General features: G+C 42.1%; 2 protein-coding genes and 1 pseudogene across 2 annotated transcripts in view; 1 reads left to right on the top strand and 2 right to left on the bottom strand.

The window, feature by feature from the left end:
* The window catches only part of TAF7L (TATA-box binding protein associated factor 7 like), a 26,302-nt gene extending 3,662 nt beyond the window's left edge, over positions 1-22,640 (top strand). The window contains exons 3-13 of the mRNA XM_054716812.1: positions 484-562; positions 2,666-2,799; positions 3,625-3,751; positions 4,001-4,056; positions 12,077-12,109; positions 13,162-13,234; positions 14,326-14,439; positions 15,083-15,367; positions 15,566-15,678; positions 16,825-16,884; positions 22,503-22,640. Of these exons, the coding sequence (XP_054572787.1) occupies positions 484-562; positions 2,666-2,799; positions 3,625-3,751; positions 4,001-4,056; positions 12,077-12,109; positions 13,162-13,234; positions 14,326-14,439; positions 15,083-15,367; positions 15,566-15,678; positions 16,825-16,884; positions 22,503-22,547 (1,119 nt within the window). The 3' untranslated portion in view covers positions 22,548-22,640. The remainder of the gene's footprint in view (positions 1-483; positions 563-2,665; positions 2,800-3,624; positions 3,752-4,000; positions 4,057-12,076; positions 12,110-13,161; positions 13,235-14,325; positions 14,440-15,082; positions 15,368-15,565; positions 15,679-16,824; positions 16,885-22,502) is intronic.
* Positions 22,641-23,114: 474 nt separating this feature from the next.
* Positions 23,115-23,905, bottom strand: LOC129149266 (60S ribosomal protein L17-like; annotated as a pseudogene).
* A 7,002-nt stretch (positions 23,906-30,907) lies between these two features.
* On the bottom strand, positions 30,908-58,647 carry DRP2 (dystrophin related protein 2). Its single transcript, XM_008156550.3, has 22 exons — positions 58,531-58,647; positions 54,489-54,652; positions 52,093-52,249; positions 50,567-50,687; positions 48,028-48,296; positions 47,490-47,636; positions 46,725-46,803; positions 44,990-45,050; positions 44,615-44,676; positions 43,518-43,592; positions 42,301-42,502; positions 41,993-42,078; positions 39,972-40,129; positions 39,474-39,640; positions 37,801-37,912; positions 36,382-36,518; positions 36,021-36,086; positions 35,704-35,769; positions 34,681-34,824; positions 32,641-32,878; positions 31,338-31,458; positions 30,908-31,032 (listed from the first exon to the last, which is right to left on the bottom strand). Exons 1-22 carry the CDS (start codon positions 58,645-58,647, stop codon positions 30,908-30,910), a joined length of 2,874 nt encoding a protein of 957 aa, XP_008154772.2.
* Positions 58,648-72,089: the final 13,442 nt, after the last annotated feature.

The raw sequence follows: 72,089 nt of genomic DNA, 5'->3' as shown, positions 1-72,089 counted from the left end.
TGTCCCCTCAAAAGGGCTAGTGAGAAGGACCAGCACTATGTTCTTCAAACTGGTCACCATGCAAGGCTGTTGAATCTCCTCTCAACATTGTGTTAGGTTCTTTTCCCCCATTGAGACCTATATACAAATATTATTTAGTCTACAAGACTATATTAAGATGGGCTTCAGAAAGTTATTTCCCCCATTAGGGTTAATTAATATACTCAGTAAACTGCAGCTAAACCTTTCTTTAGCAACTATAACTGAAGGGCAGCAGTGAGAAGCAGGAATATAGAACTAGGAGAAGGCATTGATATTAAAGTTCACCTCATCCTAAATTGACCTGCACAATGCATGGTATCTAATGGTACATGGCATTGTTCCTAATATTTGGGAAGCTTAACGTGTGTGTGTGTTTTTTAAGAAAGACTGTCTCTGACATATCTGTTCTATTAGCTGCCAAGTAGACAATCCTTCTAATTTGTCAATTTATCTCCTTTTTAGGAACATGCTGCTACTGTTAGGGAAATTATGCAATCCGGAAGTGTCTCCATAAAAGATAAACTAAAAATTGACTTGTCTTGTAAGTAGTTAATATCCATTCAACATACATTGAACAGTAACTTATTAAGAGATTGCTCTGTGCCAGGTGCTCTACTCCATACTAAGGATTTGAAAAGAATAGAAGCGTTCTGTCTTGATGGACTCTAAGAGAGGCTTAAATCACTCCCATCGCTTCTTTTAAGAGGAAAGGAAGTAGATATTATGCAACTTGAGGTAATTATCAAAATGTGTATAAGAAAGAACTTGGGGGTCAACTGTGGGATTTTCATACTGCTGATTGTCTCCTACATACAAGCTTTGGGATTTCTGACTATAACAAATGAATGTACTGTTCTTTGTTTACAAATGTGACACACCTTTCTCTCTTTTAAACAACATTTATTAGGTTTTATAAATATAGAGAAGCAGAACCTATGCCCTGAAAATCTGTGTGTATGTGCATTTAAACTGTGATTGTCACTTTGACTTTAATTCTAACTGGATCACCTACTGCAAATCAAAAGCTGCAGAGGGTTTGTTTTTTTAAATTATAGAATGTCCTTTTGTCCAGCTAATTTTACATGACAATACATGGTATTTATTCAATAAAACTTTTATGTTAAAAAGAAAATAAATACAGAGGAGTATATAAAGAAGAAAATATAAAATGGCCCATAAGCCCACACTCTAGTAACTCTATTGACATTTTTAGAAAGGGCAATACAAGTTTATGGCTAGAAAATTCAAATAAAACAAAAAAGTTCAAAAGGAGGAGCAAAACTTTTTCACAGTGCCCCAAAGTCAGTGCCAAAGATAAGTAATATTAACCATTTATCCCTGTATTTCCTTACAGACAAAACTTTTATGCATAATATCATCATTTAAATAATCTCTGTTTTTAAAGTTAATTTACACAGAAAGGATCATGTCAAATATAGTTCTGCATCTTTTTTTTTTCACTTACCATTAGAAGATTACACTTGAATCCTCAAAAGTATCCATATTTGAGACAGCTGGGCAGGATCAGAGTTGTCAGTATATGATGTATATGTATATCCTATATAATAAAAGGTTAATGTGCAAATAGACCGACTAGTGGAATGACCGGTCGCTATGATGTGCACTGACCACCAGGGACAGACAATGCAGGAGCCGTCCCCTGGTGGTCAGTGCACTCCCACAGAGGGAGCGCCACTCAGCCAGAAGCCGGGCTCATGGCTGGGGAGCACAGTGGTGGTGGCGGGAGCCTCTCCTGCCTCTGCAGCAGTGCTAAGGACCCCTCGGGGGGATGTCCACATGCCGGCTTAGGAGGGAGTGGGCCTAAGCCAGTAGGTGGACATCCCCCTGAGGGGTCCTGTACTGCAAGAGGGCACAGGCCGGGCTGAGGCCTGCCCCCCCTCAGTGCACAAATGTTGTGCACCGGACCTGTAGTATATTAATAATATGCATACTTTTTATTTTTAATCCTCACCTGAGGGTATGTTTATTGATTGTAGAGAGAGGAAGGGGGAAGGGAGAGAAACATTGATGTAAGAGAGAAACATGAATCAGTTGCCTTCCATACTTGCCCAGACCTGGAATCAAATCGGCAACCTTTTGGTATATGGGACAATGTTCCAATCAACTGGGCCACCTGGCCAGGGCTACATATTTTTTTCAGTGTTTGATGATTATATAGAATTTTATATTTGTGAAGCTAACTAGAGGTTATAAATTGAGACTTAACTAGCAAGATTCTAAGATCAACCCTTCCTTCACCCAACCCTTTGAAAACACCCATGCATAATGACATGATTGAATGCTTCTTCTGGTATCAAAATGAATGGGTTTGAATGAATGCCGTTTGCCTTTCAGGATGAGAATGAAACATTTACTACTTTAGCCACATTTGTTCACAACCATTACTAAGAAAATTCGATACTTTTGATCAAGTGACACAAACTGGGGGAAAATGTATTCCATTTACTCTGCCTTCTTTCCTCTGGGGAGTTACTAAGTGCATGTATAACTCTAGCACTATGAGAAATAGTAGATTTCACTGAAAGACTAGTTTATCCCACACATTGTCTCAGTATTCAAACCCTAGGAAGTTTAAGAGTACATTGGGAAGATGTCAACTTTAATCTTTCCTGCTTCTCTTTAGCTGATGGACGTCATGCAACTGTTGAGGTGAAAGATGTCTCACTAACTGCTAAGGTGGTTGACTTGCCTTGCGTTATTGGAAGTCTGAAGACTCTCGACAATAAAATGTTTTATAAAACGGCAGATATTTCCCAAGTATGGATGAGTTTTCTTAATCTCCTAGCTCTCACATCCTTCCAGGAATCCCTTTCTACCTCCTTTTCTCTGTTTTTATTTATTGATTTGAGAGAGAAACACTAATTTGTTGTTCCACATATTTATGCATGCATCCATTGATTGATTCTTGTATGTGCACTGAACAAGGATTGAACCTACAACCTTGGCATATCGGGATGACACTCTACCCAACTGAGCTGCCCAGCCAGGGCCCTTTTCTATTTCTTTCAGTGCTCCTTTACACTTGGTGAATGGCTGCTTGTCATTTCTAATTCCCAGCTCACGTGCACAGAAATACAGTGTCATGTTCTGGTTTAGTGTTTTATTCATAACTTTTCACTATTTTATTTTATCCAAGTAGCTTTTAGAGCCCCCTGTTTGCCATTTCTAGTGACTTTAATTATTTGAAATATATGAACATCTGGGATTTTCTTCTGAACTCTCTGATAAAACAGTATGCTTTTAACTGTTGAGATTTAAACAGGTTCTTATTATCTCTTGTCTTGATTTTTTGTTTTCTTTCTAAATCAAAATGCTAGAATATATCTGTTTTAAACATATTCCTTCTACAGTGTTAAACACTCAAGATAAAAAAAACCCACTCAAAGTCCACATACAGAGTCCACATGCCAAGACACAGAGAGAATGAATCTGAATGTATGTAATACTTGGTTTTCTCGAAATGCCAAGTAACGTTGTCCTTACTTCTATGCTCTAGGACTTCTGGTGGTAAGAATGATCATGACTCATTACTAACCCAAGATTTGTGTCCATAGTCAACGTCTTTATTTTTGTTAAATGCAGATGCTTGTGTGCACTGCTGATGGTGGTCTCCACTCTTCTCCGGAAGAACCTGTTACCTCTACTGATCTTAAAGTAATCAAGAAAAAGGAAAAGGGGAGACGGAAAAAATATGTCTGGAAGCATGGCAGTAAGTCACCAGCCCTTTTGCTCATTATGGCTGACTACATTTATCTGTTGAATCCTAATTACTTGTGAACCAGAGACCCATTTTACCACACTTGGGTGTTTGGTTTATTAGGCATCCAGACATTCTTTAAGGAATGAGTCATGTCATGAGCCAGTAGTTTATAACATGACATTTCTCCTTATAAAATTCAGATAGATGTGTGACTACCATCAATACTATATACGTTTCACTATGTTAAATTTATTTTAGTTACTCCACCACTTAAGAATGTCAGAAAGAAAAGGTTCCGCAAAACAACAAAAAAGGTTAGTTTCACGCTATTTCTGTGCCTACTGGGTGGATTAGAAGAGGATTATGAGGAGGGAGAAGGGTAAGAGAGACAGTTCATTGGGGATTAATTTGTTCATTCATTTATATGTTCAATAAACATTTATTGAGTGTGAGCTAAATGCCAGGCACTGTGTGCTAGCAGTTGGAAATATATAGTGAACAAAAAAACCAACCTGATCCTTGAGGTTATAGGCTAGTCCTCTAGGGATCTGGTTGTATCTTGAATTTGAAAATTCTGCTAATACTTTTAGTTTTCAATTACAAGATTTAGTTTTAAAGTGAACCCATGCAGAACCTGAGAATTGGGAATTGTGGTTATATTCCTAACCTTACCTCAGATTTATAGAACCACGGGCAAGCTACCGGAGTATTGTAGTTTGGCTTTATTTTTTTAATTAAACTTTTTTTTATTTTTAAATAATTGTAGAGTTGCCTGCAGTTGTTAGAAAAAAGGGAGTTACCATGTACCCTTTACCCAGTTTTCCCCATTGTAACTTTTTGCAAAATTATAGTACAATATCACAAAGAGGAAATTGACATTGTTACAATTCACCAATCTTATTTAGATTTCTCCAGTTTTACTTCTACTCCTCTGTGTGTTTAGTTGTCTGCAGTTTTATCCTATATGTATGTTCATGTCTCCACCTACACAGTCAAGATAATAAAGAGTTCTGACACCACAAGAATCCCTCATCTAGCCGTTTTATAGTCACACTCACCTCCCACCTACCCTACACCCCTAGTCTCTAACCCCTGGCAATCACTAACATGTTCTATAATTTTGTCATTTTTGGAATGTTATATAAATGGAAACTTACAATATATAACATTTAAGATTGGCATTTTTCCACTTAGCATAGTTTTTATTTTATTTTATAAATCTTTATTGTTCAGATTATTAGTTGTTTCTCCTTTTTTCCCCCCATAGCTCCCCTCCACCCGGTTCCCACCACTCCCTCTGCCCTTACCTCCCCGCCCCCACTGTCCTCATCCATAGGTGTACGATTTTTGTCCAGTCTCTTCCAGTATCCCCCACACAGACACCCCTTTCCCCCTGAGAATTATAAATCCACTCCCATTCTATGCCCCTGATTCTATTATATTCACCAGATTATTCTGTTCCTCAGATTTTTAATTCACTTGAGTTTTAGATTCACTTGTTGATAGATATGTATTTGTTGTTCATACTTTTTATCTTTTTAAAAATTTTCCCCCATTTATTTATTAAGGTATTATATGTGTACATATCTTACCATTGCCCCCCCCAACCCCACTCCCATACATGCCCTCACCCCCCAGAGTTTTGTGTCCTTTGGTTATGCTTATATGCATGCATACAAGTCCTTCGGTTGATCTCTTATCTCCCCCACCTCTCCCTAACCTTCCCACTGTAATTTGACAGTTTGTTTGATGCTTTACTGTCTCTGTAACTATCTTTTTGTTCAACAGTTTATAATTTTCTTTATTATCCATAAATGAGTGAGATCATGTGGTGTTTTTCTTTCATTGACTGATTTATTTCACTTAGCATAATGTTCTCCAATTTTATCCAGGTTGCTGCAAATGGTAAAAATTCCTTCTTTTTTATGGCAGCATAGTATTCCATTGTGTAGAAGTACCATAGTTTTCTGATCCAGTCATCTGCTGACGGGCACCTAGGCTGTTTCCAAATCTTAGCTATGGTAAATTGTGCTGCTATGAACATAGGGGTGCATATATCCTTTCTTATTGGTGTTTCCAGTTTCTTAGGATATATTCCTAGGAGTGGGATTACTGGGTCAAATGGGAGTTCCATTTTCAGTTTTTTGAGGAAACTCCATACTGTTCTCCACAGTGGCTTCACCAGTCTACATTCCCACCAGCAGTGCACGAGTGTTCCTTTTTCTCCGCATCCTCGCCAACACTTGTCATTTGTTGATTTGTTGATGATACATAATTTTTATCTTTACTTTTTTCTTCTTTTTCCTCTTTTTAGAGAATTCCTTTCAGCATTTCATATAATACTGGTTTGGTGGTGATGAACTCCTTTAGCTTTTTCTTATCTTTGAAGCTCTTTATCTGCCCTTCAATTCTGAATGATAACTTTGCTGGGTAGAGTAATCTTGGTTGTAGGTTTTTGCTATTCATCACTTTGAATATTTCTTGCCACTCCCATCTGGCCTGCATGGTTTCTGTTGAGAAATCAGCTGATAATCATATGGGTGCTCCCTTGTAGGTAACTAACTGTTTTTCTCTTGCTGCTTTTAAGATTCTCTCTTTGTCTTTTGCCCTTGGCATTTTAATTATGATGTGTCTTGGTGTGGTCCTCTTTCGATTCCTTTTGTTTGGGGTTCTGTGCGCTTCCTGGACTTGTAAGTCTATTTCTTTCACCAGGTGGGGGAGGTTTTCAGTCATTATTTCTTCAAATAGGTTTTCAGTGTCTTGCTCTCTCTCTTCTTCTGTCACCCCCATAATTCTGATGTTAGTACGCTTGAAGTTGTCCCAGAGGCTTCTTACACTATCTTCAACTTTCTGGATTCTCTTCTCTTCTTGCTTCTCTGGAGGAGTGTCCTTTGCCTCTTTGTATTCCAAATCTTTGACTTGATTCTTGCGTTCCTGTAGTCCGCTGTTGGGTCTCTGTATAATATTTTTTATTTCCGTCAGTGTATGTTTAATTTCTCGTTGGTCCTTTTTCATATCCTTGAGGGTCTCACTCATATCCTCGAGGGTCTCGTTAAATTTATCGGCCTTTTCTAGGAAATTCTTGAAAAACCTTATAACCGTGGTTTTGAACTCTATGTCCAGTCATTTGTTCTCTTCCATTTATTTCGTTTGTGATCTGTTTCCTTGTCTCCTCATTTTTGCTGCTTCCCTGAGTTGGTAGGGTAGCTTTGTGTGTTAGGTGTCCTATGTGGTTCAATGGGTCAGCCTCCCAGTTACCTGAGGTGGACACTCTTGGTGCACCCCTTTGTGGACTGTGTGTACAGCCTTGTTGTAGTTAAGTCTTGATTATTGTTGGTGTCACTGGGAGGACTTGACCTCCAGGCCAATTGGCTGTGAGGACCCACTGTGTCTATAATGGAAGAATTGCTGTGCTGGAGACACGTTTATGGGGCAGGACTTGTTCCAGTAGGGCTTTGGTGCTCACTGAGTCTGCTTCTTGAATGTGTCCCTTATGAGAGTAGTTGAAATCTGGTGTTGTCTCACACAGACCACTAGATACACTAGTTTCTAGATCTCCAATGGGGTGCAGGTCAGCTACTGTCTGAGGCCATCCAGCAGGAGCTACAGCAAGAACTACAGTTTTCTCCTCTTTGCTTGGGATTTGGTGGTTTTGGAGCAGTCTGACTGGAACTGCAGTTTATTTGGTTAAGCTGCCACAGGGCAGGCCATTTATATGCAAAAGCAGCTGTGTGGAGCCTGGGCGGGTTTGTAGAATGTGTGGGGCGGGGTCTCAGGGTGGGGCAGGGTCTCAGGGCATCACTAGGCTAGGGCGTGGCAAACAGCGATGGCTGCCAGCCAGCCTTCTCTGCCCTTCCGTGTTTCCAAGTCCCTGCGTCCCGCGCTTCAGTGCAGTAAACACTGATTGCTGGGCACACCTCTGCAAAAAAGTCACCCTCACTTTCCGACCTGATTGCCGACAGTCCAGCTTCTCCCTGTAGGCATCTGGGTCCCCCACGTGTCCCCAGAGACTGGATTTCAGAGTGATTGGGAGCTTATCTCCCTTCGGGTTGAAAAAACCCACGCGCCTAGTCACCCGCCACCAGCCCGATTCGCGTGCCTCCGTACCTCAGCTTTTCAGCGTTTGTGCTCCTTTCTCCCCTTAGTTGTAAATCTACCACTCAGCCAGCTTTCCCGTGGTTCTGGGTGATAGTCGTTTTGTCTTTTAGTTGTAGTTTTGAAATTGTTGTGCAAGGCGGCAGTTTAGTTGTTTACCTTTGCTGCCATCTTGGTTTCTCTACACTTAGCATAGTTTACTTAATATCTGTGCAAGTTGTTGCATGTATCAGTATTTCATTCCCTTTTATTGCTGAGTAATTTCATGGTATGAATGTACCACAGTTTGTTTAACTGTTCACCCATTGAAGAACATCTGGGTTGTTTTTAGTTTTTTATTATTATAAGTAAAGCTGTGAGCAGGTTTTTGTGTGAACATGAGTATCCGTTACTTTGGGATCAATGAGCAAGAGTGCAATTGTTGGGTCATATGGTAGTTTCATGTTTAATTGTATAAGAAACTGCCAGACTGTTTTCCAGAGTGGCTGTACCATTTTACATTCCCACCAGCAATGTATGTGTGAACTACTTCTCTATATCCTCACCAGATTTAGGGGGTGTCACTATTTTTTATTTTAGCAATTCTGACAGATGTGTAGTGATCTCCTTGTAGTATTAATTTGCATTTCCCTGATAACTAATGATGTTGAACATTTTCTTGTTTGCGTATTTGCCATCTGTTTAACCCACTTCAGTCAAATGTCTGTTCATGCCTTTCACCCATTTTCTAAATTGATTTTTTAAATTGTTGAGTTTTGAGTTATGATCTAAATATTAGAGTTTTTGGTCAGATATCTGGTTTGTAATATTTTTTCCCAGTTTTCTTTATGAGGTCCAATTTATTGATTTTTTTCTCGTTAAGGGTCTTGCTTTTTGTGTCAAGCCAAGAAACTCTTTGTCCAGTCCAGATTTTCAACATTTTTTCTATATCTTTTTTTTAAAAAATTTTATATTTTACATTTAATTCTACAATTTGTTTTGGGGTTAATTTTTGTAAAAGGTATAAGGTTTAGTTCAAGGTTATTATTATTATTATCATTATTTTTTTAAATCTTTATTGTTCAGATTATTACAGGAGTTCCTCTTCCCCCCCCCCCATACTTCCCCTCCACTTGATTCCCCACCCCACCCATGCCCTCACCCCACACCACTGTCTTTATCCATAGGTATAAGACCTTTGTCCAATCTCTTCTCACACCCTTCAGACCCCCTTCCCCCTGAGAGTTGTCAGTCCACTCCCTTTCTATGTCCCTAATTCCATTATATTCACCAGTCCATTCTGTTCTTCAGACTTTTTATTCACTTGTTTTTTAGATTTACTCTTTGGTAGGTATGTATTTGATGTCTTTTTGTTGTTCATAATTTTTATCTTTACCCCCTTCCTCTTCTTCCTCTTCTTAAAGAATACCTTTCAGTATTTCATGTAATCCTGGTTTGGTGGTGATGAACTCCTTTAGTTTTTTCTTATCTGTGAAGCTCTTTATCTGACCTTCAATTCTGAATGATAGCTTTGCTGGGTAGAGTAATCTTGGTTGTAGGTTCTTGCCATTCATCACTTTGAATATTTCTTGCCACTCCCTTCTGGCCTGCATAGTTTCTGTTGAGAAATCAGCTGACAGTCGTATGGGTACTCCCTTGTAGGTAACTAATTGTTTTTCTCTTGCTGCTTTCAAGATTCTCTCTTTGTCTTTTGCCCTTGGCATTTTGATTATGATGTGTCTTGGTATGGTCCTCTTTGGATTCCTCTTGTTTGGGGTTCTGTGCGCTTCCTGAACCTGTAAGTCTATTTCTTTCACCAGGTGGGGAAAGTTTTCTGTCATTATTTCTTCTAATAGGTTTTCAATATTCTCCTCTCCTTCTTCTTCTGGCATCCCAAAAATTCGGATGTTGGTACGCTTAAAGTTGTCCCAGAGGCTCCTTACATTATCTTCATATTTTTGGATCTTTTTTTCTTTTTGGTTGGGTGTTTTTGGTTTCCTCATATTTTTTGTTTTCTCTGGTTCGGTGTTTTTTGTTTCCTCATATTTCAGATCTTTGGTTTGTTTTTTGGGGTACGTTGATCTACAGTTGAGTTTCTGTATATTCTTTATTTCAGACAGTGTATGCTTAATTTCTGACTGGTCCTTTTCCATTATTTTGACATTCTCATTGAGGTCCTTGAAGTCCTCATCAAGTTTCTCCACAGTTTTTAGAAGATTCTTGAGTAACCTTATAAATGTGGATTTGAACTCTATATCGTCCCGTAGTTTACTTTCCTCCATTTCTTTCATTCATGACATGTTTCTGTGCCTCCGCATTTTGGCTGCTTCCCTGTGTTGATGGAGCGGCTTTGTGTTGTAGGTGACCTATAGGGCCAGTAGCTCAGCCTCCCCAATCACCTGAGGTGGATGGTCTTGGTGCACCCCTTTATGAGCTGAGTGCAAAGTCTTGGTGTAGTTAAGCCTTGGTTGCTGTTAGTACCCTGGGAGGAATTGTCCTCCAGGCCAATTGGCTGTGGGGACCCGCTATGTTTATAACTGCTGCACTGGAGACACACTTCTGGTGCAGTTTCAATGGAGCTTTGGTGCTCTCTGAGTCTGCCTCCTGGCTCTGTCACTTATGAATGTGAGGAGTTGAGGTCTGTGTCTCACACTGACCACTAGGTTCACTGGCTTCTGGATCTCCAATGGGATGCAGGTCAGCTACTGTCTGAGGCCACCCCGTAAGAGCTACAGGGGAATTCCAGTCTTCTCCTCCCTGCTTGGGATTTGGAGATTTTGAAGCTGCCTGAACTGGTTTCTAGGTTAGGCGGCACTCCATTCATATGCAAAAGCCACTGCTTGGAGCTTGGTTGAGTTTTTAGGTTGTGCGGGGCGGGGTCTCAGGGCGTCACTAGGCTATGGCATGGCAAACCGCAATGGCTGGGAGCCAGCCTTCCCGAGTCTCCAACTGCTACCCTGCATCTTGCGCCCCAGTGTTGCAAACAACCACTCCTCCGCACAGCTCTGCAAGCAAGCCACCCTCACTTTCCGACCCGATGGCAAACAGTCCAGAGACAGAGAGGCATCGAGGATGCTTCTCCCCATAGGAGTCTGGGTCCCGTGTGTTTCCCCTTCGGTTTGAAGAAAGCAATTCCTACTGCCATCTGGGATCCACCTCTAGCCCGTATCTCACGCGTGTGCGCCCCGGTACTTCAGTTTTTCAGTGTTTGTGTCCTGAACGCTCCTCTCTGTTTCCGTCTAGTTGTGGAGCCTCCTTTCAGCCAGCCCTCCCGTGGCTCTGGGTGATAGAGGCTCTGTCCTTTAGTTGTAGCTCTGAAATTGTTGTGCGTGGCCGCAGATTAGGTGCTCACCTACGCCGCCATTTTGGGTTCTTCCCAAGGTTATTATTATTATTATTTGCCTTTACATGTCCAATTGCTCCAGCACCATTTGTTAAAAAGCCTATCCTTCCTCTATTGTATTTCTTTTATACCATTGTCAAAAATTGGTTGGGTATATTTGTGTGAGTCTTTTTCTGGGCTCCTTGTTCTGGTCCATTAATCAATGTGTTAATCCTTCCATTGATATCATATGTAGCTATATAATGTCGTGAAATCAAGATGACTATTCTCACTTTATTTTTCTTTGTCAAGATTGTTTTAACCTTTTAGACAGCCTGTACCTTTCCATATAAATTTTAGAATAAGCCCAGCCAGTGTGGCTCAGTTGGTTGAGTGTCATCCCATGCACCAAAGGTTACTGGTTCAATTCCCAAGGTTTTGGGCTGGATCCCAGTGGGGGGTGTGCAGGAGGAAGCCAATTAATGTTTCTCTCTCATTAATGTCTCTCTCTCTCTCTCTCTCTCTCTCTCTCTTCTCTCTCTCTCTCTCTCTCTTTCTCTCTCTCTCTCTCTCTCTCTCTCTCTCTCTCTCTCTCTCTCTCCCCCTCCCCTTCCTTCTTGTCTCTCAATTTAAAAACATATTTTAAAAAGATTACATATTAAATTTTGGAATACGTTTATCTATGTCTATGGAAAATTCTTGTTAGAATTTTGATAAGGAATTGCATCAAACCTATAGATTAATCTGAGGAGACTTTACATCTTTATTAGTCTTTCAACCTATGAACATAGTTGCCTTTTATATTGTCAGTCTATAGCATTCATTGAATGCCTACTAAATGTAAACCTAAGTTGAGAATAGTTTTAGAACTCTTTAAGCCTTAGTGAAGTATGACAATCGTACTATAACTTCATTGTTTATTATGTTTTATTTTATAGCTGGTTGATTTCAAAGAAGTCAGCTTTACTGAGGTGGAGCAGTCATAACCTTATTGTTTGCCCTTAGTATGTTTTATTTCATAGCTTATTAATTTCAAACTGATAAAAGAAATCATAAAAGTCACTTTCAAGCCTTTCTTCTCACCACTAATCGTCACTCCCACACATACACTGAATTTATTCACTGAAAAATGAATTCATTGATTAATGTCTGATAACTCCTAGAGGAAAAGATATAGTTTGGCCAGTGACCCCTTGTATTCTAATCTGCCTTTTTACTCTGATATTTATTTAAAAAGCCATTTCTTAGAAGTCAAGGTTCACTTTTTACCAGCAGTTTTTTGCAATTGCTATCCCCCCTCAAAGTTCTAATTTCTATCTGTGGCATAATGAATCAGTTGCTGTGGAGATGATTATCTAAAACTGGTTTAAGGGAGAACATGTAGCTAAGACCCATCTTTTAATAGGAAAGTATCTAAATAATAAAGATTTGGGGAAGTGGAATCTGGGAATTTGGATCTTAAACTAAATTACTTCTAAATAACAAATAAGGAATTATAGTTCTTTGCCAGTGTGGGTCAGGGCAAGTAATTAAAAATTGAGGCCTAAGGGTTGCACCTCTGAGACAGGTCTTTAACATAGAGTTGCAGGTTAAAAAGATTAAATGTCTCAAGAAATTTGGGAAAAAGAATAAGCTTAACATGAACAAATCTAGAACCTGGTCAAAATTCCTTCATAGTCCTAGCTTGTTTGGCTCAGTGGGTAGAGTGTCAGCCTGTGTACTGAAGGGTCCCGGTTTTGATTCCAGTCAAGGGCACATGCAGGTGTACAGGAGGCAGCCGATCAATGATTCTCTGTCGTCATTGATATTTCTATCTCTCCCTCTACCTTCCTCTCTAGAATCAATAAAAATATATTTATAAGAAGATTCCTTCATGAATAGCATTACTTAAAGTATAAATTTGGATAGATATCTTAAAGAGGGTTAATTATTTGAATTTGTATATAGGAAAAGGGCTTTCCTGGAAAACACAGGGTGTTAAATGACATTACTAATATTCCTCCCACCCCCCACTTTGGTCCAGTGCACTGACTCTCCCGATTCAGAAAAGGAAGTGAAAAGATTGCTGTGCTCTGATGCTGAAGCTTTCAATGTCCGTATCCTTTTATATTAAATGAAGGGCCCAGTGCATGAATTTGTGCACCTTGAAAGGAACTGTGGGCCAGGAGGCTGTGGTGGGCACAGGTGTGGGTCTCGGCCCATCCTCTGAGCCCCCACCTGGCTCCTCCCACTGTGGCCCCCGGTCCCTTGTCTGCCAGCAGCCCCGCTCCTGCTGCTGCCACTCCCATGCGCTGAGGGCGCCAGCCCCACTCGCACATGCTGCTGGCGCAAAGCTATTGGATTTGGCACCAGCAGCAGTGCGAGCAGGGCTGACGCTGTCAGTAGGTACAAGCAGCAGCTACTGCCCCTATCTCCCCTCAAGGAGCAGTGGGAAGTGGAGAATCCCTCAGGGGTGATCAGGGCTAGTAGTTGCCACTTGCACCCACTGATGGCGCCGAGTGATAGGGACTGGTGCCGGCAGTGGACGGAGGCTCCGGTGCTGGCAGCAAGTTCGAGTGGGGCCAGAGTCGGCAGCAGGTGTAAACGCCCAGCAGGACCACAGTGTGCGGGAGCAAAGAATTTTCAGTAACCACCAGAGGCTTGCCCCGATGACAGAGACTGGTGCCCTACCTTGGTCTGGCACTCTTACTCACCTGCTCCACCATTCCACCATGGCTGATGCCTGCCATGTTCCACACTCTGCTGCCTGCTGCTGATGCCTGCTATTTTCTGCACGTGCCCCCTGGTGGTCAGCACACATCATAGTGACCGGTTGTTCGGTTGTTCTGTCGTTCGGTCTATTTGCATATTAGGGTTTTATATAGATAGATAGATATGTTCTGTGTAGTCTGTTCCATTCCATATGTACTTGCTGACAAGCCCTCACTTCTGGTACTTATGTGATGATTTTGATGTATGGAACTTAAGATTTTTGGAAATGTTACTTTCTAGCTAGGAACAGTGAATTCATAAAATAAAAATTTATTTACTTGTGTAATTCAATATAATGCACTTCTCCATACTAGGAATCTAGATAGAAAGGCCTAAAGTTGGATTAAAATAAATAGCACTTTCAGCAGAGAGCCTTTTCTCTTTAAATGGTGTCTTCTCCTTTCTTTCTGCTTTTTTCCTTGACTGTCCCTTTCAGGATGGGAAGTAATTGCTGAAGGTGAAACCAAAGAAATTGAAAGTCAAGGCTCCATTCCAAGCTTTGAGGTGTCCCCAGGAACAAGTGGTTATAAGCAGGGTGATAGATCACCAGGTATTTTAAAAAAGGCAAAAAAAAGGAGCTGCAGAGAGGGTAGGTATTGACACTATGCAAGAATATTTTCGATAGACTTACAGGCCAATTACAGGCCCTTCTTTCTGCTTATTGGTCACTCAGTACTTTGTGGGTTTTTGATTGCAGTTCTAATTTCTTATCAATCTATGGTATTATAAATTTCTATGGGACCTTAGATTCTCTAAATATCTTGATCATTTAATACATTAATGAATGCTACATTGTTTTATATTTCCTGTCCTTGTTTTTTGAAGGGATTAATCTTCCTACAAGAAAATTTACTTATAAAATTAATTGGTTAGCCCAGCTGGCGTGACTCTATCTTGAGTATTGACCTATGAACCAGGAGGTCACGGTTTGATTCCTGGTTAGGCTATATGCATGGGTTTCAGGCTTGATCCCCAGTAGGGAGTGTGCAAGAGGCAGCCAATCAATGAGCCTCTTTCATCATTGATGTTTCTATCTCTCTCCCTGTCTCCTTTCCTCTCTGAAATCAATAAAAATATTGTTAAAAATTTATTGGTTGCCCAGAAAATTTGAGGGGAAGGAGTACAATGGTAGCTGGAATGGGAGTCACTTGAAAAGTTTCAGTTAGTTTCACCTTCTTGCTTAAAACCAATAGAATATCATATGCTTCGGAAGATACTCAGTGATTCTAGCAATAGCAGTGATGATGAGGAGGAAAAGGATGAGGACCAGGATGAGGACGAGGAGGAGGAGGAGGAAGAGGAGGAGGAAGAGGAGGAGGACGACGATGATGATGATGATGATGATGATGAAGAATTTTACTATGATGATGAGAATGAAGAGGCGGAACAGTATTATGAAGAGAATCTGCAAAGGGAGCTACAGGCAAAGTTAATTGAATTTGGCCAGTGTAAGACAAAGGAAGGAATCAGTTCAATAGGTAAGTTAGAAGAAAAAACAAAAGGGTGAGACAGAATGGGTGGCAGTGCCTAAGATTGACTCTAAACATACATTAGTTGCAAGGCTAAGTTTGAAAAGTTATTGCTCAGATGCATAGTGGACTTTTAGTTTATTTGGATTTCAGTCCATTAGTTTAGGCTATGTTTAGATACATAAAGTTTCTGTCTATCTCTGTTAGTCATGGAAATACGGAAGCATATTCATTACATGGAGAAAAAGCTCCAAGAGATTCAGTGTAGAGCACAAAGACAAAAGGATCTCATCAAGAAAGTGGAAAACCTGACACTCAAGGTAAATTCTTGTTGGGTGGTATAAAGATATCTTGGTATCTTAATTTCAAAATCCCATCTTGTGTTTCCACTCATGTCCTCTCTGAGCAGCATTCTTGTTCACTCATGAAGCTAAACAACCTCTTAGAACCCCCTAATAATAGATAGCTCTACTTCCTTTTATCTGAGTAATTTTGATAATCTCATATAAGCATTTTTTGGAAGGGACCAGGAGACTTGAGATAATAATTTCCAATATTGAGCATTTCCTATGTGAAAGGCACAGAAAGAGCTTAGCATTTTACATGTATCATCTCATTTCATCCTTACATCCCTGAAATATAGGTACTGTTACTATTCCCATTTTATAGATAAGGAATTCAAATTCAAAGTGCTTAAATCACTTTCTAAGGACCACAGAAAGCAGTAGGACATAGGATGAACCCTGTTGTTTGTACTAAAATGTTTTCATTGCAGTGAAAGAGAATTAACTAAATTTGTTTTTAAATTTTATTATGCATCCTTGAATAAGTATCAATATCTTGATTTATTTTTATTAATACACATTTCAACTAAAAGAAAATGTATGTTTATGCCATGTTTGCTTTCCTTTTTATAGTGAGGGAAATTCTGAAGCATCTGGAGAACTATATTGAATGACCAAGTGAGATAATAGGTGTGAACACACTTTGAAAGATACAGATATGTGGTATTGTTGTTGCATGCAGTACTAGTTAAGAATAGTAATATTCTGCCCTAGTGCAGGGAAATGGAGGCATTCATTAACACCAAATTCCAAGCCAGCTTTTTAAAAATAGTTCACCACAATCAAAGGATTTGTGCTAACTAGAAAAATGTAACATGAGGCATGTCAAACCTTTATTTCAGGACAAGAAAAAAAAATGCTATGTAGGGTATATAAAATCAAATTGATGGTCTTGTAGTTAGGAGGTGCAGTTTTTATACTCTAAATCTTTTAAAAAGAGTGCTCTTTTGTTATGACTGACAGTTTTCTTACTTATAAAATTATTTGCCAAACTGTTTCCCTCTCTTGGTTCTTCTTCTTCTTTTTCTTCTTCTTCTTCTTTGTTTTTTTTTTGTTTTGTTGTGTGTGTGTTTTTGTTTTTTTGAGACTCAGCATGCATTATTTATACAATTTGTTTTTCAGAATCATTTACGTTCTGTGCTGGAGCAGCTTGAGTTACAGGAAAAACAAAAAAATGAGCAGGTAAGAAATGTGTTTTCAAATCAATCAGAAAATATTTGATACAAATAATACCCCACCCCACCCTCAATCTCATTTCTGTTATTTTTTGTTGTTGTTAATCCTCATGGAGGATAATTTTTCCATTGATTTTCTAGAGAGTGGGAGGGAGGGAGGGGGAGAGAGAGAGAGAGAAAGAGAGAGAGAGGAGAGAGAAAGAGAGAGGAGAGAGAAACATTGATGTGAGAGAGACACATCGATTGGTTGCCTCATGCATGCACCCTGGGGATGGAATCTGCAACTCGGATATGTGCCCTTGACTGGAAATCAAATCCAAAACCCTTCCTTGGGAGGGCCAACGCTCTAATCACTGAACCACACTGGCCAGGGCTCTTTTCTTATTTTTAATCCTCACCTGAGAGTATGCCTTCATTGATTTTAGAGAGATAAGAAGGGAGGGAGGGTGGAGGAGGAGGAGGCGGAGGAGGAGGAGGAGGAGGGGGAGAAGAAGAAGAAGAAGAAGAAGAAGAAGAAGAAGAAGAAGAAGAAGAAGAAAGAGAGAGAGAGAAACATCCATGTGAGAGAGAAACATTGGCTGCCTTCCTTACATGCCCCATCTGGGGATTGAACCCGAACTGGGTATGTGTCCTGACCAGAATGAACCCATGATCCTTTGGTGCATGGAACGACGCTCTAACCAACTGAGCCACACCAGTCAGGGCTTGGCTGTTCTTTATAGGAACAATAGTGGTCAAATCTTCTAAATGTAGGTAGCAGGTTGGAATAAGGTTTTTGTGAAAATTCACTCATTCAGCAGATATTAAGTGAAATGTTCTGGATGTACACACAGTGTTTTTAAAATTTTATTCTTCAATTACAGTTTACATTCAATATTATTTTGTATTAGTTTCAGGTGTACATCATAGTGGTTAGACAATTAAATAATTTACTAAGTGTTCCCCTTGATATTTCCAGTACCCATATGGCACCATACATAGTTATTAGAATATTACTGACTACATTCCCTATGCTTTACTTTACATCCCCACGGGTATTTTATAACTACCAATCTGTACTTCCTAATCCCTTCACCTTGAATAAGATATATACAATACTTGTCCTCATGGAGCTAACAGTGTAGCAGGGAAGGTTGACAGTAAACAAATTATACAAACTTAAAGGTGCAAATCATGCCCTGGCTAGTTTGGCTCAGTGGATATAGCACCAGGCTGAGGACTGAAGGGTCCCAGGTTCAATTCTGGTTAAGGGTATGTACCTCAGTTGTAGGCTCGATCCCTGGCCCTGGGTCAGGGCTCATGCTGGAAGCAACCAATCAATGTACCTCTCTCACATTGATGTCTCTCTCTCTGTGTCTCTCCCCATCCCTTCCCCATCACTCTCTCTTAAAAAAATCAATGGAAAAAATATCCTTGGGTGAGGATTAACAAAACAAAACAAACAACGAAAAAAGAAGAGGGTGCAAATCGTGAAGAAGTGCTGTGAAGGAAAAAAAGTCAATGGTGCTCTTTGAATAAAGAGAGTCCTGATTTAATTGGGGTGTGTGTGTAATGATCAGCCTTTCTGAGGAAGTTATATTTAGGTTGAGATCTGATGGGTAAGTCTAGGCTAAGAGGGGATGAAGAGCTTCTTGGGTGGAACATATGCCAGGTCCTATATTTGGAAAGAACTTAGCCTCTTTGAGGACCTCTGGAGTATTCAAAACAAGGAAGAGAATGACAACATAAGGTTGGAGAAATAGGCTGATGCCATATTGTCTGGTCCCTTGCAGGCCATGATAATGAGGATAGGTTTTAGTCCTAAGTGCAATTAGAAGCCCTTGAAGAGTTTTAAGCAGGAGACTAACATTTATTTTAAAAGATCACTCTGATTCTTATATGGAGAATGTATTATAGGAGGGCAGGACTAGAAGAAGGAGGCCAGTAAAAGGCTGTGTGGTAGTATAATAAGATGATGGTAACTGGACTAAGGTGTTGGCAATGGAGATGGAAAGAAAAAAAAATATATATATATATAAAATTTAACTGCCATATAAATGTTTTATAACAGCTTTATTGAGATATAATTCATATACCATACAATTCACCCATTTATTTTATTTATTTTTACCATCACTTTTTTTAATGGAACTCAAAACGAATACTTATAGGAGTCAGATAAAAAGTACTGCTGCTTAGAGGCTTCAAGAAATTGGCATCATGTATAAATACACACTACAGATACACAGATCCTCCTGTATATAACTCAGTGCTTGATAAGGCCCTTTAGCACATAATGTCCTTTGCCCTGCAAACTATATAGAGGAAAATTTTAACTGCATAAATAAATTTAAGTATCTGACTATGTTGTAGGACAAAAATGGAGTAAACTTAAACATTATCATTCTCTTGACTGTAAGAGTATACCATCACTTTCTTATTTGGCAGCAGTAGAAATACATCCATGTTATTTTTTTAATTCACCAATTTAAATTGTACAATTCGATGGCTTTTAGTACATTCACAGAATTGTGCAACCATCACCACAATCAATCTTAGAACATTTTCATTATCCTCAAAAGAAACCTGTATCCATTAGCATTCACGTCTCATTTCTTCTGAATCACGCCTACGCTCCACCTCTAAGCAACCACTAATCTACTTCCTACTAGTCTACTTTGCCTATTCTGGCTATTTCATATAAGAAGAAACATATATATTCTTTTATGTCTCATTTATTTCATTTAGCATAATGTTTTGAAGGTTAATCCACGCTGCAGCATGTATCAGTACTTTATTTCATTTTATGGCTGAATAATATTCTATTGTATGGATATACTGTACCACATTTTGTTTATCCATTTATCTATCAATGGACATTTGGGTTGTTTCCACATATTAGCTATCACTAATAATGGTGCTATGAACATTCATATATGGGTGAATACTTTTTAAAAGGTAGAATTGATGGGACTAGGCCAATTACTGGGTGTTGAAGGAGAAGAAGTATTAAGGATGCATGCCAGATATCTAACTTGAATGACTATTATTTAAAGCCATAAGAGAGTGAGCAGAGTAGAAATATCAGGGCAGTGTGTGATAAGTGAGGGTCAAGTAGCTATATAGAAAATATATGCTGACTCCAGCCCCATACTTTTGAGGGTCACAATTTTAAAGAGATTGGAGGTCATATTATGAAAATAGGCTTAACATGGGACTCTTAAGGTAGAGATGATGCTGTTCTCCATCCCCATCCAACAAGACCAGGGGAATTCTTATGTTCTGTATCTTCCCTTACCCTCAGCAAATCACGTATCAAAATACTGCTTATAACAATCATATGAACGGTTAATGCCAAGATTGCTTTAGCACCCCCTAAACATCTTTGTTTTCATCAATGTAAGTAGTTAGTATTGGGGAGTGCTATTTTCAACATAGAAAGATAGCTGTAAACTTTATTCACCCAGAGCCCTTTTTGTTAATTCATTTATTTAATGTATATTTATTGGGTGCATATTTAAGCTTGATTCTGCAGAGAACTACAAAATGATTACAACACAGTCTCTGCCTTCAGTGGGGGAGTAATCATGAGAAGGATAGGAATTTAAAGGACTGAGAGCTCACTTTTGTCCACTGAGATTAGGGAAGACTTTAAGGAGAGGTGGTGTTGGACTGGGGCCTTAAAATGTGGTTAGGATTTTAATAAGGAGATAGAGAAAGGAGGGCATTCTGTATAGAAAGTAGCATGCACAAAATGGCTCAGGGGTATTGATGCCAGGTTAAAGAGTTCAGATTTTTGATGTAGGTCATAATGAGCCACCAAAGCTTTATTTTTTAACCTGGGGAGTAGTAATTCAGGAGGATTTCTCTGCCAGTAATATAGGGGAGAAATTAGAGTGGGGAAAGACTAGAGGAAGATGTAAGAGATAGAAGGAATCAGAACTCAACAATTGATTAGATTTAAAGGACAAAAAGGGGAAGAAAGAGGAGTTCAAAGCCTGGGTAACCAGAAAATGGTGTGCCACTAACACAAATGAAGACAACTTAAAGATATTATTGGGGGTGGAGGATGGAGAAGATGATTAGTTGAGTTGGAAGCACTCTAAAATGGTAGAGTGGAGAGTGGCTCATGCATAGAAATGACCACTGAAGCTGTGGGGATAGATTGAGTTAGCCAGGTTGACTGCTCAACAAGATGTCTGAACCTATGGGGAAAGCTACATTTAGGAGGTGGTGGGGGAAGAAAGAGCCCACAAGAGAAAATTGGACCAGTCAGTGGTTGTAATCACGGTCAGCATCTGAGTGAAAAAAAGCCTCTAAGTTACTGCAGATGGCAATTATAGTAGCATCAGTAGATGGTATGCAGCATAGGATCATTTTGCAATGCTCCATTCTTTTCATTTCACAGAATGAAAAGCCACAATGGTATGTAGTGAACTAAATTCAATAATATTCAAAAACCATCTTTGTCCCACAGACAGTATATTTCTGAGTGTTATTAGTCACTTTGCCATTTCAAGTAAAAAAATAAATAAATCCTACATCACAAAAGGTTCAGGACTTCTGACTTAGAACGAATTAGGATAAGTAGAACATCACAAGCTCCTGATTGGTCAGGACTCTGAACCAGTTTTCAAGTGTCTCTTAATGTGGCAAGAAGCAGCAGCTAAGACCCAGTATAAGACCTACTGTGTTCAATGAGTCAAGAGGCTCTCCCAACTGCCTTACCTTCTGACTCTTTGAATATGGCTACATTAATCCCATCTCCATTACTCCTACACTGAGCTATGACCTCTGTATACTCTTCCCAGAAGTACAAATTCTTAACAGCAAGCATATTTAATTTTTCAGCACATTCCATTTTAAAGCTTCCTTTTATAAGTTTGTTAAAATAAAGGACAATATCATGGCTGCAGCATTGTGTACGTATTCTTTTTGTTTGTTTGTTAATCCTCATTGCAGGATTTTTTTTTAATTTTTAGAGTGGGTAAAAGGAGGATGGGAGGAAGGGAGGGAAGGAGAGAGGGAAGGAAGAAACATTGATGTGAGAGTGACACAATTGGTTGCCTCCTGCATGCACACCGGGATCCAACCTGCAACCTAGGTACATGCCCTTGAAACCCAGGTACGTGCTCTTGACTTGGAATCAAACCTGCAACCCTTCAGTGCCCAAGTCAACACCCTAACCACTGAACACCAACCAGAGTTCTGTATGCATTCTTTTTTGTTTGTTTGTTTATTAATCTTCACTTGAGTTACAGTAAATTTTTCCATGGATTTTTTGAAGAGTGGAAGAGATAGGGAAAGACAGAGAGAAATATCAATGTGAGAGAAACACATCGATTGGTTGCCTCCTGCATGCACCCCAACCAGGGCCCAGGCTGGGAGGAGCCTGCAACCAAGGTATGTACCCTTGACGGAATCAAACCTGGGACCTTTTGGTCTGCAGGCCAACGCTCTATCCACTGAGCGAACCCGGCTAGGGTTGTAGGCATTCTTGACTGTGGCATTGTTCTTTGAAATATCACAAGATTAACATACCATATAAATGTCAAATTACAGTTATTTTTTGGTTCATATAAGTAAAATCTAGATCAAGTAGTGGAACTTGATGAAATTTTCATGTTTTCCTGTCTCTCCCTATAGATAATTTCCCTACAGGAAAAACTGAAATTTTTTCTGGAGAAGTGAGGAGAGTCTTCAGCCTTACACATCCAGATTGAAGACTGCATGAAACTGTGCATGTTTCTGTTTGTTTCATTGCTTTATGTTGAATCATTTGTATTTGTTTCTCTGAGCTGTTTTTTTTGCTAACTATATTTGAAATTTCTAGTAGTGTAGAAATGGAGTGTAGAAAGGGACAGAACATAAAAAAGTAGTAGACCTAAGGTCCCAACTCAACTATGGGACTTTGCTTCTCTTTATGAATTTGAGAATTATTTATATTGCTCTGTTCTATGGTGCCATCAGATGATTCAGTCATGCTTGCCAAAGACAGACAGTCTAACCTTGAAGGCTATGAAGCTGGCTTGCATATGTTTTAGCCTTTTCTTCTGTTTGCTTTATATATTTTCTAAAACATGAATAAATTGAGTCATTTCTACCAGAAGGCTAGGACTGGTTACAGTGAATTTAAGTGCCTACTTCATGGCAGCTAATAGTAGGTTATGCCCTGTGTCTGTTCATATAATAGGGGCAGCTTTTCTGCTCAGGGATGATTTTTTTTTTTACTTTATTAGTATTTATTTCATGCTGAATTTACTCCTGGGACGTAAGTTTTTGTTTCTTCAGTTTCGTCTGGGATATCTTTTCCTTCTGTGCAACCTTCTTCGTCTGGTTTAGGAACAATCTGCTCTTCTTCAGTAAGGAGCATCTCCATGTGGCAGGGAGAGCTCATGTATGAATTAAGCCGCCCATGAGCTCTGTAAGTTCTGTGTAGCATCTTTGGAGCTTTGTTCACCTAGATGCACTTAATGACTAGAGAATCTACATCTAAACCTTTAAGTTCAGCATTACTCTCTGCATTTGTAAGCATGTGCAGCAAAAATTCAGCACTCCTTTTGGGCCACCGACCCTGTGTCCAACCCCACTGTTTGGCCTGGGCACACCTACCAACGCCACCATTATAACGATGGAATGGCACACATTGCTTATGTAAACTGGCACCCTTCACGTACTTGGTAGCTTTTCAAATATGCATACCCTTAATGGCCTGGGTAGTTTTATGAGTGCTCTTTTTTAAATTTTATTTTTTTCATATATTTTTGTTGATTTCAGAGAGGAAAGGAGAGGGAGAAAGAGACAGAAACATCAATGATGAGAGAGAATCATTGATCGGCTGCCTCCTGCACACTCCACACTGGGGATCGGGCCCACGACCAGGCCATATGCCCTTGACCGGAATCAAACCCGGGACCCTTCAGTCCGCAGGTCAACGCTCTACCCACTGAGTCAGACCAGCTAGGTCTCATGAGTGCTCTTAAAGTGAAACAAAGATTTGAACCTCTCGATTTGAATAATTTTGTGAAGTTTTCTGAGTAGCGAACCATTTTCAGAGGTCACCTCAGGCCACTTATGGGAAGAGTCAGGAATGATTTCTTGCCACTACAATCTTTGTTCTGATGTTGTATTTTTAAGACTGTGTCTGGTTGTTTTTTGTTAGCTAAGGGAATAGTTAGAGTAGAGATGAAATTCTAAGGGTTCCCCTTATTCTGAGCCTCTTCATCCTAACCCCCATCAGAAAAGGTTAGGAAAGACCAGATACTTGTAATGACTGTGAAGACTCCCTTAAAAACCGTGGATGCATATGTTTTTTTAGATGCATTGTTAAGTCTTTCCACTCTGTATTCTTTAAGCAATAAATAAATTCTTCATTTTAAATGGATTGCTGTCACTTTATTAAACCACTTCCAAAAGGAAACTAGAGAGATAAACAGTTAACTATGATTAGGAAATGTCACAAGATGCTGTCAGTACTGGAGCTCCTTCTAAAGAGCTCTTAGGATAACTCCTAAAGAACTAAGCAAATCATCTCATATTAACCATAGAGCTCCAACATTTTTATTGAATTATGTTTTAGTGGAATGAACACATGATTGAAATCCCAGGTCTACTACTCACCTTGGACATGTTTTATACCTCTTAGAGCCTCCATTTCCTCATCTGGAAATCAAGGGTGATAATGCTTATTACCAAGAAGCAGCTGAGGGTTTTCTGGAAGTAGTCCAGCTAGACCCAGGTCTGGTCCCAATTGAAGTTGGAAATGTACTCACAAATTTTCTATGCCACTTCAGGTGCTCCAATTCCAAATTGAAGTTAGTAAGCCAAGGGCAGAGAAGGGGAGGTCAATATGTATGGAAGGGCCTATGGAGGAGGGATAAAGACAGAAGGAATTCTGGAGGCTAACTAATGCAGGGAAGAAGTGGAATTAAGGGAGATAGACATGTTAAGGGCAAACTAAATGAAGCCAAGATTAGGTGAGAAGTTATAGGACAGCTTGAAAACCAAAATGATATAAAAACATTACCCGCCCCCGGCAGAAACCCAGATTTTAAAAGATAAGAAGAAAGAGAATGGGGAAAAGGAATTGTCAGAGGCAGAAGGTGGGAGAAGAGGCAGGGTTTGAAAAGAAGATAGGCCTTTACAGATGAAGGAAGGCAGGGGACTGGAACAGAAACAGATAAAAAGTACCCAGGGCATATGGCTGGAGAGACTGATGTCAGTGAGGGTGGCACACATGCCATCCAAGGGTGAGAGAGGTAAAAGAGCCCTATCCAGCCTCTGCCTGATACTGCAGCCCAAGAGCAGCCAGAGCTCTGCTGAGAGGCAAGGGGGAAGGGAAGATAATAGGAGTGGACAAGGTCAAATTCATGTGTCTGCAGTGCCCTTTCATTCCTTCTAATACCATATCTCATTGTAACCGTGGGTAACTGCTTTACCATTGCACTCCAGTCCCCCAAGGATTATTGCCACCCTGACTCTCCACCCCACCCAACATACACACATATGATACCTCACAAAGTTTTCTTTTTTAAAACAATAGCCCAGTGATTCTGACTTTTGTATAGTACAGTCCTGCAGTGGCCAATATGGTATCCACTAGCCTCCTGTGGCTTTTGGACACTTATCTAGCCTGAATTGAGGTGTGCAGTAAGCAGAAAATATACACAGGGTTTCTGTGGGGGGACTTCTCTGTGCCAATGGCCTAGCAACCTCACACTATCCTCATAGGTCACATAGGCAAGGCTCAACTGCAGTCTTCCCTGGGCCTTGGCGAATGCCCTGTAATTCTACAGGAACATGGGAAGATAAGCAGTCTCACAAGGAGCTCCTACAAGATCATTCTCACTCACCTCCTTATCTTGAAGGAGACTGCCATGAAGCAGTTTCTCATCTGTCTCCTTCATTCTGGTGAGGCATGGGACTTTATGCCTGCCCCCCAGCACCAAAGGGGACAACTGCAGTCATAAAACTGCTTAGCTACAGTTTGGAATTGGCTACTCTGCAGCAAGGTGCCTGCATATTACATGTTACATGTCATAAGGCTCCTTTTGTTTCATTGTTGTCCTGTGGGATAAGGGGTGCAGGGACCTAGTACTATTGCTGTTCTTGCTTTTGCTGTGTCTCTAAGTAATAAATAGTCTGGATCTATGTGGGTTTCTTATTTCCTTATAAGCCTGTTTCACAATTTCTAAGACTTCTTTTTAAAAAAAGGAATCTAAAATATCATTAAGAATCATCTTATACTGATTACGTGTTGAAATAATAATATTTTAGATATACTGTGTTAAATAAAATATATTAGCAAAATTTGCTTCACCTGTTTATTTTTACTTTTTAATATGGCTGCTATAAAATATTAAATTGCATATGTGGCTCACATTATATTTCTATTGGACAGTGCTGTTATAGATTAGTGAAAAAAGAAAAACTGTGGTAGCAAAGAGGGACTAGCAGAGCTTTATTTTGGCAGAAAGTGGCATTTATAAAAAACTATCACCACCGATTATTTACAAGCACATTATACATATAATCTAGAGAATAATTGAATAAATGTAACTTTATGGCCACTTACTGCATTGGGTTTTTTTTGTATATTGTTTCAGGCTGGTAAAAAAAATTCCTCATATTGATGAGAATGGTATTGAAGAACCATTGCCATAAGAGCTCATTTGGTGAGGGTGTAACTAGCTAGTGTGTGTAGGGCCTTAAGAAGCAACCATTTCAGGTAACTGTGGTGGATGTAATTAGTGGGGGTGTCTTTTTGGTACAGTAGGTATTGGACTCATCTGGTAACCTATTTTTTGCAGTGCTGCTGTAGCTTCTTGGCCCACCTTCTCTTCCCAAACAAATAAGAGAAGGGTGTGGAATATCAAAGAGTATATATATATATAACCAGAGGAACCAAGGTAAACAAATACAAATTTATTCTTGTCCAAGAAGACTTCAAGGGAAAGGAGAAAAGCACCACAGTGAGTGGCAATCAAAGTTAACCAATTTGTTCCCAGCCCTGCCTCTTTGTCTCAAATGTTTCTAGACTTATGTGTCACCCTTGTCATCTCCCCCGAATCTCTTCCCCAACTCCCATCCTCGTGACCATTTCTTGCAGCCAGCAAGCAGCATAGTGGGCTTTAGTCTGGCCTCAATACTGCCCTGAGGACAACAAGGACATTCAGCAGGCCCCTCAGCCAAATGCAGCAGCTGTGGGAGGAGATGGAGGCTGGGAGCTGAGCCCTGGCCTTGAGCCTTTCCCTCTCCCACAGCCATGGGTGTTAAAAGAATAAGGAACTGAAATATTCCTTTGTTCCGAGGGCCAGATTTTGGCAGGAAGTCCCAGAGATAGAGGTGCCCTGCTGAGCAACTAAATCTCCACAGCTCTAGGGCAGGGCCTCTAGTTTTCTCTTCCAGGACTGTTTATCTTAAGGCAGCTACATTCTTGGTTATCTGTCACCTATGTCAAAGAAACTTTGATGAAATTCTTGGCCTGAAATGGTTTCAGAGGCCACAAGTCTATCATTGAGAATGTGTATTGAAGGAACACCCTAGCCTGAAGCTGGAAATGGAGCCCAGGTCCCAAACACACCACCTCAGACAATAAGAGTATTCCTTAAAATGAATCTGGAGGCAAACTATCTCCCAGAATTGGCCTTTGCCTGTCCTCAGGGTTTCTTATTACTGTAACCTAGCAGCCCAGTTCCTGGAAAAGATAAACTCAGGTTTCTCTGCAAGAAAATATTTCCAAACTTTGGGCCTTGAAGGAAATGGGTACTTGAAAGCCTTGATTTCAGCCTTTCCATTCTGGAGGAAAGGGCACACGTCTTCCTGGGCAGGGCGCTCCCTAGGGTTCCATACAACAAACAACCACATGTCCTCCAGCCAGTCAGCCTTCCCTAACAATTTCCCAGTCAACATTACCCCACTATGCTCTCACTACAAGCAGAGGCACCCTCAAAATGGCTTTTTGGCCTATATCAGATTCTGTCAAGAATAAATCACCTATCAATCCCAACTGTTTATTGATACTATTTGACAACAACCTCAGCAAACACATTTCTTATCACAGATCCTAACTCTTCAAGTCAGACGTTTTCCTTAGGCTGCCTACCCAGCAACTCCCTTCACAACACTTTCAGTTCAGGGCCATAAACTATGCAACATCACACACGATACCTCTAGGAAACATACGTGAATGTTTAACATACGTGAATGCCTAATGACATACACCACATCTCAGTAAATGTCATCTTAATTTGAATTCACAGTGCCCAAGGATTCATTTACCTCACTACAGGAAAACTGCCCTCACATGAGGTAGTGACTGTCACTGAAGCTTTGAGAGATAAACAGGCATACCTTGGAGATATTTTGGGTTCAGTTCTAGACCACCACAATAAAGTGAGTCTCACAATAAAGTGAGTTGTAATCTTTTTGCTGATAGAGGGTCTTGTGTTCAATTTGTAAAAACAATGCAACATCTGTGAAGCTCAACAAAACAAAGTGCAATAAAAGGAGGTATGCCTGTGCTTACCTCGGGCATTAAGGTAAACACAGGACCACAAAGTGTCAGTAACCCTGTTAGTGAGAATTCAACACTTCACCTGTTGCTTCTGTCCACCTAACAGCACAAATCCTACATAACAAAATCTACATCTCTCTACTATGCCTGGCCCGCTGCAGTTGCCACAGGCCCTCAGCAGCCCTGGATCTCTTTAGTGGCATGAGGATTACAGAAAGGATTTTCCAGGATTTCCCTGGTAAAAGATTGTTTTATAACATCTACCCTCCTAAGGCTTAGGCAGCAATAAGCTTCAAAGACCCCGAGCTCTCTGTTTTATAGCAAATTTCTTCTATCCCATTCCTGCCCACAATCTAGGCCACTAAAAATATAGCTTCCCCCCACTCATGGACAGATGCCTAGGCTCTGTGTTTAATGCCCACCTACCACCTGCTCATCATATATTCGGATACCCAAGCGTTCTGCCCAGAGACCTCTTGAGCAATAAGGTAAACGTTATGATAAGGTCTGACACTGTGGGCCTCTGGCTTAATGCCCCATGGTGATTCTAGAAGGAGGCAATCCTAGGCTTTTGGATCTAAGCTGCTGCCTTTCCTCCTATACAGCAGATGAATCTAGCTTCCCAGAAGCTGTATCCACTGGCACACTGCTTGATTATCACACAGCACGCCAAGCATCTCATACCCTCCTGACCTCAGTGGCAACCACAGCTTTCTTCATGGACCTGAGCCAGACTCAAGAACTGGAAAGGGCTAGATAACGTATTCTGTGTCTTAGCCTTTTACAAAAAGGCTACTAAAAGCCCATTTGTTACTTCTTTTCTGCATGGGGTAGGTGAAGCTTAGATTTGCTCTATTTTTGTACCTGAAGCATCATTTAGAGGAGCCCTGGAAAATTCATCCAAGGCCCTGGTCTCAAGGGAACAAGATTTGCATTGAGTAAAGAGAAGAGATTGACTCTTCCTGTTAGATTCCTCTATGGCCACAGGCTTCTGTTGCTTTGGTATTAAAGAGAGCTCACCCCAAACATGAATAGAGAGACATCCTAGGGGAGCAGCCAGGATATATCTATCTGTTCAACCAGAGGCTTGGGCTAACAAAAAGCAAGGCAGAACATTAATACTTCAAGAAGTATTAGAATTTAATGTGTGAGTGAGGCCAGGGGAGTACTAATATACAGTAGATATGTAGGATAGATATGTATGTATATAAATTTAGGCAAATTAAGTCAATTTTAGGGCTCTAGGTCATAAAGCTCCCTTTGAAAGAAAGCTGCCTCAGTGGGCTCTGACTCTGTTCAAAGTTCCCAAGATCACTCCTCCCTCGCCCACTATCTACCCTGACTGGTTTCTAAATAAAGGGATCATGGTATACATTGCCTAGTAAGAGTTAGTTCAGTTTGAGATTTGGGTTCACCTTCCGGAGAGAATAGTTTTATGCAAAGGAAGGCCATGCTGTTGCCTGGATGGAAAATGGTCAGTGGCTCCGAGTAACAGGCCACTATTCAGGGTGGCCCATTGCATCTGCCTTAGGATTAACTGGGGACAATCAGTCACCTCATCCAATTCAGTGTAAAAGGAGAAATGTTGTTGGGCAGTCACTCTCTTCCAGGCTAGCTGGTGGCTTCCCCTTCTCACCCAAAGAGAGCAATACCCCTTTGCTGAGTAAGCTGCTTCCCCTGCCCCAGGGCTGTGAGGGTAGATTCAGAAGAGCCAAGGCTGGCTTCACTTGGATTTCCAAAGAAACTCAGCTGGTCTCTCATGATGCTGAGGCCTTCAGGAAAGAGGAGCATAGGGGGTGGGGGTGGAATCTGAGCCCATAAATATTTCTTTAATCTTTCCAAATGTAAGGTGGAAATAGGACCCAGAATGAACTGTTCCCTTCCCCATGAGAAAGGTCTGCCAGCAGAGGTCTGAGGCAGAGAAACTGAATATATTTGAGGAGGAAACAACATCTAGGTAGCATCAGGATGGCTAGAGGTGTGCCCTCGAGCTGAAGTAATATGACACAGGCTGCCCCCCAGATTTTTTTTAAGGGGCACTTTTGACGGAGAGGGGTTGTCTCAGAGATACCCTTTTACCTTTCTGAGTTGGTCCAAAAAGTAGGGCTAACTCCTGTGGATTCATAATGTTGGAACCCTGGGGTCATTAGGCTTCCCTATCTCCATAATTCCATGGAGAAGAAAAGGAAACAGCAAGTATTGCTTAGCGCTGCAAGGCAGTTTCTTTGCTCCCCATCTGAGTGGCCTACAAGTGCTATTTGCCTGGGCTGCAATATAAATCTACTTAAGGGACCAGTCTCAAACTTGAAGATTAAAGGGCACATTTCTAGAGTCATAGGAATCATTCCTTTCCCGCCCCCAGCCCCCATACACCCACCTCACATACCACCAGATCTCTGCTGCTGCCTAGAGCCCAAATAACTCTGGCTGAGAAATGTGGGGCCAATGGGGACTGGAAAGGTTGAGTGAAGACTGAGGAAAGGCTTTGACAGAACTAGGATAGGACTATGCATTATAGGATGGGGATATGGCTCCATCAAGAGGCCAGCAGTGTGTTGGCAGTCACATCAGAGCTTCGCACACTGGGGAAGGCATGGCGAAGCTTCTCCATAATGTCCTCCAAGCACAGGCTGACATTTTGGCTCTTTGAACCCACATCATCTGTGTTGGAAAAGAGAAATTTGGAAAGGAAACTAGAGATTCCCTAATGAAGCAAAGGGGCTGCAGTAGGACACCACCAGCTGAAGGGCAAATCCATAGCATTTGTGTCTTCCCAGGGGGTGCTACATGGGTGGTGATCAAATACATATGTAGAATTTAAAAAGTGAATGAATTAGTCAATAAGCCAATCATCCCTGATGCTAGGCTCAAAGCCACGAGGAGAAACCAGAACCAGCCCTAGCAGAACTTTAAGTAGGAGATCTAGGGCAGGACAAAGCATGGAGCAAGGGGTTGGGGGAACTCACCTGCAGCCTCTGTTTCTGGAGTAGTCTGTCCCTTCTCCTGGAGGTGACTGCCTTCTGATTGCTGTGGAGAGGAAGCTAGAGACGAGCGTGCAGAGCCATTGCCATTTGATTCATTCTGTGGCTAGGAGGAGGTAATGCATGACTTAAGTGGCTTTGCCTTCCTGACCTTTGACAGATTCCTGAACTTAGAAGGGGCCTTAGAGACACATGTCCATCCTTTTGCCCTTGGACTTCAAGAAACTTTGTTAGTGCCCCAAACAGTGGCCTACCATTTGCAGAAACTTCTTAGAATATTCAATTACCAATTACCTTCCTCCTTCAACAAGATGTATCAAAGACCCCCAGTTCTTGTAAGAATGGCATTGCACCTAAAGGTCTCTTGCTGTTATGTCAGCTATAATTAAGCTGTTCAGAACCCAATTCTCTCTAGAAATGTAGAGTTGCACACCTGATCCTCAATTCATAACATATCATATATTAGAGACCTCCAGGCATCTAGAGGCCATCCCTTGAAGGATCTGGGGAAGAGGCAGGGGGTGGTATAACCTTAGGCATGTATAATGACAATAAGTAACATTTATCAAGTGTTTACTATATTCCTGGCATTGTACTAAATTCTTTAAAAGCATTATCTCATTTTATGTTCACCACAGTTCCATGAAGTTGGTATATTATTATCCCTATCTGGCAGATGAGGGTACTAGGGCTTAGTGAAGCTAAGTAACTTTCCTAACACCCCACAGTCACTAATTGGCAGAGCCACATTCAAACAGCATTCTGACTCTAGAGCTACACTATATCATATACACTATCTCTCAAGAAAGGGATAAAAAGTAAAAAGAGCCCGCTTCACAGAAAAAAAATCTTTCTCTTGCCAAGTATGTTCAAACTTGATTATTTCCAGCAAACATATGAGAAAAATCAGTTTCGGATGATTCTTTGAACTTTGTTCTTTCAATACTGGGTTCAAATAGGTTATAGGGAAGTGAGCTCTCAGAAGCCCTCTCTCTGCCCCAGACCCCACAGTGGCTTGAGAGTAACACACAAGGATGGAGTGAAAGCTAGATGGAAGAGAATTGGCCAAGTAATGCAACATATCAGACCTCCCTTCCCCCCTCCCCTGCTCTTCTCTCCCTTCCTTTCCCTTCCCCAATTTCCAGTGCAGTTCTCTTCAGAAGGCCATCTAATAGCCATGGCCAAGGAGTTCTTTCTTTACTCCCTGTTGTCACATATCTACTCTACTGCTCCCCATCTCTACCTCCTGAGGGGGTCGCACTGGCCCTTCCCCTGGCTTCAGCCTCACCTGCAGTAGCAGTTCCCTTAAACGCTGCAGCTGGGACTCTAGCTGCTTGTTGTGGTCTTCAAGGATCTGCATGCGTGTCTCCAGGCGGCTCTTGTGCTGCCGAAGGATCCGGGCCTCAGCCAGAAGCTCCTCATTGCGGTGGTCCTGTGCCACCTCAGCAGAGCCCTCAGCCAGGGTGGGTGCCTCAGCAGCCTCCTCATGCTGCCACTTCAGGCGCCTCAGCTCTCCCTGGAGAATCCTGCCACGGACAAAGAAGCCAAGATCTATGGCCCTAATGAGTTGTTGATTATCCCGGTCCCAAATGATCCCCCATATCTGGATGTGAGCAATACTTTGGCTCTCCCATTCCCACCACCACCCCAGCCATATTCTTGCTTGAATGGTTATATCCACTTCCTTTCCAGCACATATGCCATTTATTCTGCCATCCTTGGGCCTCAAAGTAGAGAGAGCTATTATGTCATATAACAAATGTCTCAGGGCTTTAATGTGCTGCTTAAGTGATTAATTCTAACCTTAAAATCAGGCAGAAATACGGTCTGCAAAAAATGAGGCATTATAGCCACTGACTCACTTTCTGCATTTTTAGATATTTAGAAGACATAACATAAACAAAATATCACCCATCTTCCCTCTTTTGTCAACTACCCTCCTCTTTGGCCTACTTTGAACACCCATGTTGAGTCATCAAGAACACAGATTCCAAAGAGATCGTCTGCTTTGGGAGACATTACTTTTTTTTTGGCAACAGAATTATTCTCTCCCCATTGTTTCCCAGGGCCTACTAATTGCTGCTCTTATGCAGTGCTTCTCAAACTAACAATAGTGAAGACTTATGGGGAGATCACTTTGTAAGTTACATAAATTCCTAATCACTACGTCATACACCTGGAATTAATATAATATTTTGTCAACTGTAATTGAAAAAAAATTAAACAAAAAATAACTATCCATAGTGAAACACCAGGGGGATTTTTCAATCCACTGTGGACAAATATGTGGTCTGAATGTGCATGGCTAGTACACAGCTCATACCACACATGACTTGCCACACAAGTTCAACAACAAAGTGATCTATACCCTATTCAATGAAGATAAATCCACTAATTATGTGCTGAGATGTCATGGCAATATCAATAGGCATTTCTAAGAATTTACTCTCTATTTCTATATTTATCTTGTTTTGAACCAGTAACAAACACCTTGCAGACTGGCCCTGTTCTAAGGACTTGCTGCTCCAAGTACAGTCTTTGGACCAGTGACATGGGTACACCTGGGAGCTGGTTAGAAACAGAGGAACTCAGGCCCCTACCCAGACCTATAAATCAAAATCTGCACCTTACCGAGCTCCCTAAATAACTTGTATGCTCACTATTGTTTGAGAAGCACTGTTCTATGGATTCTACTGCATGCTCCCAAAGTGGCTTGGACCATCCTCTGGCCCCTGCTGCCATAAATACTTTATGGAGTTAATGCCATTCCTGTCATCTTCTTCACTTTCACTCTTCCATTCCTCAAATGTGCTATGCAGTGTCACTTTCCTCTTCTTTTATTACTTTCACTTAGTGCTAAGTATCTTTCCATTCCAACCCTGAAAATTCCCTGAGGGCAGAGACATGTATACTCTCTGGGTTTGTATTCTTTCTGCTTGCATCTAGTGGGTACTTGAAAATATTTGGGTTGAGTTAAAGGGGTTAACCAGTTAACTGCCACACATCCAAAGACACTTTTATCTTGTTTGCGTCTATAGATGTGTATGGTGTACAAAGGGTTAAAATAATTACTAGACTAGCTAGCACTTATTGAATACTTACTCTAAGCTAGGCACTGGCTAACACATTACATGCCTGATCATTTGATCTTCCCAAGTGCCCCTAGGAGGGAGGTACTATTAACAATAGCCCCATTTTACAAATGAGGAAATGGAAGGTCACAGAATATAACTTGTTTGAGGCCATATAGGTAGGATGTGGAAGTGCCAGGACTTGCAAGCTGCCTGACTCTAGAATTCACATAGATCTGTGTCATTGCCACACCCACCGGTTCTCATCCTCTAAGTGGGCCAGGACCTTCTCTAGCTCCCCCTTGCTTTCTGTGGCCATGCTGCATGGAACCTGCTGTCCGAAGCCTGGCTCCCGGTCTGTAATGGGGCTGGAGTGCCGCAGCAGGTACTGATCCTCGTCTCTGCATGGGTGTGGGGAGAGGAAAGGAGATGGCTGGGCACTGAACCAAGAAACAGCTCAGGGCATGAGTTCTCAGGTCCCAGTTCAGGCCTCAGGAAATGCATGCTGAAGGATTCAATTCTAAGTCACATAGAAAGGGAAAAGACTATGTATTTAGGCTTACGAGGAATGGAAGTATTCAAAGGTGGCAGAGGTCATGGTTGGGTATATGCTAGGACAGAGTGTTTTCAGTATGCTGAGGCTTGTGGATTCTTAAAACCCTGTAGGAAATGATTCCCTGTCTGTGCTATTCTTCCACCCCACCTTCCCTTCACTTCCCCATCCCCAGAAGGATCACTGCCTGCCTTAGTCCTGGTCGGGGCCAGATTGATCCATGTAGTTAGCAACTCCTAGGCCCTCTGAGCAGGCCAGGTACCTCCCTAAAGATACAGGGCCTGTTCTTGGGGCTATAGAGCCAGGGAGTATCTCTGGCCACACTTCAGTTATGTCCCTGGTGTCTCCCAGAGTTGCTGAGGCACTATCTGAGCCTTTGGCATCCTGAGCATAAGGTAATGGCTCATTTCTGCAAAGTTAGATGAGAACATAGTCTTCTTCCTCAAAGCTGGGCATAAAAGGATGGGATCGTGCAACAGAAAGGGATCTGGGCAGATGGCAGGGAGGTAGTGTATCATTCATTCCCCCCACTCAGTTAATAGAGGGCAGACTGCTTCTCTTACTAAACTCTGTGCCCAGAAAGCAGTCTTCCTTCCTTAGGGTATCAAATACCCTAACCACCATACTACCTCCCCTGGAGGATATAACCCTTCCCAAGTAAATGGTGGCAGAAGGATCTTAAAGAGAGCTAGCTATTCCTGGAAAAGGAGCAGCTGTGAAAACTCACATGCTGTCATCTGGGGACAGGCTGTCATTAAAGAAGGAGCAATTTTGATTTTCCATCTCAGCAAGCCTGGGAAAAAAGAGCAGGAACAGAAGGGAAAACAAGATGTGGGCCTGCTTTCATCTCAAGGATTCTAATCCCACAACAGAATATTAGTTTTGGGGGCTGTCCCAACCACACCTAAGTGTTGGGCCTTGCTGGCTGCCACATACCCCACTGTGCACACCCTCCCCGGCCCTGACTCCTTTCTCTTTGCCCCAACCGAAAACCCCTTCCCCATGAGATTCCTTATAATCCCTATCCCCCAAACCTGGTGGTACCTGCTGGCGAAATGCTCAATGCGGGAGTGTGTGTCAGCATGTGGCAACCTCGGGGAAGAAGCCGGCCTAGAAGAAAGCAGCAAAGACTCAGAGGACCAAAGACTGGGCAGCTGGGCAACCTGTTTCTTCACTCCCTACCCAATTAGTGAGATGGGAAAGAGATGATGAGAACAGGACACAGAGATTGGATTTACGGGGTCTAGTTCTTAGGCAGGATTCCTAATCAGGCACAAGTTGAACTGCTCCGTCACTAGTTGGGTTTTGCCCTGGAGCACTCCCCTAGCCTACATGGCACTCTGCCCCTTCTTATACCCAGGCTCAGTGAGGCTGTCCACAGTTCCCACCAGCCACTGGTACTCACGTCTCACTGTACTCGGCCTCCAGCACTGATTGCACAGGCAGATAACCTCGCTGAGGGTGTTTGCTGAAATAATGCTTTGAGCGGAATTTATTCTTTAAGGTTGTGGCAAAGTCTCTCATGTTCTCACTGGATGTGGTCTGAGGGGATAAAGGGGAGAGGGACTTACCTTAAAGGCTTTGGGATATGATGGGGTAGGTGTGGCTGCTCCCCTAGAGCAGGGAACATGACTGGTCCTCCACTCTTGTTCATGCCTACCACACCCCACTCCTAGAAAAAGGTCTAGAAAGACACATGCCAAACTGTGAATACTGGTAGTCTCTGAGAATTTGGACCATAGGGGTGGGGATCAGGCTGAGGAGAGAGAAAGACTTTCATTTTTTTATACTTTAAACACCTCTATATAATTTGAATCTTTTACAATTAGCATATATTCATGAATTTTTAAAATATCATTTGCATAAATTCTAGGGACATAGATGAACAGGAGGTAGAGGATTATCAGTATACCATCTTGAGCCAGTTTTCCATGTATAACTTTTATAATATTTACCTTAAAATGATAACAAAAGAAAAATAAAAGGCAATGTCCCTGCTCCTACTGAGTTGTACATGTTCTGTGCCAACAAAATTTGGAGAAGAGATGGTAGCTTGGAGAGATGGATTATGGAAAAACAGGTTGAAAAGTGGGAGGTATGGTGGGAGAGAGCAGTGGGGGAATATAAGCAGCCCAGACATATGCTTGGGGCTTTGGGAGTATCTATGAAATAAAATGAAATAAAGGAGTTGAGGGAACAGAGTCAGCTCAAGCAGCTAAGTCTGGAGCTGTGGATCCTGAGCACAGCAGAGGAGAAATTGTGTGGCTGGAGTCCAAGGATGTTGACAAATTTGGACTCAAGTGGCTATGAAGGGCACAGTTCCCAATGAAAACCAAGTGGAATTGGGGACCCAGGTAAAGAACATACCCCCTTCTCCCTCCCCCCCAAGAGACTGAGTAATTAATTTGAGGACAAACTTTGGTGTTAGAGAGATGAAAGCAATGACAAAGTACCAGGTGAAGACCAGGTGACAGGAGCAATACAGGAAACTAGGCAGGAAAAACTAAAGTGAGCAAAAGAAGCTTGTTGCCTGGAACTGTCTTATACTATTTTTCCTGAAACTTCTCTCTGCAGGAAAACAGTGTCTTTTAAATAGCTGAGAGTGTCCTGGGCTCTTATACCCAGCTGTGGCCCTGGTGACGGAGAAGCTCTACTGGAAGAACATAGAGGCCTGAATCCCCCAAACTGGTAAATCATCAGGACTGTTGGGAGAATGTTCCCCAGAGGAGAGCAGAATACAGTTAGTCAGTGCTTGGCCAAGTAGATCAAGGGCCCAGAATCTGAGAGCTGTCTCCCCCTCCCACTCAGCCCCGAGGCTCCATACCGGGGTGTAATACTCCATGATGGGGTAGTGCAGCTTGTTGCCTTTGCTGGCCTTGCCTGTCAAGAAGCAGGTCTGGCAGATGTCCACATTAAATTGTTTCAGACTCCGGTACCTTGGGGAGATGAGAGGTTGTAGGACAGAGTATCCAGTGGACTATAGTGACCTCCCCATTCCCCTAACATACAAATATACGCACACATCAGAAGGGCGTAGGACATGGAGCCATAATATGCTCAACCTCCTATACATAGCAGTGGCTGAGTCCTTACTAAATGGCTAGCCTTATTCTAGAGAACATAAGTCTCCGTAAAACTACATGCTCAGACTCCTAGGAAGTGTGACAAATAGCACTGTCTCACCATCCTTTTTAAAGGGAAGGGAGGTGCAGGTATAAATTGCTCACAATAGAAAATAGCTTTCTAAAGAAGGATCACCCCAAAAAGTCCAGTCTCACCACCTACATTAGAGAAGTCACTCTTCCCATATGAAGGCCACTTATTCTACCAGCCCTGGGTAAGTTAGCTAAAAGTTATTTCCAAAAGTTTTTTTTTAATAATAAACTCTATTATTACCCAATGTAGACTAGCCCTTCAGATCCAGTTCCAAAGCCTGGCTGAGCTGCCCAGACCTAGTAGCATATAGAATGGTGAAATGCCTAGACTTTGAGAAGTCAGAGGATCCAACATCTGGTCCTAGATCTATACTAACCAGCTGTGTGAATTTGGGCAAGTCACATTCTACCTCTTTGCCTCATTTGCTTATAAAAAGATTAGGTGGTTGTAAAGAGAGTGTGTGTTAGTGCTTTGAAAAGTCAAAAAACTGAGCATTGTATGATGAAAGTCAATTTCAGAATAGTGGCTATTTTTGTGGAAGGGGAATGGGAATGTAATCAGGAGAACTTAAAATGTACTGCAATATTTTTTTATTTCTTACACTTGGTGGTGGGTAAGCGCTGTGGGATGCTGGAGCTGGTTCACAACAGCTCACAAGAGCCAACTGTTAAAATTTCAGGGAGTTTAGAAACTGGTTGTTAAATACAGCCATTATTAAAAAATAAATTCTATAAACTCACAATTAAGTAAATGATATAAAAACTGAAGTAATACTCAAAACTCATGAGGTTGTTTATGTCTATTGGATCTGCATGGTGGAAATACTATAAATAGTGTGCAACTGTGCATCTCTCACCAATCTCCTGTGGGTAGCTAGACATCGGCCACAGTGGGAGTATTTACATCATGGAAATTAGCAAATGCTAAAAATTTGGTTCCTTTCTTGCTTTCTGGAGAGTCAGTTGTGAACCATTTGCCAGCATACCATTTGGTACATAGATGTTCTTATGTCAGGATGCTGGGGCTTCTGAGTTCTACTTAATGCTCCCTGGGAAACCACAAGCAAATTACTTCCCTTTCTATGCTGTTCCCTCACCCACCCCCTTTGGCTTCTCTATACATTTTTGTAGGTCTGGAATATTTCACAATACAACTAAGACTAAAGAAAATATTTCTGATTTTTAAAAATGTTAAACGTTGTGCAATATAATTACAATACATACCAATGTACACTAGATTAGCTGTAATTATATAATTATGCAATACATTTTAAAAATATATGATTTATTTGCAACATGGCCTATTTACAATTATCATTCCATCAGGTACTGTTTTCCCTACCTGAAGCCCTTGATGGGGCACTGTCTACAGATAGAGCACTTGGTCTGATGCTTCACTTGTTCAGCAATGGTGACCCGATGCAGAACAGCCAGCCACACCATGGATTGGGGCTCTAAATTGACCCATTCCAAGAACTGTGAAACTTCAATGACTGGCTTCCCAGTGCTCTAGAGAAACAAGAAGTCCAATGGCAATGACTAAAGCCCAAAGTGTCCCTAGAATGGTAGTCCTCAGAGGAGCAGGATAACTAGCAAGACCTGGGTTGGCCTATTCTCCAGAGGTGACTACTTCAGTCCTGTCCTAGTAGAGCTGACAACCTCTCTGGAAGTACTCTGACCCTAAAAGCCCAGAGAACCCTCTGCCCTGTTGTTCCATCCCAAAAAACTCCCTTACATCTGAGTAGTTCAGATCAAAAGCCTAGCTCTTAGTCCTCCCTCCCTTCTTCCCACCCTCCCTCCCATAAACCCTCCCTTCCATCCTCCCAAGTTCCATACTCACAAAACGGAAGCAGCTACGGACACTGGGCTCCACATTGCTGCCCCCAAAAGCTGCCACTTCCCCCAGCTGACGGGGCACCTGAATGGCCTCATGAAGCAGGACACCAAGGTGGCGTTGGTCACACTGGCTGCCTGAGTTGGCTACTTGGCTGAAGAGGTCTGCTGGCCCCACCGTAAGTCATATGGCCAACCCCAATCCAGAAATGGCCAGAGAATGAGCAAGGGGAGAGCAGAAAAAGAAGACAGGGAAAAAGCACATAGACTTAGCTAATGACTTTTGAAACTGGAATACCTAGAGGTCCATCCCTGACATTCTAGAAGCTCTAGAGTTCTAAAAATAGCATTCTCTGAGTTCAGAGAGTAATAGTGAGACAGGCAAAAGAGAGAGTACATCAGAAAGAGAGGGTAGAAAGATGAAGACAGAGAGTAAGCTGTGTGAGAGCAGTGCCAGACACAGATATAATACTGTTGGGAAAACAGATTCTTAAGAAGCAAGATGAGGGTGTCTGGGGCTCAAGTGTGCCTGAACATGAGTTACAGCTAGTCTGCCCTAGCTTACGTAGTCTGATACTCCAGTATTCTCTCAATTATCCACACAAATGGGAAGAAACACTGGCATGGATCATCTAAAAAGAGGAGCTAGCCCTAGCCGGCTTGGCTCAGTGGATAGAGTGTAGGCCTCCCGGACTGAAAGGTTGCAGGTTTGATTCTGGTCAAGGGCATATGCCTGGGTTGTGGGCTCGATCCCCAGTTGGGGGTGTGCAGGAGGCAGCCAATCAATGATTCTGTCTCATCATTGATGTTTCTATCTCTCTCTCCCTTCCTCTCTGAAATCAATAAAAATATTTTTTAAAATAAAAAGAGGAGCTAATTCAAAGCATTTGATCATCTAAAAATTATCTCGAAGTGGTTGTGGAATAGACGGTGGTACTTATATTTGAATATAAGCTATATCTGCCCTTGTGGGAACTCTCCCATCCCACTCCCTTAGAAAACCTCCCCCAAAGATTACTGTCTGTCTGCTTCATACCTCACCTAAGGCTTAGAAAACACACAAACATGGAAGACAGAGGGCCTGGATTTTCATAACGGATCCATTACTGACTAGCTTGCAGAACCTTAGGTAAGTCATGAGACTCTACACTGTAGTTTCCTTACTTGTAAAATGAAGATAAATAATCATTGTCCACCCAACTCAAAGGAATGTTGGGAGAACTAAGTGATATAGCTATGGACATGCTCTGAAAGATTTCCTTCCTTGTAAAGTTTTCCCAGACTGCTGTCATTTCTCCTCTGTGACCTGATATAGCACATATCCTTTACCATTCTGATTAGTCTAATTAACACTGTAAAATTGCTTTCTGTGTACTTCTGTCTCCTCCTCTGGACTGTAAACTACTTGAAGAAGGGACCATGTTTAATTGAACCTAGCACTCACCACACTTAGTACAGTGGTTAATGCACCATAAGCACTTGACAACTAAGGATGCTGCTGTAGAAAAGTATAAAAATGTTGTACAAAAGATGAAAGATGGAGGGGAAAACAAAGGTACTATATGTCAGAGAGGTTAAAAAATGCAGAATTACATACTGTGCACTGCCCAATAATGGGGATTATTGCACCCTGCCCATGTAATCCACATGGGAAGTCTCCAGTAGAATGTGTGACATGGCTTGAGCTCCAGACTGGAGAAGGCTAAGCCTTATAGGCTATAGGGAAATAGAACTTTAAAGTCTGGGCTCTGAGTACCCCAGGATACTAACTCAGATCCTGGTAAAGTAATTACATCAGATTAGAAGAGACCAAACCCACTGGAGTGATACTGGCAATAAAAATAGGCCTTAAGCCCATCTTGGCCTTTGGCTATTGTAGGTTCTTTGCAACAGCCTGGACTAGAAAGTATCACAAGGTAGTCCTTTGCTGAGTCAAGACCTACCTTCTGCTTGTCTTATACCATCTTTCCTCCCGCCACACCTCTCCCTCCACCCTACTCCACTTCCAGAATTTGGAGTTGTACTCACACTCCAGTTTTTCCTTCACTTCTGTGCCACACAGGCATGCAATGCCAGTCTTAAAGGACAATGCCCGCATCTTTCCACTGCGACCACTAGGTTTAAAAGAAGAGACTGAGAACATGAATATATATAAAGGGTTAACTTCTTGGCAGTCATTTCCCTCACAGAGTTGACTTCAGTAGGGCTCTGTGCTAAACATGTCCCAAGCTGAGTTGGGTCCAAGTCCACCATGGGAGCAACCCCTTCCCACCAGGTCCACTCCAGATGTCTCATTGAATTTCATCCTGGAGGCTGCCAGGGTTTCAAGCCCTTACCTATCAAAAACATTGAGGAGCCAATTGAGGCTCATGTCCACACAGAGTGGCACGTTGACCAGGATGCCTCTTTCCTCTTCCAGCCGTTCATATAAGGCAGTCAGGCAGTGAATGACCTCCACCACATCCATCACATGCTCACTGGCCTGAAGATCATGCTCATTAAAGATCTCCAAAGCTGTGGTTAAAGTGACCAGGTCCACTAAGAAAAAAGGAGAGGGGGAGAAAATATAGCCAAAAGAAGAACCCCAGGGGCTAGACAAGGAGGTAAGGATACCAGCTTCACCAAATTTAACTCAATTTCCAGACAAACCATTTGTGAGTATGACACAAGCTTGCTCATTAGAAGGAAGGGGAAAGCAGCAAAAGGCCCCCTAAATTAACCCAAAATTTTTCTATACACATATGTTCTTTGACATCAGTTTCAAGATGGTATATCATACCAGTTATGAAGGCTCAAGTGTGCCTGGGTAAGTGTAACATACCTGCGGAGAACTTTATAATTACCCCCAATGTTGGAAGCAGCCTAGCCAGACGGGCCAGGAAGATTGAATAAATAGTGTTTCTGAGAAAGGCCAGAAAGCACATTATATCTGCAACTATGTTGTCCCCTAACCACTGGCATATGCTTCAATAGATCTGCTACTACATCCAATCACCCCAAGATGACAAAAGAATACAAGCCCCACCCTGGCCAGTGTGGCTCAGTTGGTTGAGCATCATTCCATGCACTGAGAGTTCACAGGCTCGAATCCTGGTCAGGGCACATGCCAAGTTGCTGGCTCAATCCCCAGTAGGGGGTGTGAAGGAGGAAGCCCATCAATGATTCTCTCTAGTCTCTCTCTCTCTCTCTCTCTCTCTCTCTCTCTCTCTCTCTCTCTCTCCCCTCTCTCTCCCTCTCTCATTCTCTCTCTCTAAAACCAATAAAAGCATTTTTTTTAAAAAAAAGAACACAAGCCCTCAGTAGCTCCAAACCATCATCTGGGATACTTCCTGCCATAAGACAATTGCTTGATTATCCATGTTAGACGGGGAAGAAGGGATAAGGAAGAGGGTAGCTGTGGGTTAATTTGGAAACAAGTCTGGGGCTTTGGATATCCCACCAAGTCAATCAACAACCCTGCTCAAGGTAGGATGAAAGTGGGAAACAGCCCACAGATGAAGAATGGAAGAAATAGAGTGGGAAGGCCATAAAGGAAGTGTTATGGGAGACTTACAGCGTAGTGCCTTTTGAACTCTGCGTAGCTTCATGGCAGTACGGTAGGCTGAGAACTTAATGTTGTTCAGGTCAGCTGCAGAGAATGGAAAGAGACCCACTCAGATCAGGGAAATGCAAATTAAAACCACAACAAGATACCATTATACACCCACCAGATGGCAAAAGATAAAAGTCTGACAATAACAAGTGTTATCAAAGATATGGATGAATAACTGCTGGTAGAAGTGTAAACTGAATACAATGTGGTATTAGCCAGAAAAATTGAATGTTCAAGTCTCCTACAATCCAGCCAGTTATATATCCAGATCAGTGATTTTCAAATGTTTTTTGCCCAAGACACATGGTGAGAAATTCATTTTACATCATGATCCAATACATATACACTCATGTGAGCATGTATAAATAACTGAACCAAACATTTCAGGAAACAATACCTTACTAGATTTTACAAAGTAAAAACATAAAATTAATATCAGATATGACTCCTGTTAAAGATTTGTAGCACTTTCTTTCATATTTCCTAGTGTTTCAATTTTTAAAATGCTTGTCATAACAGTGAAACAATATTAAACCTGTAGTCTGAAAAACACACATATGTGTACCAGAAGACGTTCACAAGAGCTCTTCAGCAGCACTGTTCTTATTAACTCCAAACTGGAAACAAGCCAAATGTCTATCAACAATAGACTAGATGAAGAAACTGTGGTATATACAACGGGACGCTCTAGCAGTTAAATAATTGAACTAAATTCACATACATCAACATGAATAAAATTTGCAACCTCATGGTGAGTCTCTGTTAGTAGCCAAAGATAAGGCACATAAGAGTCACATTCATTACACCTGGGAAATGCCTTTCAAAACAGATCTGGTTTACGTCTATAAGCATAATTCTTTAATATGATAATTAAATGGTCCAGGGTGAATGTAGAGCCTCCAGTTGAGGGAGGTGCAGAGGGGAAATTAAAGGAGGCTGCTGGAGAAAGGACAAGGCACTCACTTCCATCCCCACCTGCTTGTTGAATGGGATTCCCTTCTGTTCTTATAGAGCAGACAGCTGAATATCCACCCTATACAGGATCCCTGAATTCTTACCCAGGGTTTGGTATAACTCGGTCATCTTGGGATGGTCCCAGCATGTGGTCTGAGCCTGGTGGCTACAAACAAAAGCATCAATAGCACCAGGGGCCACACCACCCCTCACCCCCCTCACACATGCGCACACCACTCAGCTATAGGTTGGATGCAAGGAGCTGCAGGATCCAGGGTTGAACCCTGAAGATCCCAAAGCACAAGGGATCACCTTTACCCAGGTAGAATCTTGAGCTCTTGAGATGAGCAGGAGGAAAAACTGGACTGGATAAAGGAATTCAAACAGATAAGGAGTGACAGGGACAGGTAGAGAAAAAGACAGGCAAGGGAGGGGGTGGGCAGGTAACGGAGCCACTTCTGATTCAGATGGTCACTCACTTGATGTAGTAGGGAACTTTATTGGGTGAGATTGCTCTTTCCCAGGGAACCTGGACAGAGGCTGGTAAGGAAGAAGAGAAAGAGAAAGAAGCTGGCCACCAATGGTCTTCAGGCCCCTAGAGACTCCCCTGCTCTGTCATCCCAAGGAGAGGCCAAACCCCAAAGGGAACGCTTGACTCTTATTGCCAGATCTTAACAGCCCCTAAAGGTGGGGCAACTAATAAACACACTTCTCTCCTTGATCTTAGGGCAACAAAAGGAGAAGAGGTTGTCACTGATAACCTCATATGCCAAAGACAAGGCAAGGGCATGAACAGGAATACTTGACTTTGGTTACCCTAAAAATCTTCTCCCCAACCAGACTGGCATTTCTATCCATTCAGCTATAGGCAGCTGGCATACTCCTATGGATATGAAGTAGAACCTACATTCCTCCTGGGGCTCAAAGCCCTTCCCCAAGAAGGTCAAGTTACTCAGTCCTGTGGAACAATGGGGAATGGTACTGTCCATTTCTTTATGGTGAGGAACTCTTTAAAGGATGTCCCTCTCTGCTCCATGTCTTTATCTTCTGGATGTTGCAGGAGAGGCTAAGTTACCTCACCGACCTCCTCATTGCTATTTCCCTGAGTACAAGAGCCCTCTGCAGGTATAACTACATACAAGTGATTGTAATAGCAATAGTTCTGCTATTAAAATTTATTGAGTTCCTACTATGTGCTAGATACTCTTCTAAATGCTTTGTGTACATATCTAATTTTTATATCTTTATATTGTCAACATCTCCACTGCTACCACCCTGATCTGAGTCACCATAATCCCTCACCTGGATTAAACAGAGTCAGATCATGTCATCCTTCTGCTCAAACTCCTCCAAAGTTCTACATTCCATTTAGAATAAAATCCCAAGTTCTTACAAGGCCCCCTGTACTCTGGCCTCTGGCCACCACTCTGACCTCCCACTCTCTCCCTTCCTTGCTCACTTCTATACCAGCCTCCTTGCTGGTACTTAGGCATGCTCCTGCCTTAAGGTCCTGGCAGTTGTTGTTCCCTTTCCCTGGTATGCTCTTCCTTTAGACATCCATATGGCTCATTTCCTCACCTCCCTGAGGTTTTCTCTTCATCGCCATACTCTCAGCGAGGCCTTTCCTGACCACTCTATTTAGAATTGCAATGCCTCCCCCCTTTAAGTTCATCACTTCCTATTCATCCCTTAGCTGCTTTACTTTTTTCCATTGCACTTGTCACCAATTTGCCTCATGTCTGTTTTTACTTATTTATTTATGGTCTGGCTTCCCTCACTAGAATTTAAGTTCTATAGGTCTAAAGACTTTCTTATGTTTTATTCACTGATGTAGTCCCAGTGCCTAGAAGAGTACCTGGTCCACAGTAGGCCCTCAATGAATATTGTTGAAAAATAAAGTCATTTAATTCCCATAACCCTGTGAGCTAGGTAATATATTTACTTCCTTCTATAAATGGGAAAACTGAGGTTCAGAAAGGTTAAACTATTTTTTCAAGCTTGCACAGCTATTAAGTCAAGGAGCTGTGACTCAGACCTAGATCTCTCTAATTTGAGAGCTTATCCTTTTAACCGCTAATCTACACTGCTTTATCCTTACTGTGCCTAGAATGTCAAGGTATACTGGGATCCAACTAGGTCCCTAAAGGACAACAGTAGAATCTCCTGGAAGGTGGCTGAGGCTCTACTAAGTAAAGTCCAGTTTGTCTCACGTACAGGAGAGGAAGTGCTGTGACCCAGGTCCAAAGTCCCTGTGGGCATCTTGGAGCTGCTTAAGCCTCTCACCAACTGACACCTAAGGAAACAACAGGTAGGAAGTCAGTGGATTTATTCCAGGTATTTAGTGTGGGATTTCCAGGTGCCTCTGAGAATCTTTGTGAACTCCCTCATAGGATGATTCTTCTCTGGTTCCAGCTCTTCCCACCATCACCCAACTGCTAGCTCTCCCACAGAATTCCCAAGGGTCAGAGATGAGCATCCCTAATTCCAGACCAGTCATTCTTTTTTCCCCATTGATTCTTAGAGAAAGTGGAAGCAGGGAGGGGAGAGACAGAGTGAGAGAGCAACATCAATGTGAGACACATTGATTGTTTGCCTCCTGCGCACTCCCAACTGGGGCCAGGGATTGAGCCTGCAACCGAGGTATGTGCCCTTGACCAGAAACAAACCTGCGACCCTTCAGTCCATGGGCTGAAGCTCTAACCACTGAGCAAAACAGCTAGGGTCACAGTAACTCTTTGTCTGTCCCTGTATACTCTAAGTATCCATATTTAGACAGGTGCTTCTTAGATCCTCATTTCAAGTACTCCCTGTAGCTTAGAGGTTGAGAAGCCTGTTACCTGGCCCCAAATTATCTACCATTTTTTTCTCCTGTGTAGGTCCCATTTCAATGCACCTTCACTTCCTTTGGGCCTAGAGAAGTTCCTCCCAAGCCTAGTTATATTGAGGCTCTTCCCCGTGGCTCACTCAAGAGTTCTCTACCTGCAGCTGTTTCCACCGGATGTTGATCTGCTCCAGGGCCCGGGAGTTCTCCATTGACAAGTGCACATCAGAAATGGCAAGTTGATGGGCCAGATCATTCACCAACTTCACTCCATCTTTCATGGGGGAGAATTCTTCTTTGAATAGCTGTGGAATCAGAGCCCAAGTCCCACAGTGGACAGATAGTGGGAAAGATAAACCATTAGTCATTCACCTCAACTCCTCCCTCTTCACTCCAAGATTTTGATCCAATGGCATAACCTAGGTGCTTCCCTATTAGGGTAACAGGACTAAGATGTAAGTGGCCACTGTCCTTATCCTCTTCCTTTCTTACTCACAGAAAACATCAGAGAAAGAGAAGACAGTAGATGACAGAGGAGACTCCAGCAAAACCAGCCCCCAAATCCAGCACATAAATTGGTAGGCTCGGTTGTAGTACTGGTCAACAATGGCCTCTCAGGAGCAGGAACATTGTCAGGGTCTGGGAGGAGTGTCAGGTATCAGGGTGGACTGTAGCCAGGCAAGAGGGCCTATATACCTTAAGAGCCTGGATGTGGTCAGGGAGTGAATCAATGAAGAGATCCCCAATGGGCTCCCAAGTGGCTCGGACTCCCTCAGCCTGAGTCAGAGTAGTGCTTAATTCCTCCATTGCCCCTTGGATCTCCAACAGCTGCTCCAGAGTGCGCTCAATGTGGCGGTGTTGGTCCACACAGCGGGCTGTCAGCTTCTCCCATAGTTCACTGGCCACTGTCGCCTGCTTCCATACAAAGCGGCTAAGGTTCTGGATCCGCTGTCTGGGAGAGGTATCTGCAAAGGCAGGCAGGAAGACAGGTGAGGCCAACCAGTCAGGGGAAGCCCATGGAAAGACAGAGACAAAGACAGCCCTTTGTAAGATGTGCATGCATGTATACCCATGGGCATGCATTTGTGCATGTATTTATACAAATGCATTTTGCATAAACAAATCTGTAATCATTCAAATACATATTTTCCAATGATTGTGCTCCTTTTGTACATTGAGGTTTTTAAAATATTAAACTTTTTGCCCAGCTGGTGTGGCTTAGTGGTTGAACATTGATCTATGAACCAGAAGGTCACAGTTCGATTCCCGGTCAGGGCACATGCCCGGGTTGTGGGCTCAATCCCCTGTGTGGGGCATGCAGGAGGCAACCAGTCAATGATTTTCTCTTATCATTGATGTTTCTACCTCTCTTTCCCTCTCCCTTCCTCTCTGAAATCAATAAAAATAATTTTTTTAAAAATAAAAATTGAACTTTTTATTTTGAAATCATTATAAATTCACATGCAGTTGTAAGAAATAATACAGAGATCTCATACACCCTTTACCCAGCTTACCCAAACAATAACATCTTGAAAAACTATAGTACATTATCACAACCAGGATATTAACATTGATGCAATCCACCAATTTTTTTTCCAGCATTCCCCAGCTTTACTACCGTGTGTGTGTGAGTGTATGTGTTTAGATCTATGCGATTTTATCACATGTGTAGGTTCATGGATCCACTACCATAGTCAAGAGATAATGTTGTTTTCCATCTATTATATCATGAGGATTTCCTCATATTCTTTAAAAATGGGCACGGTAAATAGTGAGTAAAGTATTTTAAGAGGCACAGTGAGGCAAACCATCCAGAGTCCTATTTACATAATTCTGGAATGTGATTTTGCTTTAGTGTCTGCTGCCCACTTCCATCCAAATAAGGGATCCATGAAAGACCAACCCCAGAGAAGTTAGTGTAACTTGCCCAACTTTTCTACCTAGGCTCCTAAACTGTAGGTTTCTTCTTCCTCCTTCAGACCTCCCCTCAGAAGTAAATTCATATTTCTAAACTCTAGGCTAACTGGAACTGTCCTGTTCTCTCTTGAGTTTGTCCTATATAAAGCCCATTGGACAATAAATTGAGTACTAACCTCCTACTGAGGGGCTCAAGGAAATTAGAAGGTCAATGGCATTGGCAAAGGACCCAACTAATGAAGGGTCCTTCCAGGCAACCACTCAGACCTAATCACCACAGATCCCAGTAGCCTTATATGAAGACTAGAGGCCCAGTGCACGAAAATTCATGCACTGGGGTCCCTCAGCCCAACCTGCACCCACTACAATCCAGAAGCTCTCAGGGGATGTCCTACTGATGGCTTAGGCCCACTCCCCGTGGTTCTCTGCTCTCTGCGGGCCTGGAGGTTTCGCTGCAGCCATGGAGATGAAGCCCCCATGCCCTGCTCTCTGCTTTTTGCCTGCTTCCCCATACGCCATGTGAAGGAAGCCCCAATGCCCTGCAGTGTGCTCTGTCTGCCAGGCCTGGGGGCTTTGAGGACACCGACACACTAAGAAAGCCCCCATGCCCTGCTGTCCAGGCTCTGACTGCTGTGTCTGGGGGTGGATCAAAAACCCCTCCGGAGGCGGATCCAACTTCGCTGCTCCTGCCAACAGGCTGGACACTCCAGCAGCGGAGCTGTGTAGACTGGGTTCTGCCATCTTGTGGCTATGGGGGCCACCATTTTTGTTGCGGAGTGATGGTTAATTTGCATATTACTCTATTATTAGATAGGATGTAGAGTGGCCCACTCTATTGAGGAAAGGGGCCGGAAGTCACTAGGGTCAGTATCAAAAAGTCATAATCAAATTTCTTGTCAAATGTCATCACCAAATGTTTTAGATTTTAAAAAGAACTTTTTACTTGCTGGTTGATTAGAGCATTGCCACATGTCTCTCTCTATGTTGGAATAAAGTAGTATATTTTAAAAGGACACTACTACTACTTGGATTAACTGAGTCAGTTCAATGCATTTGAGTCTTTTGTTTTTTCTTTTTCATGTCTCATTAGAAGGCCATATGTGATGCTCCAAAGCCACATACAGTTTTGGGGCAAATGTAGGTGTATCCTGCTTCAGGCCCTGTTCTCTTTGCTTTTTCTTACAGTGTGAATCTCTTCTCTCCAATTTTGGAAAGCTATCCTCCTAGGTAACAGCTGAGAAAATGAGTTTAGGGAAGGCAGGAAATTGTTTAGTGTTCATAGTTCAAGAAGAAGGGGGAAGAGAGGAAGACCACCCACCTTTGCTCTCCAAACGAGGCTCCTCTAATTCCTCAAATGGGTGCTGGGACAGGAAGGCCTGAGCTGACTCTAGCACAGAGTAGATATAGGGGCCCCGAGACTTCACATCTTCCATAAATGCCTGTAAAGTTTAGCAACACAGTCAACAGGGAAGGAAAGTCTTTCAATCAATCACTTTACATTCCATTCTACAATTGACAACCTTTCTTCTCAGTGTAACTTGATCTTGTGGCATTGTCATGAACCTTTGGCCTACCCAGCCAAAAAGTCCTCCGTACAGGCAGAACAAAGAATAACTGATACTGGAACATCTATGTAGTATGAAATGTGTCTCTATGCCACAGGGTAGAGAGAATCATGGGGACTTGGGGCTGGGAATTTTGGTACTTCAGAAGACTGAGAAAGTCCCCTGTAAGGGGCTTAGATAAATCAAAACCAGAATGAGCCGTATTACATTGGTTTTAATTAACTTTTTATTAAAATATACATAGAGAAAAGTAAAAAAATCCAAAGTGCACATCTCAATGAATTTCCATTAAGTGATTCCATCTCTATAACTAGTACTGAGATCAAGAAACAGAACTACACTAGCATCCCAGAAGAGCCCCTCATGGCCCCTTCTGGTCACTATCTTATACTCCCCCCCGCCCCGTTGGGTAACCACTATTTTGTCTTGTAATACCGCCAATTAGTTTTTCCATTTTTGAACTTATATAAATGGAATCATGTAGTATATTCTCTTTTGTATCTTTTGTTTCAATCAACATACTGTCTTTAACATTCATTCATGTTGTGACACAAAATTATAGTTTATTTTCTTGCTGTGTTATATTCCATTTTGTATGTATTTTAATTGCAGTATAATTGACATACGATATTGTATAAGTTTAAGTTATACAACATATTTATTTGATACATTTATATTGCAATATGTTGCCATTGTAGCATTAGCTAACATCTCTGTCATGTCACATAATTATAATTTCTTTCAGTGCATCTGTATATAGTTTTAGAAATCTGTTGCTATTTTCTGATTATAAAGGTAATATATGTCACAGAAATCTTAGAAGTTTCAGAAAAGTATAAAAAAACTAAAAAGAAGTCCAATTTCATAATCTAGAGTTGTTAACCATTATGGATATTTTTATACATTTCCTTCTTATATTTTTATATGTGTGCATACATGTACAAACATCTATATATATTTTTATACAATTGAGATCCACCTGTATATGTTTTTGTATACTATGTGTTTTTCATTATATGTTATATTAGGTTTATTTTCCATGGCTCCATTAAAAATCATGGCATGATTTTAAGGGAGGCCAATATTTGATTGGAGATAGAGAGAGGAAAGATTTGAGTTTCTCTGTGGAGTGCTATCCATAGGTCTTTAAGACCACATGCAGTTTCCTGTTACTTTAAGTATGTAAGCAGAGACCAAGTGTCCTTCTGTCAGGGTATTTTAGAAGCAATCCCTTCACGACTGAGAGGCACATACCACGGCCTCCATAATTTGAACCTACCGCATGTGTCTCCTTTTCCTGTTGCACCAGGGCCACATCCCCTTGTAGGGGCAGCTGAGCTGACAATTCCTCATCCTTTTGGCTGAGCCAGTCAATAATCTCTTGGAGAGGGAGCTGAAGCTTTCCACTGTGGTCTGAGAAGGCCTCTAGGCGAGCACTACACACAATGGGTAAGACCAATGATTTTCAGTCTTGTTTTTAAGTGGCAAAACATTTTTCCCCAAACACTTATGTGAAACATTAATATATATAAACAGATTAAAGGGGTGTTACTCAGTTGAAGTAGGAGGAGGTCCAGAGCCTTCCCTCTTACCCACCCACAGAGGCAGCTCCACATGGAGCTCACTGCTAAAACCAGTGGGTAGGAACATGTATGGCAGTGATGGCGAACCTATGACACGCATGTCAGCACTGACACGCTTAGCCATTTCTGATGACACACGGCCGCATGCCGAGGATGAAACATTTGCTGCTCCTGAGGATGAAACATTTGCGACTAGAGTCTTGGAGTTAAGCTCAAAAGGTTGCCCATCACTGATGTATGGGGAGGTATCCCAAACTTAAGTGTTTTAACTTGTCACTTTGTGGACATCAGTTAAATCAGTCGCATGCCTAGCATCAGGCTAGGAAAGGCAGAAAATTGAGCAAGGGCATTAGAGGTGACAGCTGTCTTCTTGCCCTCTTGCCCTAGAGCAGTGGTCGACAGACCGAGGCTCGCGAGCCACATGTGGCTCTTTGGCCCCTTGAGTGTTCTAATGCCACTTCTTCAAAATAGACTCGCCCAGGCCGAAAAACCGACTTCTGCGCATGGGCCACGAAGTTTCAATCACACTGTATGTGCGCGCCCACACATGGTATTTTGTGGAAGAGCCACACTCAAGGGGCCAAAGAGCCGCATGTGGCTCGCGAGCCGCTGTTTGCTGACCACTGCCCTAGAGGAACTCAACTCATGCCAACTGCTCATCCACAGAGGCTTCTCAGAGCCTGCCCTCTGAGCAGGGGAGGATGCAATAAGTGGGAAGGGCAAGTCAGGGGGTTGAGTGTAGACACTCACATGTGCAAGGATGCATACAAATAAAAGAGGTCCAAGAGTCCCAAAAAAATGATAGCAACATAGGCTAGAGGTTTAACATATGGCATATTAAAAATGTGTACTGTATAATCATCTCTGTCAGCCTTCCCCCACAAATGAACAATGAGCTGAGGTCCAGGTGGTAGGAAGCTGGAGGCCAGCCTAGGCTGTGTGCAGTCATTGAGTCCATTCCCCTTAGCTGGCAACAATAGTGATGCATTGCCTCCCTATTACCTGAGCCAAGTCCTTTCCCTACATTTTTGTTTCCACTAATTCTCAGAGCAACTTTATTAGTTAGGCAGTACTATTGCCCAGAGAGGTTAAGTAATTTACCCAAGATCACATAGTTAAGTCACTGATAGAGTTTTAATTTGAATTTAGTTTTATCTGACTTCAAAGCCTGCATTTTTTCAATTTCTCCACACTGCCTCATCCCCACTAAAGCTTACCAGAAACTACAGGTTTGGACTTTGATGATATAGTGTGGAGAAGAAAAGTATAGGGTGGGGGATACACTAGGGGTAGGGAAAAAGGAACAACTGATATAGAAATTGCCTTCCAGCTCTTACTGAATTGTCCTTAGTTTGCAGAGCACTAGGTGGGTTAATAACGAATGGATGGGAATAGAGCAGGGGTGGGGAACATCCGGCCCGAGGGCCATATAAGGCCCTCAAAATAATTTGGTCTGGTCCTGCCAAGGCATTAGGGGTGAATTAATTAAATGTTTGACCAAATATAGCAGGCTAATTTTTTAAGTTGATAATTTTGTATGGCACACAAATAAATATTCAAATAGCCCTTGGCAGAAAAAAGGTTCCCTACCCCTGGAAAAGAGGGATGAAAGAATGGGAGAGAGAGGAGATGAGATCTACCAAAATGGAGAACAGTTATGAGAAGAGGAGGAGGAGGGAATAATCATATCTTTCATTTATATATCAGTGCTTTTAAGTTTAGCAAGCATTTTCATATCTTATTTGAATTCTCATGACAACACTGTGAGGTAGGTAGGACAGGTATTATTCCTCCACCCATTTTTTTCCTTAAAAATAATCCAAATAAATGGAAGCTAAAATTCAGATAACTCAAACCACTTAGCCAAGTGACACAGCTACTTAAACCTGAGGCTCAAATCCAAATCTCCTGATTTCTGACCCAGGTTTTTCCTCTAGTGCCAGAGAAGGAAAGGGTAGAGAAGGGGACAGTTAGGCTAATGAAAGGGCAAGACACAGGCTGAGAGGAGAATGACAGGCTGCAGCAGTAAAAGGAGCCCAACACTGTCCAAGCCAGGTTCCTATGGCCCCTGTTTGTAGGGGACAGGCCTTACCGGAGGTTGTGAGACTTCTTCTTGATTTCATTCCAACACAGATTCATGGCTGATGGTTCCAGGGGTCCAGAGGTACCAACAGACCCATTGAACAGCTTTGTGCTTAGGCAGAAAACCCCAGCACCATCCTGAGGAGGTACAGGGGAGATGGCAGCAGCTCTAACCTGGGCAGAAACACAGACATCCTATGATCCCTGGAGTGTGCCTCACCCTGGTCTATAGGAAGACAAGGGTGGGACAGGTGTGAACAAGGAAAGATAATGGCTTGTTCCAGGGTATGTTTGGGGGTGAGATAAAGGAAGACTCGGTGGCTCTGTTCATTGCAAGGTCCACTTTTGTTATAGATCTGTCACATGTGACTGCTGACTATTACAGTATTACTCTTATTATTGTAAATTCTGCCAGGACTACTGCCCAAGTGTGATCCTGGAAGTCCTTGCATTAGGTAAGAGCTGCTCAGAATTTCCCTAAATGCTGGCAACCACAGAAATAAAGATTAACTGTAAGCTCCTATTTCAGGGTCCCATCGTTTACCCAACCTCTGGAAAAGAAAGCTCAGGGGCTGCCCCTCTCCGTCTTCCCCACTTGCATTTCCCACCATAGTCAGGAAATCTGGATGGAAATCATCCTAAACAGCATTGTTTACCTCCCATGGAATTATAAAGGGCTAAAGAAGCATTTTGGATCCTGACCTCCAAACGACTCTGACCAGAGTGGGCAGCTAAGAGGACCAGCCATGGAGCCTGCCAAAATCTTGGGCACCCAAGCCCACAGCCCATCACTTGCTTGCCCTTTGGGGTAATGTGGGGTTTGGATGAATGGGGTTATGCCAAATAGCCCTAAGAAGTTAGCTGCCTCCAGCACAATGTCAAGACTGCTCAACCAGGGGAGTAATGGGGATGGAGGAGTGTGGAGGAGGAAATCTCAGCTTAGCCTCTTCACCCAAGCCCCGGGAAACGCACAGTCTGCCTGTCCACCTGCTTGCCTTCTCTGGAAAGAACACAGTCCTGCTTGTGGCTGAGATTGTCTAGTTTCCTTCCCCCTAAGACTTCTTCCCCACACAAGACTCTTCAGGCAAATTAAAAAAACAATCATACCATTAAAACCACAGCTTGCAGCCACATACTAACAGGGAACTGAAGGAGCAGCCAGGTTCTGGGGCAAAACTCTTAACTCAGTCACCCTGCATCCCAAAGAGCTGACACTACCTGTGCTGCAGGGACTCCGTTGCAGGATGAAGCAGCTCCATGATTATCCCTCAGCACGAATCCAGACCCAATGCCTGGTGAGCCACAGGCAGTCTTGACAGACTCTGAGCAGGCTCCCGCAGAGAGGGCAGGCAGAGCTTCGCCAGGCCAGAGGTGGGAGCTGTCACCCTGTTTGTTTACTGACACCCCAGGAATCTTGAGGGGGTGGCTATGTAAGGGCTCAGCCGGTGAATCAGAGCTTTGTCTCTAGGGAATTCCGGCTCACTCCCAACTGGGCCCGCCACACCGGGGCCAGGAGGGCCCTCCCAAGCTGGCAAGGATGGCAGGAGTGGGACTGGGCATTCCATGGTGCTGAGGAGGGGCATGCAGAGAGTAGTGCCTGTTGACTTATTTTCCTTTGCTGTGGAAGGATTCACTCTGCTTCCAGGCCCATCTCTCTCCTGAGGTGGAGGAAAGGATCAGACCACTTTGGTGACAAACCTCTCTGATAAGCAATTTCCCAAAGGCCTGCCAGGAGGATAGGCTTGGAAATAAGCCTTCTCTTTGATAAAGTAAGTGTCCATAGAGGCAGTGAGGAATATGTGTGTCACAACTGGGGACAGAACCGTGGGGTAGCAGGATCAGGTTGTTGGGCAGCAGAAGATTCATCCGAGCCCACTGTGAAAACACGGTGGTGCTCTGCCCTGTTTTTGGAAGGCAGAGATAGGTGGGAGAAAAGTCATACCCCCCCAGACATCCCACCACACTCTAAGGCCAGAGGGAAATGGTCTATGGACAGCCTTGAACCTCTGCAGGGGAAGGAAAGGGCAAAATGACAGTGAGCAGCTCTATGTAAGGATCCAGTTCTAGAGAGTCTCTTGTGCCCTGCCAGTGCTGCCCTGGGCCACTGGCCTGACAAGCAGGGTCCCTTCTGTATGTGGACACCCTCCTTTTCCAGCAGACTTGCCTGGGGAAAGGTTAACATTCCCAAGCTGGACTCCCACCCCTCAGCACTAAGGGAAACACTTAATTTTTACCAAAAAGGGTTCTGTTCCCATCCTTATTTATCTCCCACAGAGTCTTCTGGGCGTTCCACAGTCCTACATTGTTTCCATGCTGAGGCCCACCTACAGGAATACTTGGAGCAGCTGCCTGGCCCTTTCTGAGAGTCTGGGATGGAGCCATTAGGGGTGGATGTGGGATTGCAATGGATGGTAGGCTAAGCATGGAGAGTGGCTCTCGCTCCAGGTCATAGCTTTGCTTATGCTGGGATAATTGGGCTCAATCCAGTTTTGCAGATTCTCCTGGACTGGGAATGCCCCAGAGTTAGAAATGGTCCCTTGTGACCCAGCCACAACCAACTTCTCCTGGTACTATAGGAAGTGCCTACAATGAGCTGGCTCCACCCATGTTAGCCTTTCATTCCCTCTAGCCTTCTTCTTAGTTTCCTAACCCCCTACTTGGCTCCCTTACTATGTTCCTTCACCCTGTCCTCCCCTCCTAGTTCCCCCTTATACTGACAAGTCTACCTAGCAGAGACAGGCAAACAATAGGTAAATAATGAACAATAATTGTTTTCTTTCCCTATCAATGGCCTTCTACAACTGGCCAAGGTATTTGCTTCTCACCCCCACTCTCCACAGGGCTCTTTCCTCATCTCTTGAAACTTTAAGACAAAGTCAGGGCCATCATGAAGGAAGAGAAGTGACTGGACAGTGGTAGAGGAGAAGAGGTGGTCTCACCATTCTGAATCATAAAATGAAGCCCTCAGGTCCCTGTGCCTAGGGTGTGAAGCTTGAAGGGGGCAGACAATGAACAGGGAAAATCTTTTGAAAGGGCCCAGGCTTCTCAATCCTTTGATACTATGAAAGTTCCACTCTGGGGAAGAGTAGGTGCACTGAGGGACTCTAAGTTGACACTGACTTCGAGAACATGTTAGATGTAGCACTTTCTCTCTAGCTAGATGTGGAGACAATAGCTCAGGAGAACTTTGAACTTATGCCTCTCTGGACTTTGACTCTCCCTCACTATTCCCCCCCAAAATGGGCTCCCCAACACTCACATTCTCCATTTCTACCACCTTCCTTCCTTCCTTCTCCCTGTATATTCATCTGCTGTCTGTACCCCCAGCAATGTTTTGGCATAACAGCCCACCTGTGAGAAACTAGGAGACATAGTATTTTCTTATACCCCCTTGGCCTCTGGACCCCAAAGCACTGTAGGGCAAGACAAAATATGCTTATGCTTCTCCCTTGTCAATTCAATTTTCCCATGGCCTCCCTGGCTGCCCTTTTCAGGATTACTGCCTCTCACACATTGTGTGCCTACGTACCAACATACACAAGCAGGCACACACAGTACCACAACTACACTCCTAGGGGAAGAGAGAGGAGAGGCATGTATCAGGCACAGGGGATATTTAGTGGGGCTGAGCCAGGAGCTTCAAGTAAGGCTAGGTACTTGAGAGGAACAAATGGAAAGAGGTGCAGAATATGAGGTATGCCACAGAGAAGCCAAGGCAAAGGAAGGTCCTGCCTTGTCCTAGGCTGTGCCCTGTAGGAATATGGTCTTCTGGAACACTCCTTGGTAATTAACATGGAACCAGCCCCCTCAGCCATTGTGGGCTTTGGCTTGCCCAGCCCAATACATTTCCATGCCCCATGTTCCCCCTCCCCCCATAAAATGCCTCATGAATGACAAGGGATAGGCCAGAAGGAGACCATGTGCTATCCAAGGGCTTTCATGTATATGAAGAGTGCCCCTGAGCTTCAGGAAGCATGAACACCCACAAGAACACATACAGATACTGTGTTCACTTTTTCTCCACAGTCTTCCTTTTGCTACTGGCTTCTTACCTGAAGCTGGGGGCAGGTGCTTCGGAGGCTGCTGCTATGATGGAAATGGTCAGTGGCTGGCCACTCATGACATCGTGGGAAGGTGTAAGGGCATCCCTGCATGACCATAGGTTGCATCAGAACCAAGGCTCAAGTGGGGGAAGGGCGGGGTGAGGATGGGCAGTGCACCAACCGTTGAGCATAAGCACCTGGAAGAATAACAAGGGAAGATTTAGTCAAGACTTAGAAAAGCCCTATCAATCCATCAATCCAGCACTTACCCAGAAGTGCTCCCATCAGTTGTGTTAATGAGTTTTCAAAGCTTACTGACCTACCCAATAGTTTTTCCCAGGTAACCATGTACCATAAAAGACTTTGTCTAATTATTGATCAAGGAAGTATTTATTGTTTATCCATTATGCTTTGTGCTAGAAACACAAAGATGATTTGCTGTCTGACATCTCACAGCCTAGGGATGGGGGTAGGGTAGGGGGCAACCATGTAAGCTGATAATTATAATAAACTGCTTATGTGGCAAATGCTATAATTAAAGTTTAACCAGAAGACTAGGAGAGAACACAGTGGAAAACAATTAATTCTATCTAAGAACATGCAAAGATTTCAGAGAGAAAAGCTCAGAGTGAGCAGAAGGAAGGAGATAATAAAGATCAGAGCACAAATAAATGACATAGATACAAAAAAAGTACAAAAGATCAATGAAACCAAGAGCTGGTTCTTTGAAAGGGTAAACAAGATTGATGAACCAAGAGCCAGGCTCACCAAGAAACAAAGACAGAGGATCCAAATAAACAAAATCAGAAATGAAAGGGGCAAAATAACAACAGACCCCGCTGAAATACAAAGGATTGTTAAAAAATACTATGAACAACTCTATTCTAACAAACTAGACAACCTAGAGGAAATGGACACATTCCTAGAAAAATACAACCTTCCAAAACTCAATCAGGAAGATTCTAAAATTTTCAATAGGCCGATAACTATGGAAGAAATTGAAGCAGTCATCAAAAAGCTTCCAGCAAACAAAAGCCCGGGGCCAGACAGCTTCACAGGGGAGTTTTACCAAACATTCAAGGAAGAACTGAAACCTGTCCTCAGCAGACTATTCCAAAAAAATTCAAGAGGAAGGAACACTTCCAAGCTCACTCTATGAAGCCAGCATCACTCTAATACCAAAACCAAATAAAGACAACACAATGAAAGAGAATTACAGGCCAATATCCCTCATGAACATAGATGACAAAATCCTCAACAAAATTCTAGCAAATCAGATCCAGCAGTACATCAGAAAGTTCATACACCATGACCAAGTAGGATTTATCCTGGGGATGCAAGGATGGTACAATATCCACAAATCAATAAACGTGATACATCACATAAAGAAATTGAGAGATAAATATCACATAGTCATCAATTGATGCAGAAAAAGCATTTGACAAAATCCAACAACCTTTCTTGATAAAAACTCTCAGCAAGGTGGGAATAGAAGGATCATATCTCAACATAATAGAAGCCATATAGGACAAATCCACAGCCCACATCATACTCAATGGGCAAAAACTAAAACTATTTCCCTTAAGAACAGGAACAAGACAGGGATGCCCACTTTCACCACTCCTGTTTGACATAGTACTAGAAATACTAGCCTTTGCGATCAAACAAGAAGAAGAAATAAAAGGAAAGAAGAAGTAAAACTGTCCTTATTCACAGATGACATGATACTGTACATAGAAAACCCTAAAGATGCCATCAAAAAATTATTAGACTTAATAAATGAATTCGGCAATGTAGCAGGATACAAAATTAATGCCAACAAATCTATGACATTTCTATACAGCAATAATGAACTTACAGAAAGAGAGACTAAAAAAGCAATCCCATTTACATCACACCAAAAAAATTAAGATACCTAGGAATAAACTTAACTAAGGAGGTAAAAGACCTATACACAGAAAACTACAAGACACTGAAAAAAGACATAGAGGAAGACATAAACAGATGGAAGAACATACCGTGTTCATGGATTGGTAGAATCAACATCATAAAAATGTCCATACTACCCAAAGCAATCTATAGATTCAATGCACTCCCCATTAAAATACCAATGGCATATTTCACAGACCTAGAAAGAACTCTCCAAAAATTCATCTGGAATAAAAAAAGACCCCGAATAGCCACAGCAATCCTGAGAAAGAACAAAGTAGGTGGGATCTCAATACCAGATTTCAAGCTGTATTACAAAGCCACTGTTCTCAAAACAGCCAGGTACTGGCACAAGAACAGACATATACATCAATGGAATAGAATAGAGAACCCATAAATTGACCCAAACCACTATGCTCAATTAATATTTGACAAAGGAGGCATGAACATACAATGGAGTCAAGACAATCTCTTCAATAAATGGTGTTGGGAAAATTGGACAGATACATGCAAAAAAATGAAACTAGACCACCAACTTACACCATACACAAAAATAAACTCAAAATGGATCAAGGACTTAAACATAAGACGGCAAACCATAAAAATACTAGAGGAATCCACAGACAGCAAAATCTCAGACATATGCCAAAGCAATTTCTTCACTGATACTGCTCCCCGGGCAATGGAAACCAAAGAGAAAATAAACAAATGGACTACATCAAAATAAAAAGCTTTTGCACAGCAAAAGAAACCATCAACAAAACAACAAGAAAGCCCACTGCATGGGACAACATATTTGCCAATGTTATCTCAAATAAGGGTTTAATCTCCAACATTTACAGGGAACTTATACAACTTAACAAAAGGAAGATAAATGATCCCATAAAAGAATGGGCAACGGACCTAAATAGAATCTTTTTGAAAGAAGACAGAAGGAAAGCCAAGAGACATATGAAAACATACTCAAAGTCACTAATCATCTGAGAGATGTAAATCAAAACGACAATGAGATACCATCTAATACCTGTCAGCATGGCTATCATCAACAAATCAACAAAGGACAAGTGCTTGGCGAGGATGCTGAGAAAAAGGAACCCTCATGCACTGCTGGTGGGAATGCAGACTGGTGCAGCCACTGTGGAGAACAGTATGGAGTTTCCTCAAAAAACTAAAAATGGAACTCCCATTTGACCCAGTGATCCCACCTCTAGGACTATATCCCAAGAAGCTAGAAACACCAATCAGAAAGGATATATGCACCCCTATGTTCATAGCAGCACAATTTACCATAGCTAAGATTTGGAAACAGCTTAAGTGCCCATCAGCAGATGAGTGGATTTTAAAAAAACCTGTGGTACATCTACACAATGGAATACTGCTCTGCAGTAAAAAAGAAGGAATTCTTATCATTTGCAACAGCATGGATGTGCCTGGAGAGCATTAAGCTAAGTGAAATAATCCAGGCAGAGAAAGATAAATATCACATGATCTCACTCATTTATGGAATATAATGAACAACATAAACTGAGGAACAAAAAGAGATCCAGAGACAGAGAAGCATCGATTAGACCATCAAATCTCAGAGGGAAGGTAGGGGAGAGTGGGGGTAAGAGGAAGAGATCAACCAAAGGACTTGTATGCATGCATATAAGCCTAACCAATGAACACAGACAACAGGGGGGTGATGGCATGAGTGGAGGGGGGTTGGGGAAGTAATGGGGGGATAAGGACACATATGTAATACCTTAATCAATAAAGAAATTTTAAAAAAAGATTTCTGAGAGACTGTGTTTGAGGGTAATCTTTCCTTAAAATATATTTGTAGCCCTAGCCGGGGTGGCCCAGTGGACAGACCGTCAGCCTGCAGACTGAAGGGTCCCAGGTTCAATTCCAGTCAAGGGCATATACCTCGGTTGCAGGCTCCTCCCTAGCCTGGACCCTGGTCGGGGCAAGTGCAGGAGGCAACCAATCAATGTACTTCTCTCTGTCTTTCCCTCTCTCTTCCACTCTCTCTAAAAAAATCAATGGAAAAATATCTTCAGATGAGGATTAAATAAATAAATAAATAAATAAATAATATTTTTATTGATTTTATTGGGGTGACATTGGTTAATCAAATTATACAGGTTTCAGGGGTACAGTTCTATAATATATCACCTGTATATTGTATTGTGTGTTCACCACTCCAAATTGTTTTCTTCCATCAGCATTTATCTCCCTTTCCCCTCTTCTACCTCTCCCCACCCCACCTTCTCTCTGGTAATTACCATACTGTTATCTGTGTCTATGAGTTTTCTTTTCTTAATCCCTTCACCTTGTTCACACAGCTCCCAACACCCTCCCCTCTAACAGCTGTCATTCTTCCTTCTTTGAGCCTGTTTCTATTTTGTTTGTTTGTTTACTTGCTTCAGTAGATTCCCCAAATAAGTGAAATCATATGGTGCTTGCCTGGCTTATTTCACTTAGCATAATACTCTCCAGGTCCATCCATGAGTGAGTCTTGAAGGATGAGTAGATGTTTGCCTTTTCAGAGAAGGGAAGAAAGGGAGAAGGGCAGGCTCACCAGAGGGATCCATGCAAAAAACCTTAGCATGTTCAAAGTATAATTATAAAGTTCAGTATGGCTAGAGTTAGGAGGTACAGAGATGAAAAAGACATGGTGCCTGCCCCATGAGGAGTTCACATACAGAAAGAACAGATGTGGGGAACATCAGGCTATAAAGTGTTGCTTGCATTAATAATAGAAGTATTAAAAAACATTCTGACCAAAATAATAATAATAATAGAAGTATTGATGGGATGGAATGAAGGGATAGATGAGGTGAGTTCTACCTGGTCAGGTCAGGATCAGTTTCTCCTAGAGGAAATATACTTGAGGTGAGTCACAAAATAGAAGTTGGACTGTCAGTAGACAGAGAAGATAAAACAAAAAGAACATCCTAAACAGCATGAAAATAAAATGTATGATGTGATCAGAATACAAGGCAGGTGCCTTATGGGAAGTAGCAGATGAGGTTGGAAAATGAGGCTGTGGCCAGATTGGGCCGTGCCTTGAATGACAAGCAGAGGCTTCTAGGCTTTGTCTTGTAGACAACAGGGAGGCACTGAAGACTTCGAGCCAGGGAATGACATGACCAGATTTGCATTTTAGAAAGAGCCTCTGGCTGCCTTGTGAAGTGATTCTCCCAGGGAAAGAACTCATTGAGAAGCTGTTACAATAGGCAGGCAGTTGTGGTGAGGATGAAACAGAGAGCATGGCTTTGAGATATACTGAAGAGGTTAAATACATTGGGCTCTGTGATCAACTGGATGTAAAGTGAAGGGTGAGGGAAGTGAAGGAAACAAAGGTTTCTAATTTGGGAGCTGGGTGGATAATGTTGCCAATAGTAAGAGAGAGAAGGAGTAAATTTGGTGTGGTAGGGGGTGAGAGCAGTGTTCCATAATAAGCTATGCTTGAGACACAGTCAGCTTTATATGTTAGTCATTAAGCTTAGAAAAGGAAGATATGAGTGAAAAAATTGGATGTTTAATTTTTTGTTTTTTTCATTGACAGCTTAGTGACTATACACCAATGCTTCCAAATGATAAAAGTGCTGGGCAAAGACATGCAAACCCTGATCCAAAGGGCAGGAAGTAAGCATCTTTAATTCCTGATGCTGATGATTTAATAACCATCATTTTTAGTCTTTATTTCAGTGGTACCCAACACTTTAGGTATAAGAAAGTGTCCCTTCTTAAGATTAAAAAAAAATCGCACTTCACCCACTCATACCTATAATAGTAGCTGTATTTTTAGTACATACAGAGTGAGAAAAACACTTACCTATTTTTTAAATGATAGAATTATTATTATTCCTCACCCAAGGATATTTTCCAATTGAATTTTTAGAGAGAGGGGAAGGGAGGGAGAGGAGGGGGAGAGAGAGAGAGAAACATTGGCACGAGAGAGACACATCAATTGGTTGCCTCCTGCACATGCCACAAGAGGGACCAGGGACAAACCTGCAACCAAGATACGTGCTCTTGGCCAGGAATCAAACCTGAGACCCTTCAGTCTGTGGGCTGATGCTCTAACCACTGAACACCAGCCAGGGCAACACTTATTCATTTAAAGATCTATAGACTCCTTGCATTAACCTTTTGCACTCGGATTTCGAGTGTGACTCGACACGGTTAGCATCAGTAGCAGCTCGAGAAAAAAGCAAGCGAGTGCAAAGGGTTAAATACTCTTCCCTCCACTCAGGGGTCTATGGTCCAAACATTGGGAATTACTACAGATCATGAAGGTGCAAAAATTTATGAACACTTTTAGTCAAATTCCCTAGATATTACACATCTACATAGCTCCTCATCCCCAAAGAGATTCCCCAAAGAATAGTTTAAAAGGTGGCTCCCCTCTAATCCAACACCAACATAAAAGAATTAGTACCTCAGGTAAAATTGAAGTATTGCTAAGAATGTGTTATAAGAATGAAACTACAAAAGGCTTGTTTTCAGACCTCTTTTTATATTAACATTTTCATTTTTGCCAATTACACAAGTAGTGCATGTTTTTCATAGAAAAACTGGAAAACACAAAAATTATAAGGATGCAAATAAAACTAATCTATAATAAATACTACCATCCAGAAATAACCATTACTAGCAGGCATGAAGCCTTACATAGTTTTACTATGAAAAATACATACACACACTTTAAAAATAAAATTGTCATCATAGGAAACATATATATATATATATATATATATATATATATACACATACATACACACACACACACACACACACACACACACACACACACACACTAGAGGCCCAGTGCACGAAATTCGTGCACGGGGGGGGGGGTGTGTCCCTCAGCCCAGCCTGCACTCTCTCCAATCTGGGACCCCTTGAGGGATGTCTGACAGCCCATTTAGGCCCTATCCTACCGGGGTCGGACCTAAACGGGCAGTTGGACATCCCTCTCACAATCCAGGACTGCTGGCTCCCAACTGCTCGCCTGCCTGCCTTCCTGATTGCCCCTAACCGCTTCTGCCTGCCAGCCTGATCACCCCTAACAACTCCCTTGCCAGCCTGATTGATGCCTAACTGCTCCCCTGCCAGCCTGTTTGCCCCTAACTGCCCTCCCCTGCAGGCCTGGTCACCCCTAACTGCTCTCCCCTGCAGGCTTGGGTCTCCCCCAATTGCCCTTCCCTGCAGGCCCGGTCCCCCCCAACTGCCCTCCCCTGCAGGCGTGATCGCCCCCAACTGCCCTCCCCTGCAGGCCTAGTCCTCCCCAACTGCTCTCCCCTGCAGGCCTGGGTCTCCCCCAACTGCCCTTCCCTGCAGGCCCGGTCCCCCCCCAACTGCCCTCCCCTGCAGGCGTGATCGCCCCCAACTGCCCTCCCCTGCAGGCCTAGTCTTCCCCAACTGCTCTCCCCTGCAGGCCTGGGTCTCCCCCAACTGCCCTTCCCTGCAGGCCCGGTCACCCCCAGTTGCCTTTCCCTTGCAGGCGTGATCGCCCCCAACTGCCCTCCCTTGCAGGCCTGGTCCCTCCCAACTGCCCTCCCCTGCTGACCCTCTAGTGGCGGCCGTCTTGTGTCCACATGTGGGCAGCCATCTTTGACCACATGGGGGCAGCCATCTTGTGTGTTGGAGTGATGGTCAATTTGCATATTACTCTTTTATTAGATAGAATATATCTAATAAATGGGGAGATATGGACACATGTAATACCTTAATCAATAAAAAATGGAAAAAAATAAATTTTGTATTATGCCTTTTTTCATTTGCCATTTATATCACAATCACTTTAGAATATCACTAACTATTCCTCTAAAACATGATTTTCTAATGACAGCAAACATGATAGAGTGGTATTGCTGAGGCCATGGGCTTTGGCATCAGACAAACTTAGAGTCAAATTCATACTATTCAACCAAATAGCAGTGTGGTGTGGGACAAATTCATCTCTCTGAACTTCAGTGTCATCTGCAAATTTGGGATGACAACAATACTTCCCTCATAGAATTGTACTAATGATTAAAATTGTTCTAATGACTCAAAAAGATAGATACAGAAGCAGTAAAGCATCAAACAGACTGTCAAATTACAGCGGGAAAGTTGCGGGGGTTGGGGGGTGGCAAAGATAAGAGATCAACCGAAGGACTTGTATGCATGCATATAAGCATAACCAATGGATGCAAGACACTGGGAGGTGAGGGCATGTATGGGAGTGGGGTGGGGGACAATGGGGAGATATGGACACATGTAATACCTTAATCAATAAAAAATTTTGAAAAAAAATTGTTCTAATGACTAAAACTTAGCATAGTGTCTGGAAATAGTTCACTGTTCAATAAATGTCAGCTGTAATCATTATTGTATACTATTTCATTGAATGGATATATCATTACAGTTAGACATAAGATACACTATAATGAACAGCCATGTGAATATTTGTAATTCTTTCCTTGGGATAATTTCCTAGAAGGGAGAATTCCTGGATCAAAGGGTATGAACCAATTTCAGCTGTGATGCATATTTCTAAATTGCTCTAGAAAAAAAGATCACTTTATACCACCACAGGCAATGTATGAGAGTGCCAGTTTCCCAGCACACTTGCCAACAGTGAAATACTGTAATCTTATTTTTAAAATATCTTTGCCAAATTTGTAAGTGATGATGGCATCTTGAGGATTGCTTTGTATTTCCTAATTTTTTTAGAGATGTTTAACTCTACCCCTACATTTTTTGTGGCCAGGTATATTTCTTATGTCACAAACTATCTCTTTTTCTCTTTTGAGATTCACTTACAGATTAACTTCCTGATGTATAATTGTTCACAAACAAAAATAAACCAAACCCAGGAGTTAGAGAACTTGGAGCTTCCAATCCCAATGCAGGCAGCAATATATTTCTTCTGGTTCTTGCATGACTAGCCTCGGGTGTTTTCAGACTTTGCCACTGACTGTGACTTCAAGTCATTTCACCTCTCCAGACCTTGGTTTGTTAATTTATAAAATGTTAATGTTTTAGAGTTGTCACACATTAAAACCTTAGCATTCTTTGTATTTGTATAGCATGCTTTGTATCCTGCTGTACTGTCTTTCTTGATCCTCAGTGCAACCTGGTAAGGTTGGCCCAACCAGAATTATGATCCCACCTGACAGATGAAGATGCTGAGACATAAGTGAACCTGAGCCTCCTGACTCCTAGCCAGTACTCTTTGTTCTACACAAAGAATATTCTTTCTAACCTTCTATCTCCATCCTGTCCCTAATTACCATCTGTACATACTGATTCTCTTCCTATTCCTCCGTCCAATTTTCAGAGGCTATGAGGAAATAGAGATGAATCCAACTTGGTCCCCAACTGGTCAAGTTTAGGAAATAAGACATATAAACAAAAAAGAAGTATAAATTAAGAGAGAAAATGATTTGCACCTTAAGTGGGACAAGAAAGCATGCAATGAGAGAACACAGAGGAAGAAGTGTTCACCTTAAGTTGAAGGGACTTAGGGTGTATTTATGGAAGAGGTGCTTTTGATGTAAGGTGAGAAAGAATATGTGGATGCACAGAGTACTGTGGAGGATGCTTTTGGGGTGGAACTAACTCTTCTGTGCTCTCTTCTAAGGGTCCTGATGGATATCAAGCTGTGGCTTTTTTCCACTAGGAATACTCTTCCTGGTTCTCAAAGTTACACAGAGGAGGCCCTTACAGGAGGTTTGTGGGGAGACATGGTTCCTCTTGGGCAGAGATAAAAGCTTTAAAAACACATGGGAAATATCAGTATTTCAGCATGAAAGCAAGATTGTTGGCTCATTGAGGACAAAGTCCATGTCTGATATTTATTTCTATCCCACATATTTTTAGCATAGTGCAGGGCACATAGCAGGCACTCAGTGAATGTTTCCTGGGTTGATTTATTGAATTGAAATCCAATTAGGTAAATGTATAGACTTTAACGTTATAGGTACAAATGCTAGGAATCACAAAGAGAAAGGTTTGGGATATACATATTTCCTTGCATTTCTGTGAAATGATGTATGCAGAATGTTAGCATTTGAAGCAAGACTTGAAATGGTAAAAACAAAAACAACCTGCAAACAACCAAAATGTTCATTAATAGAGGACTAATTAAATAAATGTGTGTCCATACAATGGAATTCTATATACCTATTAAAAACAGAATTAGAGGAGGAAGATGGCCGACTGCAAGATAGTGTGTGAGTGAGTGAACGAAAAGAGAGTGTGTGGTCGCATAGGGAGTGTATATTTGTGAGTGAGGGACAGCTATAGTCCAAGGGACTGTTGGGGATTGCCAGAACGCGTTCCCCTGACTGGGCATCCTCCACTGCTGCTGAAATCTCTCCTGGAGCAACTGGCTCTGATGCAGAGACCATGCCATCTTGAAGGGGAGAATGGCTGTGATTGGAAGCCTATACATCCAGTACTCTACAACCACAACACCCAAGGACCAGCTGCGAACCCAGGAACACCGGATCTCAAGCAGCGCAAATACACGGACTCGGATGAGCTCTACACCTTCTCATGGAAAGGTCAGATTTTGCCTATGGAAAGATGAGGTCTGCGATCCAGGCTGGAGAAACGCACACAACAGGAGCTAGAGGTTCCAGGGAAGTCGGCGCCCCACAAAATCCTCGGCTGTTGGGGCTAGCATGATCCACGAATGTGGAAGGGTATCCACAGGGCTGCTAGCAGAAGGGAACTCTAAAAAGCAACCCATAGCTGGACTGGGCACAAAACGCAGCCTGAAATTTTAACAGTGTGCTGGCTGCTTAGTGCTAGAGATATTCACAGAATTGTGCGCAGTGCCAGAGGGTAAAAGTCATGAGTTCTCACACTTACTCTGGCTCTTTTTGTCTCTTTAAATCCTTCCTTTTGATTACTAAGCCCAGTACATAGGATCACCCAATTGGGGACACTCTCAGAGACTGCAGGGGAAAGTTGTTTTTGTGGAATCTGGGGATCAGAGTGGGGAGTAACGATTAGAGAGTGAGCTCTGGGGCAGTCCATTCTCCCAAACCAGTATTAAATGCAACAGGGGGAAAAAAATATAAATACTGGATAGAGAGGACTAATAGCCCCAGAGGTCAATCCAGAAACACTGCCACCCAGGGTTGAATCACAAACTGACTCTTGTGTAAACACAAATAAAGGAGTCTAAGAAACAAAAAATACAGCCTGCTGGAAAATCAGGACTGTGGCTTACAACACTGAGGAGCAGTGGAAAGCAGGGAACTTCAATACTGTCCTGACTACCAGACAGGAAACAGGCGTGCCAAACAGAACAGAAGAAGTGAATGACCTTCACTACTGCACATTTTTATTTTTTCATCTTTTACTTAAGAAACTAAATTATTTTCTTTTTTCCTCACTTGATTTTACCTTTATAATTATTATCAGTACTAATACTACTACTATTTTACCTTTTTTAAAAAAATGTCATTTTATTTTTCTCTTTATTTTATTTTGGGATTAGTGTTCTACAATTTATTTTCATTTTTCCTTTAGCATCATTTTACTCTATCTCAACTTTACCTTTATGGAAACACTCTCTTCCTCAATTTTCTCCTTTTGTTGCCCTGTCTCTCTTACCTTATTCTTGCTTTAGATTTTCCCCATTGTTTCTTTTTAGCCTCTGTTAAAATTCACCATATTCATGTATCTAATTTCTGATACCCTGCTCTAAGTTCATATACACCTCTCTCTTCTCTTTCTTCACTATCCAAATTTTTTTTTCTCTCTAACCTTTTTGTTGTTGTTGTTGTTATTGTTTTTTTGTTCTGTTTTGGCTTGTTGTTCTAGGTTTTTTTGTTCTATTTTGTTTTGTTTTGTCTTGCTTTCTCACTGTCCTATTTTTGTTGTTTGCTTGATTGTTGATTAGATTGGTTATTGTTGTACTTGTTTGTGAGATTGTTACTCTTTTTTTTGTTTTTGTTTGTTTATTTGCTGTGTTTTTCCTCTCCTCGCTTGTTATTAGTTGTTGCTTATAGTTTGCATTGATCTTTCGGTGTTTGTTGTTTGCATCTTTTGGGATGAGTGATTGTTCTATTGAGTTTTCTCCCCATATAAATACCCCCCCCTTCTTGTTTATTCTCGTTCTTTTCTCTCTTAACTTTTTTCCTTTTCTCAATATAATTTTTGCACTCTTTTGTTTCTTTTTCTCTTATCCCCTAACTCACACAAATCCAAGAAGCTCACAGAGTCCCAAACAAAATGAACCCCAAAAGACCAACGCTGAGGCACATTATAATTAAATTGGTAAACACCAACAACAAAGTAAGAATTTTAAAAACAGCCAGAGAGAGACAGAAAGTTACCTAGAAAGGATCCCCCATCAGACTAGCAACTGATTTCTCAACAGAAACACATCAGGCAAGAAGGGAATGGAATGAAATATACAAAGTCATGCAAAGGAAGGGTCTGAATCCAAGAATACTGTACCCAGCAAGGCTATGAATCAAAATTTAGGGGGAAATTAGGAGCTTCACAGACAAAAAAAAACACACACAAAGGGAGTTTATTACCAATAAACCAGCAATGCAAGAAATGCTAAAGGGTCTGCTATAAAAAGAAGAAATAGAAAGCGAAGAAGAAACAAAGGCATAAAGAGAAAAAATGGTGACAAACAAGTACCTATCAATAATAACTTTAAATGTAAATGCATTAAATGCCCCAATCAAAAGACATAGGGTAGCAGAGTGGATAAGAAAACATGATTCCTATATCTGCTGTCTACAGGAAACCCACGTCAGAAAAAAAGGACTCACACAGATGATGGTGAAGGGATGAAAAAAGGTTTTTCAGGTGAATGGAAATGAAAAAAAATCTGGGGTAGCAGTACTTATATCTGAAAAATTAGATCTCAAAGTGAAGGACATAACAAGAGATAAGGAAGGCCACTTCATAATATTAAAGGGAGAAATCCAACAATAAGAAATAACTCTGGTAAACATATACACACCCAATATGGGAGCACCCAAATACATAAAAAAATATCCTGGAGGATATCTAGAGAGAGATTAACAGCAATACAATCATAGTAGGGGACTTTAATATCCCACTATCACCATTGGACAAATCCTCTAAACAAAAAATCAGCAAAGAAACATCAATCCTAAATGACTCACTAGACCAGATGCAATGAATTGACATCTTCAGAACATTTCACCTTAAAGCCACAGAATATACATTCTTCTCAAGTGCACATGGGTCATTTTCAAAGAGAGACCACATATTGGATCACAGGCAAAGTCTCTTCAAATTGAGGAAGATAGAAATCATATCAAGCATCTTCTCAGATCACAATGGCAGAAAATTAGAAATCAACTACAATAAAAAAATTAAACACCTGGAGACTAAATAGCATGCAATTAAACAATTACTGGGTTACCAGAGAGATCAAAGAAGAAATAAAAAGCATCATGGCAACAAACAACAATGAAAACACAACAATTCAAAATCTATGGGACACAATGAAAGCAGTCTTGAGAGGGAAATTTATAGCTCTACAAGCCTACAGCAAAAAACAAGAAACAATGGTAATAAAATACCTAACCATACAACTCAAAGAGTTAGAAAGAGAGCAACAAGAAAAGCCCAGTGTAAGCAGAAGGAAGGAAATAATAAAG

Source organism: Eptesicus fuscus, chromosome 1, assembly GCF_027574615.1.
Source record: "Eptesicus fuscus isolate TK198812 chromosome 1, DD_ASM_mEF_20220401, whole genome shotgun sequence".
NCBI lineage: Eukaryota > Metazoa > Chordata > Mammalia > Chiroptera > Vespertilionidae > Eptesicus > Eptesicus fuscus.
Note: the sequence above shows the minus strand (reverse complement) of the source record. Positions and strands in the feature narration are given on the sequence as shown.

What these genes read in the sequence shown, in the direction of transcription:
- DRP2 (XM_008156550.3), bottom strand. Translation starts at nt 58,647, where the DNA reads ATGCAACCTATGGTCATGCAGGGATGCCCTTACACCTTCCCACGATGT. An exon ending in CACTTAGAGGATGAGAACCG is followed by an intron (nt 32,879 to 34,680) that starts GTGGGTGTGGCA and finishes TGTCCGTGGCAG; the next exon opens with GATTCTCCAGGGAGAGCTGA. An exon ending in TCCAGAAACAGAGGCTGCAG is followed by an intron (nt 31,033 to 31,337) that starts GTGAGTTCCCCC and finishes TTTCCAACACAG; the next exon opens with ATGATGTGGGTTCAAAGAGC.